This window comes from Dipteris shenzhenensis, chromosome 1, assembly GCF_047967505.1.
Source record: "Dipteris shenzhenensis isolate YYH24624 ecotype China chromosome 1, Dip_SZ_1.0, whole genome shotgun sequence".
NCBI classification, from domain to species: domain Eukaryota; kingdom Viridiplantae; phylum Streptophyta; class Polypodiopsida; order Gleicheniales; family Dipteridaceae; genus Dipteris; species Dipteris shenzhenensis.
The window spans coordinates 45,575,422-45,647,510 of NC_141596.1; the positions used below are offsets into that span (position 1 = coordinate 45,575,422).

Below are 72,089 nucleotides of genomic sequence, written 5' to 3' on the forward strand. Positions count from 1 at the left end.
TGTACGTCTTTGCACATATAGGTAGCATCAATCGATTTTAACCTAGGGCTCAGAAGTGATGCCTGAGTTCTAGCTTCCCTATGAAATCCCAACAACAAAAAAAAGCATATAGTTAGTCCCTACCTAGCTACTAGGTCACGTGCACTTACACGCTTTCACTTAGACACATAGATGATTGCATGAATAATTGTGCCACACACTTTCACTCTACACTCTCAAAGCATGTATAAAAATGAGATCTCTCACAAACACACACAAAGGTCATACCTGCATGCCAACTAATCTAATGATCAATGGTACAACACATGCACATGGATGCAGGTTCAGAAAAAATGCCGCCATTAAAGAGGATGCGTAGAAAGAGCCCATCACCTCAACCATGAGACCCCCTTCAGAGTTCGTAGCCATCTACATCCTCTCAACCACGGTGACCACATGCATTTGTGGTCTAGAGCGATAGCTCTAAGGAGGATTCAATGCATGACCAAGAAGAACAAATGCCACCCCAGTCACCACCGGCCTATACAACCATTGACGGGGCCTGGTCATTAGAACTTGTGTGGCCACCTACATCGAGTTATGCTCTTTCCCAGGAAGCAACATATTACTTAGAGCAAAGGGGTCTAGGCAGTTTGCATGAGAGCCTAAAATCCTTAGAGGAAAGTTCTACAATGACCGCATACATCAGGGACTTTCTCTATTCTTACCACTCCAGCAAGGCATAGGTTGGCAACAAGTACGCTACCATCACTATACATCAGAGCCCACTCAACATTATCCTCGATAGTACAGCCATTCAAAGGGCTTTCTCACTCCGAACATAAGGTGACAAATACCCTACACGGCCTGTCGATGCAAAATTTCTCAAAGTACAACCTCTCCTCGTCACGGGCACACTGATCCATAGGGACAGCATATTACTTTGCACCATCACCTCAAGGAAGCAGCACAATTCCTATCCACAATCCTGGGGGTTAAGTGCGGCAAGAATTGATCCCTTCCACTTCACACATTTGTTTTACTGAGTAGGAAGCTAAAGCAAGACTGGATCCATCACTTAGTCATCTTCTTTACAAAAAAACTAGATGATTCATAAGGCCAAAAATGTAAAATTCCACACTTATTGGCTATAATCATAAAAAAAGAGCTACAAGAACAAGAAATGACTCTGCCCCAGTCACCAAAACCAATTGAGGAGTTGGACATACCCTTCTCACCAGTATGGGAGCCGTCACCAACTTCTCCTACTATCACATTGGCAAGTGCAGATGCCTTAGAAGAAATACCTATTCTGGAGGTTGGAATTGAGGAATTGCCCCATGAGATGCTACAGCTCAGTGCACAACTGCAACCAATATATCTCCAACAATAGCAGCAACTAGAGCCTGAGGCTACATTAGCACTAGAACTGCCCATCGACGCCATGCCAATCGATGAGCCACAAGGGGAGCCAGTGCCAGATTAACAATATGACTATTGTACACAAGTGACTGAAATACCATTGGAACAACCTCCCACAAGTACTACAGAATCATCAGGATGGCTACATGGGCACCACTTGTATCAACAGTATCGCCAATTCTCATCATCGTCTGTCATTCTCCAACATCAAGCTAGCCAAATGATCCAAATGTTAGAACTATTCACTAGCTTGGCCAAGGAAGAATATGCAAGAGAATCAGATAGACAAACTGCAACAGAAATCAAAGACCAATTCTAGGCAATCGCCATAGAGGTGAAGGCACTTCGGGCACAAATAGATGAGAAGGAGTTAGAAGAAGTGCACATGAACCAAGCTCTCCAAGCTCAAGAGAAGGCAGTGAGGGATGTGACCTCCAACCTCCACCAAAGCCAAACACAATTGATAGCAACAAAACAAGCAATGGCAATCCTACAAACCTACTATAACTCCTTGACCTCCACACATGCTCAGTAGATGGAGGTAGTGGCACAAGCGCGACTCACTCTAATTCATAAAGAAGAAGAGCTCTAGGATTGCAAAGATAAGCTTGAAGACATGAAACAGTCTTTGGCAGTACGTGCCTTCAGCATTGACAAGCTTACAAGGGAATGCAGAATCTTAAAGGACCAACTTGCTACCGCTCTAAAGAGGCCAGCACTTCACAAGCACAGGTCTTGGACCAATGGTCCAATACCACTGAAGACATTCCTCAACAGGCGAAGGTCACCTTTTAAATGAGAAAGCTTAAGGAGGCAAATACAACCATCTACCAGAAATACAAAGAAAAAATGAATGAGATGCACTCCCAAAAGATAATCATCTCCAAGCTTGAACTCCAATTGCTAGTGCACAACAATGAGGCAATGGAAGACAACACCAATGAAGCCCCACTACAATGCACAATGGTGGTGTACCAAGAGCTTGTGGTTGCTCTACAAGTGGAAGATCACCTCAACACATGCATGCTTATCCAATGGAAGCAACTCCAAATCAGGATCATATCCAATCATCCAACAATCAAATGGGAACATTCCATAGGGACCAAAACTTTGTGCATAATTTGCCAAGACTTGTCGAAAGATGAGAAAAATATATTCTGCCTGTCTATACATGCCGGGTTTATAGCACTCAAGATGGATGCTTTCATTACATATGTATGCCTCATGGGTAGTCCTCCCCTCAGGGTCATTGCTGGTTTGTTGCCATTGCTACAAAGGCCATCACTATTATTTGCAAGGCATGACATAACTGACATCCCACCCATGCAGTTAATGATCCCATCGCACCAGCAAAAAGAAGTGTCGGATGATGACATGGCCTATCTCACATCCAACTTCCCATATCTAACCACTCTCTCTGCCAACCTCATAACCTCACTTACCCTTGCTGCTACCACCCTCTTAACCTTCCCCAAGCTCCATACTAACATCTATTCCCTCCATCATCTCTTTGCTCATGGCTCTCACCATTTTCAACTAACCCAACAGTCACAAACTTACGAGCCCCTCACACCTAGCTTCTTCCCTTCCCTTGCTAATCCTACCCTCGAGGATTACCAAGCTGCTTAAACCATTTGCCTAGTTCTTCCCCCTTCCCCTCTGCTCCCCCTTCCACAACTAATACTCTTCCATATTTCTCCCCTAGGTCCCCAGATTCTCTCCCTGCCCCATCATCACCTCTAACACTACCTTTGCTTCCATCAGCAGAAAATGACACAGTATTTGATTTTGAATATTAGGATCCGGATAATCCAATTCGCACTCCCATGCCAAGTTCCAATGATGGGTATGATTTTGATGAGATACCATTCCCAGTAACCCCATCAAGGAATTTTGGAGCAAATATCCAGATATGAAAACTCGAGGTGGATGGACCCTGGACAACTTTCCTACCAACCTTTGTCAGCGTCAAATTAGTGAAGGTTGGATAAGCAAGTTGGATTTACAACCTGATTGGCGCCGTCCCAAGATCTTTGATGTAATCTTCTTGAAAGAGTACCTATGTGCACCTCCATGTCTCAGAACCCATCCCAACTTCTATGCAGTTCCATGACGTAAAAAATGGGAAGCCAACATACACACTTTGGATGAAGGTCACACCATTAATTGGCCAATGATCGAACCATACTCTAGTGTAGAATGGAATATCCAAGGCACAATGATCTGAGCACTTCAGCAGCATGAGCAAATAATGCGCGGCAACATTGATCGCTTCCTTCGCCTAAGTGCTATCTTCTGCAAAACATTGGAATTCATTCTGGAAATCCCATGTTACCTCAATAGCCATTTGCCTTCACTCAGTTTCAATCCCAATGAATGGGTCGATGCTCAGATTACAAGCCGACTCTATCAAAGAGTGATCTTCTTAGAAGCACGCCACATATCTCTGTTCGAACAAATGGTGGATATAGGCTACCTAGAAACTGAGCAAAAATTGTATGGTGCTAAGGCTTTACAGCAGGATTGACTAGCATGACACAAGTTCCATAGCCACTGGACTAAAGACATGGCAACCTAGCTACGTGCTCTCGCAATAAGCCATAACCTGAGGATGGGTAATAAAATCGATTCAGGGGTATGTTGTCTCTGTGCCAACATGAACTTAGATAGTACAGAATGTGTCTTGACTAGCGACAAAGCTCCGCTTGTACTTGCATAAGGCTAGGAATAACCTCTCTTAGGAATCCCCAACATGCAAGTTCTACTTGCGATTCCTACATGCATTTCTACTTGCAACTCCTACATGCAAGTCCTACATGCGATTCCTACATGCATGTTCTCTACACGCGAGTTCTACATGCAACTCCTACATACAACATGCAACATGCGAGTTCTACATGCGACTCCTACATGCGAGTTCTACATGCAACTCCTACATGATGCAACTTCTATATGCAATCTACATGTAGAGAGAGAATGTCTTACAATTCCCACATGCAGAGAGAGAAGCACTCCAACTTGTATAAATACCCCATAATGGAATGAAGCCCACACTCTTTGGGGCATTGTGTTGAGTTCTACTTTGGTATTCCAAGCAATTGTCTCAAGTGTCCATGCTTCCTTGCACTCGACGTCCAAAAGCATGTCCTAACCTTGCAACTCCTCCCCCCCTCTCCTCCAACCTTGCAACCCATCCTCTCCCTCTCCTCCTTCCTCCTCCTCCTCCCTCCTCCTCCTCTTTCTCCCTCCTCCTCCCTCCTCCTCCTCCCTTCTCCTCCTCCTCCTCCTCACTCCTCCTCCTCCCTCCTCTCTCTTCTTTCCCCCATGCTCTTACACCTTCTTCCTCTTCCACTACTATGCTCCCCCTAAACCCTTAACCTCCATGATCTACGAGGGAGATGATTTCTCCACCATGTACTCTACCCTGAACCTTGGATCCTCCTTCTAACCTTGGAACCTCTTCTAAACTGTGGAACCTCCTAAACTATGGAACCTCTTCTAAACTATGGAACCTCCTTCTAAACCTTGGAACCTCCTTCTAAACCCTGAACCTCCCTCTAACCCTTAAACTCCTCCTAAACCCTGCAACCCCCAATGAAGGTGAAAGCCTTCATTACCTCAACCATGATGATGCACATTCTTTTCACACATGCATGCACTATGTTTGCTTACCATAGTTAAGCCTACGTCTCTCACTGGAATACGACTCGAGGTCCTAAGCTACACGTATACTACAAACGACAACCCCGATATATCTGTAGGTGACAAAAAGCCTCGGAACCCTACATACTAAGAATACCCTACTCTTCCTGCGGAAGCCGTGGGAAAGAGCCAACAGAGGGACCACAACATTGTCTTTAGCTCATGTTATCCTCCCAAGGAAATAATAATTAGAACGGGTTTGGAAGTCACCATGAGAGCCCCTCTAGCTAGACCAAAAGAACAGTCACCACTAGAATTATGATCCCCAAAAACAAAATGAGCTTCTTCTACTAGTGAGGGGGGTGAAATGGAAAAGGAAGGAAAAGGAAGGGACTGTAGATCTACAAACCAGCATAAGGATCTCAAAATAGTAGTGAATAGAGGATATAAGGACCATTGACAGGCTCTGAGCGGCTAGGTGACAGAAAGAAAACCCATGGGTTGTTTGAAAGATACCCACGGAAGGTAGAAAGGGTAGTAAAGGAAAGACAAAAACGTAGTGGGGAATAGGGATGGGAGGCAGAATGGTTGAGGGGGAGGCGAAGTGAGCAGTGGGGGGTGGCAAGGGTGGGGGGATAGATTGGTAGCCGGGGGAGAGGAGAGGGCAATAGAGAGGAGGTAGAGGGGAAAGGTGAGGTGGAGGGGTAGGGGTAGGGGTAGGGCGAGGAGAAGCTAGCAAGGAGCAACATTGTATATTATGTTAGGACAAGCTACTATTCACAAGACTAGTTCACAAACTATGAAAGCTAGTATTATGTAAGGACAAGCTAGCATTCATAAGACTAGTTCACAAACTATGAAAGCCAATGAACAAAGGTAGATCCCTTCAAATGTCTTGGTCAAATTCTTTGCAATTGACAAACTATGTCATGAGGTCATTATTGTAGTATGGTATCATCAATTCAAGATACGTCAAACATAAAAACACATGTCTTTATGATTCATTAACTTAATCACATGTATTAATCTCTAAACCCAAATACTAATAATATATGTTTTTTACAATTAAGTTTTCATGGAAGACACACAAAAAACATGATCAATACATTTTATGAAGAGAATCTAGCTATGTGCACTAACAAAATCAACAAGTAAGAAACAATTATCTACAAGTTCCTCAGTAGTAGTTTGCTCATCGTCTTATTAGTAGATTGAAAGGATTTTTCCAACTATTTCAAAGAAGAGAGAGAATCAATTCCACTATACACTTCTTAAAATTTCATTTCCTGATTCATATTTAAAAAAAGTACATTATTATTGATAAATTAAAAAAAATTATCAATAATTCCAAATAAAACAGACTGCCAAAAAAGAAAACACCAATCACACTGTTTGATTTCAATGGCCAGTATGCATTCAGTGGCATATGATTGTTCTCTTCCTAGAAAAAGTGCTTGAACTCCCCTACTCCTTAATAATGGCTTTACATGTATCCTCTCTCTTGTACCTAGTCTTAGCCTTCTCCATCTTGCCATTCGTTGTTGTGAAGTTGATCTTTTAATGTTTTTCCCCTCATCGTGGGAAGCTTGGTTGGCCTAATCATTTTTTATTAACCTCATCAACTTGTTGCAAGCATTGCAATACATTAAGCGACATTTGGTCTTTGTATTCCTAGGTTTTTCCCATTTTTTGTACCATTTCTTTCTGGTGCTGAGTTTTACTCAAATACCAAATTTTGTGGGGGCTTTGGCTACTAAAGTACCCTTGGCTTATGGCAAGATTTTTAGGCTCTTTATCACTTTCCATTTCTTTCTTGGTGGTTTCAATCTTTGAATTAGGTTTGTCATTTTGAATTGCAATAAAGTGAGTCCTCTTATGTTTTGTAGGCATAAACTCTTTCATAGATTCATTTTCTTTTACTTCAGGTTGTTCAACCTAATCCTGATATCTTGCTCATGAATTTCCTTCCTATACTTCTCAAGAAGGGATCTTTCATTCATTCCCGATTTCAAAATAGCTTAGTGGGTATTGATTGAATCACCTACTAGGCAACCTTCTGTGAGGTGCATGGGAAGTAGGCCGAATACTATTCTCTACTATTGCATCCGTTAACCAATTCCTAACTAGCTTAGTTGTATTGATTGAACTAGTAGTAAACAACCTTATGCAAGGTCCATGGGAAGTAGTTCGTATACTCTTCCTCTTTATCCAACAAATCTTGTAAAAGCTTTGTAGATGGCTAAAAGGATCTTCTACAAACCTTTGAAATCTTGAAACTTAACTTTAATCATCTAGGGTGGTGCCTTTCTATGCCACACACCTAGGGCGCCAACTCCCTTTAGTAAGAAAACCTATCAAAATCTTGAGTATGAGATGAATTTAACAATATGCCATGAGTAAAAATTATTCAAATTAACATGCTTGTGTTCTACACTAAAAGAGCTTCAAATATGTGCTTACACCTTGAAATTTGCGTAACACATGAAAAAGTTATGTTAATTTGAAAGGAAATGGGTTTTCATATTTTAGTGTATTTTTTGTTTTACCCCCCCCATCCAAAAGAACCCTCCCTTGGGCCTCACATATTATGAAAAATATGTGCAAATCTTAAAATCTTGCATATTTTTCAAGGTATATACCTTATATATTGTGGAGGGGGAACATGAAATTTTCATATTTTTCCCTTGCATATTTGAAAGATTTAAAGGAAATCCATGCATATTATATATGGACCTTGTCCCCCCATACCCTGGATTTCGGACTAGGGTAGTAACATATTACATATTGAGTTGGTGCCCTAGGGCCACACATGTCTTGGGGTGTTGGCCGTACTCAAAGGTAGAATCACCGTTGCTCCCATTAGAGCTAGATGTTGTTGTCTTAGCCCTCTTCTTGACCATACGCCAAGAGTGTCCTCTTGTGGGCTCTTCTTGCTAGTTGAACCAAATGGCTGGTTTGACATCCTTTGTACTTTTCATGCTTTCTTTCTTATCACTAGATAATTGCATCTAGTCTTTGCCCTTTCTTTCTTCCTCCTTGTGGGTAGGCTTTATCCCAATGTCTCCATCTACCTTTGTGTTTTTCTTGGCAGCTAAATTTCATGAGGAATTCCTTGCTACACTACCCTCCTTGAGGGTGGTTAGACACAAGAAATATTCCTCATTTGTCCAGTCTCGTAGGCTCCTTTGGCATTTTCTCCCTTTTTTTTTTGACAAGGATCTTACACCCTCAATGAGTTCAAATTTTGAGCCAACATGTCACCAAATGATTCTACAAGAACTCATAGGGAAATTAGACCTTCAACTAGATTCTCCTTCATAGGCTTCTGTTGCCTTCTTTTTGGGGAATTCTAAGTAGTTATTGAATCCACAACTTGTTTTTTTTGTGTCCCCAACTTGGCACTAATTTCCTTTGTAAAGGAGATGTACACTTTGGGTGTTGATTCTGTAAGTGGTTGACCATGCTCCAAGAATGCAACACATGCTCAATAAATGATTGACCATGCTCCAAGAAGGCATCACATTGAGTGGTATTCTTGCTTTCCTCTAACTCACCACCCATAAGTGAGAAGGGATATCAATCTCAAAACTGTATATCAATCCATACTCCATTCTTTTAGAAATTTTAGAGAATTTGCAAATCTCAATTCATAGCAAGCAAACAATGCCTATGATATCCCATAATTTGTAGTTAATACATCATTTCTTGCCTTGTATATACCATCAATCACTTCAACTCACAAGCCAATTGTGATCACCAAATGCTAACGTGTTTTTTGTTTCACTCTTCTTGATTGAGATCATCTAAGGGTAACTACTCTCTAAGCTTCTACACTTAGGTTAATTTTGGGTAGGTGTAGAAACAACTCATTAACTATCCACTCGTCTAGTCTCATGAGTTCACAAGTTAATTATTGCAACACTTGGAAAGTGAGATCTAATCATTCTAACACAATAGCTTTCATGTGCCTTGCCTCAACCCAACACAATGGCATAAAAACTTTGATATAAATTTGTAGGCTAACCAAATTACACGTATACTAATTGGAGGTTTGCATCCTCCTCCTATAGTTTCTCACTTTCTAAACCCAACCAAGCATCAAAAACTAATTAATAAAAAACAATAACTTTGTTGCATTGTCATTGTGACTGTACACCAAATCAAAGCATTCATTCATTCATCCATTCGCTATGTAGCAAAGCAAATCATTCACAATACTTTATTATGAAGACCTTGTGATTTTTGTGGGGAAACATTCTTTCATTTCTTGGACAGAAGACATCTTAGCGAGGAACCAAAAGACTCTTCCTTTGAGGAAGTCACATTTCTTTATATTCCATAGGGTACCAAAGTTTTTTAATTAAAAAAATAGCCCTTAGTCATCTCAATGAGATTCTTGGCATATGTGACCCTCTACATGCTTCCTGCATTTGGTAGAGGGGCTTTTAGGACATGATGGGACATGGAATGTACACTCTAAAAAAGCATAGTTGAAACTTGATAACTTTATATGGATGCTATGGAGAGAGAGAGAGAGAGAGAGAGAGAGAGAGAGAGAGAGAGAGAGAGAGACTTATTCTAAAGGCCCTAATCTCAATAAATTGGCCTATGCACTCTAGGCCACATGTTTACTCTATAAGGCATCATTAAGGTTGCGAGATTGAGATCCTTGAAAGTCTATGCCTGCTTTGTAGACTTTCAAAAGGCCTATGACACAATCCCACAATCTAGTTTGATTAGGAGACTTCAAGAGATGTAGATCCAAAGAGTCATGATTTAGGGGGTAATGAGTCTATATGAGTCAGTTAGAGGGAGAGTACGAGCTCTAGGATGTTGGTTAGAGCACAATCAGAGTGAAGCAAGGATGCCCCATCTCATAAACACTCTTCGGGCTCTATATTGATGAGATCATGACCTTCATTAATTGCCTAGGAGGTGAGGGATCAATGCTTGCTGCTTTGATGATACAAATATTGTTATACACAGATGATATAGTCCTCATATTCTCTTTGGTAGAGATGGCCTACAAAGACACCTAGAGGCCTTAGAGCTATTTTGCATGTATAGAGACTTGACAGTCAACCCTCGTAAGACCAAGGTCACGATTTTCAATACTTCATCAACACTGTTTCACATACTAAGGGGAGTCGGTGGAGATTGTGCAATTTTACGCTTAAGTAGGGCCAGCCTTCATAGGACCAATTTTCATGATGGTTCATGAAACCTTGGCACAGCTTACACAAGGTAAGGGGTCTCTAGCCCAACTAGAGCAATAGTGCTTTCGATCGCACTTCTAAGACCCATCGACAAAAGGATGGCTATTTTGATACACTAGTGACCTTGACATCCATGTATGTAGCACCCTTCTAAGGGAGTGATAACTCAGTGTACTTGGAGGAGATTGATAGGCAATAGGTAATTATGGACCCTTGGATGATTTGGATAAAGCCCTCAGTCCCTCATTAGATAGTACAGGTATAGTTCGCTCCATGACAATACTTTTTTAGATAGTGACATACCTCCACAAGTTTTGGGCCTTGCCTAGTTGGAGACTACCAAGATTGGCACTATGATCATCAAGACGACTATCAAATAGAGGGGTCAACACGACCTAGTATGCACATATATCCAGATGTTTTGCTAATCAGGGTATTTAGATGGATCAAATCTCCTCCTTTCAGTATAGTTTGGATGCCTTGTCCCCCCTGGTGTCTCGAGATGAGATAGAACCTATCATATAGTTGGATCTACTCCAGCTCTATAAATCACACAATTTTTTTTTGGGGGGGGGAACCAAGAGTTCCCCACCAAGAGTATCAAAAGATGGAGTGATTATCAGGCCCCAATATTTGGTAGGATAGACAACTCTCACATGCAGTGAGGATTGCCATTCGAAGATGCTCTCACTAGAAACTATCGATTGCCTTTAGAAAGAGCAGTGGGGTATAATAAAAATTTACAAAGAAATGTATGAATGTACTTTTTATTAGATATTATACACATCATTGTACTTATTGAGAAAATATGCATAAGGTCCAAGAGGAAATCTAATAAATGGATTAAAAGTAATTGAATTTCTTATTTACTTTGGAATGAAAGATGCAAAGTGAAGACTACATACATCAATGTTATCTTTGCCATAATGCGAAGTTCACTTTGCTAAGGATTGGTATATCATGTATTTGAAATAATATTGACTCCTTGCCATTTTCATAAGCACTTGCTTTGGCAAGTAACTTGGAGGCATATTAATTTTATATTCATGGGGTGAACATATTTGACATTGATTGATGTATTTAATGATTAGTGCAAAGGGAGTTGAAATGCAAAGGGTGTGATTTTTGGCGAGCATCTTTTGGCTAGCATGCACAAAAATGGCAAGCACACTCTCTCTCCTCTCTCCTCTTCTCCATTCCCCTACCCCCTTTCCCTCACTCTCCTCTTTTCCACTCATCTCCCACTCCTTCCCTTCTCTCTCTCTCTCTCTCTCTCTCTCTCTCTCTCTCTCTCTCTCTGTCTCTCTCTCTCTCTCTCTCGCCCCCCCCTCTCTCTCCCTCTCCTAATGGCATCAAATACATATTTTGAGAACCAAATGCACCACATTCTCAAAACCTTTTGAAACACCTTTCAAACACTTTTCATCCTTGGACCATCCCCATATGACTTGTGTGTAGACAATTATGATTTATAGCATGCAAATGATATCATTTCCCAAGACCCGAGTAGCATAATTTAAACCCTTATAATCTTTTAGGGAAATTGGTCTAATTTATTCACAATAGTAATACAACAACCACAAAGTGATTTATGCTTGCAAACCCCTCTTTTAAATGCTTGTGCCCATACATGTACTTAAAACTTTTCAGCTTGAAATATACCTCAATGCTTTTCCAAAATATGAGTAGACAAGAAGAAAGAGCTTGAAAATATGAGTAATTTCCCTTTTTGAATCACGTCAATTTGAGTTATGCATCAAAAGTTATGATGCTTTGAAGTTTTGTCCATATATATCCCCCCCCCCCCAAAAAAAAAAATTACATGGCATTTCGGTGGCTTTGATTTTTGGGGGTTTTTTTAAAATAAAAAATAAAAGTCCGAATATATCAAGGGGGGTGGTCAACCCAACAAAAAAAGACCTTTTATAGTGGATCGCTAGGTTTTTGGGGGTTAAATAGATAGAACTTCAAAGGATCATAACTTTTGATGCATAACTCAAATGGAGGTGGTTCCAAAAGGAAACTTACTCCAAATTTTAAGCTCTTTCGGTTTGTGTGCTCAGATTTAGGATTTGGAAAAAACCTCAAGGATTATTCCAAGTTGCAAAGTCTATACAAGAGCATTGGTTTGTGTGCGCATGAGTGCTCTCTCTCTCTCTCATGTGGCATTTGGACAGCCATGAAAATATTTACACCTAGAAAAAAAACTTGCCACATGGCATTTTGAGGATTGAAATGCCACATGACAATTTTTTTTAATAATATGAACTAACTTTTTTTGAAAATTTTTTTTTTTTGGGTTGTGTATATGTGTGGTGAACATTTTTAAGAAGGTAAACTTACTTGGATTGCTTTCAATTGGTAGGCTCAAATGTATAGTCACACTTACTTGCATAGTTGATCAACACCATACTTATACACCTTAGCAATCATAGTCGATCAACGCCATACTTATAAACCTTAGCAAAATTTTAAGAAGGTAAACTTACTTGGATTGATTTCAACTAGTAGGCTCAAATGTATAGTCACTCTTACTTCCATAGTTGATTAATGCCATACTTATAAACCGTAGCAATCCACTTCAATCTCTTAAGCAGATGGCTCTATTTCTACATATGCTAATTTTTTCATCTTTCATAGATATCCTTAGTTAGAACTTGATTTACTTCACAAGACAAATATTCAATTGCACCCTTCTTTGGCAAGTTATGTAAAGGGGAGAGAGAGAGAGAGAGAGAGAGAGAGAGAGAGAGAGAAGGGGGGGGGTAGCCCTCAAGCAAGGGGATAGATGGGAATGGATAAGAAGAGAGAGTATATGCAAGATGAGAGAGAAGAAAAGGGTAATTCAAAGAGAGAGAGAGAGAGAGAGAGAGAGAGAGAGAGAGAGAGGTTGCGCTCACCATTTTTGGGCACGCTTGCCAAACATCCCCAAAATGCAAAAAGGTACATTTCAAATTACAAATTATACATGTTAGAATAAGGAGGTGTACTTATTAAATAAATTTTGCCTAAGATCCAGGCTTAAAAACAATCAAGCACCTTATTTAATTTGGATAAGAGATGCAACAAAGTGAAAACCACATACATCAACATTGCACTTGCCATACTGAGGTGGTCACTCAGTTAGCATTAACAAGAGAATCAATGTACCCATTATTAATGTATATAAGGATTGGTGCATCCTCTATTTGGATTTGTAGAGCAGGGGGATTTAAAATGCAATTTTAAATCCCCCTGCTCTACAAAGTGAAAACTACATCCATCAATATTGCCTTGCCATACTGAGGTGGTCACTCAAATAGCATTAACAAGAGAATCAATGTACCCATTTGAAGGTAATATTAATGTATATAAGGATGGGTGCTTTCTCTATTTGGATGTGTAGAGTAAGGGTATTTAAAATGTAATTTTCATAAGCTCTTTCTTAAACAGCATGGAGGCCGATTAATGTTGTATTTAAAATGTAATTTTCATGCGCTCTTTCTTAAACAGCGTGGAGGCCGATTAATGTTGTATTTACAGTGAACATATTTGAGTTAATTGAGGTATTGCATGATTGATGCATCATCCCTTTGAGTTTGTATTGCAAAGGAGTTGAAATGCAATCTCACCAATTCAAACATTGCAAATAGGTTGGCGTGAGATGTTTGTGATGGGCAAGTTGAGGCAATGTTGAATCCTTTAGCGAGGCATGATGTGGAAGCTGTCCTAAATGGAGGAGCTAAAAGTGATATCATTAATAGGTGACCCTTGATTCTAGAAGCTTGGAGATTTGCGAGCTCTTCACATCAGTATACAGAAAGCACAAAGACTACACATGTTGCCCTATCTGTTTGAAAGCACACAAGTAAAGACTAGGTTAGAATAGATGGACAAAGTTATCTCCACCTTAAAGGATTACCTACATTAAAGCACTCACAATCTATTACTGTTTAGGCTAAAAGCTTTATGGACTAGTATAATCGGGGGGAAAATTGTAGAGGCTTACCCTTGATTATAATAGTTTGGAGATTTGCAAGTTATCACAGCAATATAAGAAAGCAGCGAGTGCACATCTTGCCCTATATCTGAAACCACACACGTGAAGACTAGGTTAGAGTATTTGGAGAATGTATCTCATTAGTATGTAGAAAGAAAAGGGTGTGTATATTTAAATATTTGAAAGCACGCAAGTGAAGACTAGGGCAGAGTCTTTGGAGAATGTTATCTCCCCCATGAAGGCCTATCTATGATTGAAGGCTATATTGAAAGCATTCACACAAGCTTATTGTGTGATAATGCCTTAGAAGAAGAAACATGAACCCTTAAAGATAAAAGGTTTAAATTGTTGACAAATGGGATGAAAATTTAAAATGTGGCACTAGGCTGCCCATATAAAGAAAGGGTTGAGGGCTCACAATACATAGTCTTATCCTCATTGGCTCGTATAAGTAAAAAGAGAAGTGAAAGCATGCTATACTTTCTTGAGTGTAGTCTCTATCTATCCTTGATAGAGATAGACTTTAGAAAGCGAGTGCAAACCCTTTATGTTTCAATAGAAATCCACTTTTAAGCATCTCGTGGCCGTGCAAAGGGATCGTCCATTACAAGATAGAGTGCACTCCCGCGATGCAAGATGAAGGTTAGAGAGATTTTCGCTTGTAAGCTCGGTCGTAGCGTGAGAACATGAAGAAATTTCAGCTTTGAAATTTGATTAACAGCAGCCGCTATATTTTTTGGGGGAATTGATTGTTTTGTTTGGTTGCAACATCGCGAGAATGGAATTCCGCACTTATTGTCATGGATTTCTCCGATGTTAATGGGAAATCTTTCCGTTTATGTGATTTCTCCAATATAAGTTCACTGAAATATCCGGAACGCTGATTACGCCAACACGAGAATGCCCTCTTAGGTGTGAAGGCCATAGCATGTGAGGTATGAGGATTTAAAAATACATGTGAGGTTAAAGGGTGCAAATTTTCAAAAAATACATGTAAGGGGTCCTCTTAAAAATTGAGGTTGCACTAGCATGGCAACATGCTTTTATCCTCTTTACATGGAAGTGAGCAAGATAAATCTATGACAATTATAAAGGGTAATTCATGCCCCCCCCCCCCTTTTCACTCGGCCCGCTCTCTCCCTCTTTCAAATTCGATGATTATCCACACATTTACAACATTATTCAAGGGAACAAGATTCATTTTGATTTAACTAGTGGAAGTGTCAATTTATAATGTTTTTGAGAGGTTGGCTTGCCCTCTCTTTATGACTTAGGATTGGGAATAGACATAAAATCTAATGGTTGTTTAACTTGACAAAATTTTCCTAGCGGACGGTCAGTGTGAGATTGGCCACTAATGGATGCCTTTGATCACATGAACCCATCCATCACAAGTCTTTTCATTTTGCCATCTCATAACCTAAGTAAAGGCAAGTGGTGAAGTCTCATGGAGGGACTTGCAAAACCTCATCTCTTGAGTCTCTCCCATCTAATTTATTATGATCAACGTGTCGCTACATGCATGGATGTTTGGATATTTGGCACTATGCAGGTCTCGTCACAGGCATGATGAAATAGATCTGGCCTTGCTTGGAAAACTGAATCTGAGCGGAGGTTTGGACCTCCATTCCCCTCCGATGGGTCCTTGAATGTGATGAGCATGGCTGACGACCCCCAGGACCTATGCTCTCAACTTCGGGTGTTTACAGACATAGCCCATCGTGGGCACACCCAAGGATCATGGACGGGCAAAATTGCCTGCTCATGGGTGGGCGCCCTTCCACAACCGGAGTCTCGAGTGTGCTTCCTCCCAGGTCTCTGCTATCGGTAGCGGATCCGGTGCCGGTGAGGTAAGGTAGAGTTAACAAGGGTGTGAGAAGGAATGCTCCAACTTTAGCGGGTGACACTGTTGCTAAATTAGCGACTACTCACCTGCAATCCAGATCTTGGGTTTTGCTGGATCTGGTTTTTTGCCCTTCCGTCGACGATCCCTGTGAAAGTATCGTCACCCGTCGCAGCGGCGTGGTGTGCATCCGGCGCGGCAGCTGGCACTCGCTTTGGTGAGGACTCCCGATTTCTGGAGTTTTTGTGTGAGAGAGATCTGCAGGCAGAATTTACCGAGAGCCGGCCGGCGGGCGCTGACCAGTAAGTTTAAGACTGGCGGAACAATGGGGTGTTTTACGGCAGCCAAAATGGCGAATTGGTTGTTTTACGGCAGCCACGATGGTGAATTGGGTGTTTAACGGCAGTAGTAGCCATCGGATTAGGTGTTTTAGGGTGTTTTACGGCAGGCAAAATGGTGGTAACCACACTGCCGCTGCTAAACTTGCTTGCATACCGCCAAATTTAGGTTGTATCCTGCTTATCTAGCGGCAAATTGCGCTTCCCATCTTCCAGAACTGTTTCCGACTATGTAATAATTTGGATCTTCAACACCTCCCGCTTCAATTTCAGGCTTTTTTTCTGGTGCAAAGGTAAGCCTATGCTGCAATAGCTTGCTGCTTTTCACGCCGTAGCTTTTCTAGCAAACGAAGCAAGCATCATCATCTTCCTTTTTGCTTTACCTAGTGGGAGAAGCAAACAGGCAATTTGAGAAACATTTCCAGCTCCATCATCATCATCATCATCATCGTTATCTTCTTTCATCAGGCCAACTATGTTTATTGTCTTCTATCGGGCCAATTTTGTGGTTTGGGTTTTCGACGGTGTGATTTTTGGGGTTTCGTCGTGGCGATGAATCGGCCATAGGGATCGTCTCATGTTGAGGTGCGCGGGCGATGCAATGTGGGAGGGGAAGGCAAAAAGCTGAGAAAGCGAGTAGCGTAGGATATGTGCAGGAAGGGAAGTAACAATGTGCAGAGTGAGTGTGGATGCAGGCAGAGCGCGACGGATGTGTGATTTGGGGGGGGGGGGGGGGGAAGGGGATGATGGAGAGACGACGAAGGATGAAGAAATCGAGCAATGGAGGAGGAGCTCAGAAAGGTAGCGACGGTGGAGAGGAGGAGGAGCTTCTTCAATCATGGATGGCGTCGCACGAAGCATCATCCAAATCTGCCCCTTTTGACTCTGTCCGATGTGCTCTCCCATCAATGCTGCTGCTCTGCCATTTCCAAATCTCTCTCTCTAAATCACATCTGCTCCCCTGTTCCCCTTCGGATTTTTGCGTTTGTTTCATCTTCTCAACCCCAGTTCCATCATCTTTAGACCGTTTGTCCGCGAACCACCCGTCTTTTCCCCGCACATTCCTGTACAAATCGGCACATTGTTCACTTCGGGCTTCACTCCAGGATTCGCAGTCGTGCTTTTGTCCTAACTCTTCATCGCAGGATCTAGCCTTTGTAAGTAAAAGTTGGAAGCCTCAAAACAGCAGGCCGTCACTGTACCCTGCTGTCGCGTATTCCTTCGCTTCCTTTTATCTATATATCATTTCGAATTCACAGGGTCTCTCCCCACCGCTGCCCATATGCGAAACGATCATCCTTGGCCTAAGATCTTTGCCCTCCTCTTCTGTTGACGCATTGTATTTTTCTGGGTAGCAATGTCAGAGTACGGCCTTTCGGTCATTAAACTTCGCCATCTGGGTTTCGCTCTCCCACGGGCCACAAGGTCGAACTTGTCGGTCCGCATATTCGCGTCAGGGGCTGAAGCTATTTGAGGGTTTCCTCGTCGTTTGTTTCCTGTTACTCTTGCAGAACGCAGCAAATACGTTTATCATTTTAATTCTACTATTAATTTGCTAAGATACTGAAAGGTTCGATTTTGTTTCATTGCAGAGTTGTTCCTAAATCTCAAAGCATCAGACTGAAAATGGGGGACGCTTCATTGCTTGCTGTGGAACCTCACTCCGTTGATGATGTCCAGACGAGTGACTCAAATGGACAAGATTCTGCGGAAAAGGATCAAACAAATCATCTACCCTCTAACGAGGGAGGGTCGATTAAAGAATCCCCAGCGATCTGTGACGCGCAAAATCATCTTGGGTCGATTAAAGAAACCCCAGCGATCTGTGAAGTGTCAACCGTCACATCAGCAGAAACTTCTGAGACGGCAGGTCTTTCCGGACTCATCGTACTGCTAGTAGGATGTCTTACAATGAGATTATATTCGCGTTCTCCTTACAATTAAAGAAGAGAGAGGGAGAGACCCGACACATAGAAAGAGTGTATGCTCTAGTGTCGTCTATAAGATTGAATACAAGGCAACAATAAAAAACCACCCCTTTGCCGGGGTGGGTCTGGTTCAATCAACTAAGCGAAAATTTTAATTACACAGGACCTTACCATATAGAAACTGGCACTATGCATTCTGATGTTTTAGGACATTAGGGTAAGGCTCATGTTGTCGGCACCCATCTTTGGGGCCAGCCAACAACCCTCTAGGTGCTATAGGGATTTGGCCACCAGCAGCTTCAGGCTGACTCGACCCTCCCTCAGTACGTCTTGTTCAGAGGGCCTTTGGGGCTATGACCCTTTTTAATGAGCTCAAAATTTTAGGCGAGCTCATAGGCATTGCCATATGTTGTCAGCCTGAAGCTGCAGACATACCACTGGATGTCTGACCAGAGACTACCTATTCAGTTCTTGTCTGAAACGTGCAACAGAATACCCACTTGCATGAAGCGATTTGCTTAGTGGTCAAGCAACTCCGTGGCCCCTTGTATCAGCTCAAAGAACTAGGTGTGAAGATCGTCCATGTATTGGGGTGACAAGAATGGGCTCGATGAACTTCACCCAACCAAGTACGGCTTACCTTGTCAAGTGCATGGAAGCTGAGATGCAATTCTCATTACCTTGGGTCTGCACAAGAGGAAAACAACTCTCAAACTGGTTGAGCCAAGGCGAGAGGAGGGTTCTGCCTTTCCCTCATATCTGTTGAAGTTCAACTTTCATGGAAAAGGATGCCTGACTGGCGGTGGAACGGGTCTGTCAAGCTCTATTGCTTTGGCCTGGAGCAATGACAACTCAAGATCCCGTTCCTCATTTACTTTTGATGCCGCCCAGAGATATTCGTCTTTGGCCCCTTGGGCAGCTTGGAGACATTCTTCTTTGGCCTCATGGGCAGCTTCCCTTGCTTCCTCGGCAGCTCGGAGATGTTCTTTCCATCTTGGACTGCTTCCTTTGCTTCCTGGACAGCTCACAGATGCTCTTCTTTTGCCTCCTGAGCTGCCTAGTCATGGGTATCCCTGAGCTCAATCTGTCATGGGTATCCCTGAGCTCCCAGAGTTGCAAAATGCGAGCAAGGAGGTTCTATGACTGATTAATCTGCATCTGCATCATGGCCTGGATCATGGCAACCATGTCTAAAGGGGCTACCTGTGCCTTGAGTGGTGGAGGTAGTAGTGGCAGGGCTTCTTCTAGAGTTGAAGCCCTCTTCCTCCATGCCGGGGTTGGACTGTTCTTGCGGACTCATGGTCATCTTGCTGGAGCGTGTCATCACATGTACTACCTGGATCCTATGGGAGATCCACCAAGAATGAAGGATGGAGGGAAGTCATGGAGAGTCTACCTGAAGTAGAATACACCTTGGATCTCCTATGAACTACTAATTTCATTCCTTGTGTTGGCTCTTCAATAGCTCTGTGTACAGCTATTGGTAAGCCTGGTCGAAGGAGGATCATTGGGCCTGCTGCTGAAGGACTGAGTGCTGCTACTGGTCCATGGCCTGAGGTTGCCTCTGGAGCTGTAAGACCTGATGCGTCTGCTGCTGCACCTGCTGCTGTAGAAGGCACTGGGAAGCCTGGTGTAATTGCTGACAGAGCTGATCCTGAATTGAGGACCCTTGTATAGGGCTGGGCTGATCTTAGCCGACTGGCCTCGCTACAGACTGACCTAGTCTGTGAAGGTGATTGTCACAGACTGGCCGACATGCTTGCGGTCCCCAACTGTCGTCTGAATTGACTGTCAGCATGTTTACCGGATGTGTCTTTTGTTGTCAGCTCCTACACCTGTACACCAGGTGCAATCAGTCAAAGACCTCATCAGATGGGTTTTATAGCTCTAGAAGCTCACCTTGTAGAAGAGGGATTGGGAAGCTGCATTGCCCAAGTAGCCAAGGAGGAATGTGACCGTGCCCTTCAAGAGGCTTGGGAAGGGCGAGAGTGCTAGAGTAATAGGAGGTTGTTTGCTGTAGGAAACACTCCTATAGCAGCGGAAGACTATACCAACAAATCTCACAATGCATGAATCATATCTCACTCCGTTCAGTGGTGTAAAGAAATAGACACAGACACAGATCTTGAACAACGCACAGTTGAGTAGAAACAGCAAAACTGTAATGAAGATTGCTCCAATACAAAATATGCTTAGTGTGCCACCAACTAGAAGCCAATGTACTGCCTAGATATGGACCCCTGGCAACTCATAAAGCTGTCTTCTACCTCCCCCCTGCGCCTTCAAACTCCCATCAGCCTACATGCTCACCAAGAGCTTCAGTGGGGTGGCTGTAGTGATGCCTTTCTAGGCACTCCTTACTGCTCCTCTTCTTGATGAAGACCTGCAGGCTGAGTGCTCCTCTCTCTGGATGCCTGGACCTCCCTGCTGCTCAAACTGCAGCTGCTGCCCTACCATTGTTCACCTTCCTTCAGATACGTTGCCCAACAAAAGCCCTCAGTGTCCTCCGAAAGGATCTCCAAGGCAGGACTGAAGCTGCTCCTATGCCCTCGATCCTTTTCTTCCTCGTGAAGTTTCACACCCGAGGTAGTAACTACGCAACTGCCAGGACCTCCCAATGGGGCCCCTTTTACAGGGCTCTGGAAGCCCCCAAAACTGTAGTCTATCTGGCTACCCAGTGTGTCTGACCAGATGGCCGACCAGGGTTAGAATAAATCCAATTCATGTTAGAAACATGGTGTGTGTGTGTGTGAGAGAGAGAGAGAGAAAGAGAGAGAGAGCTAGGGAGTGAAGAAGTGATACTCAAATGAAGACAATAAAGGCTTTCATTCATTCATCATCATCACTAGATGAGACAAGTGAAGTACATGCCTTATAGGCTACATACTTACACACTTGCACCAAGTGCATATGGGATAAGTCCCATAGTGACACGTGGCACTCACACATGACTCACACACATGAACTGATACTAGTTCTCGTAGTACTACACACCAACACATCACATCAAAGCACTCTTTGGTTATGATATCTCCAACACCCCCCTTCAGAGCAAAGAGTGTGAGACCAAACACGCAAGGAGTAGACCGATCCCCCCTCCACCGCAATACTGCAAGGAGCAAGTCCAACTATCCAACACCTCCTGTGTGATAGTGACTTCTCAGTCAGCTTGCGACCGGCAAGGGCAAACCATCACTTGTCACCCTCCCTTACTCTGAATTGGGTGGTCACTATCATCATACCAAAGTAAAAGACAATACTGTTGTAGTTGCATGTATCTCCTCAGGGGGCTCTTCAAGTCCAGCTTGTTCTTCAGCAAGGAGATTGGAATGGTGCTTCTCTTGTTCCTGTTCCTTCTTCTTGAAACAATGAGCTTCAATGTGTCCTTTCCTCTTGCAAAACCTGCAAATAATGTTCTTGTTGGTCTTCCATTTGCTTGTGGAAGCAAATGCTTGATCACCAGGAGAGGCAAGAGAGGCTTCCTTATTGCGATGGTCTTCTCAATGAGTAGTGCCACCATATCATTAAACATGGTAGTGGCAAGGCGAAGGACTTCAAGAGTTTGCTCAAAGCGAGAAATTCCATGCATGCTCTTCATATTGATCATTAGGCGGGCTCTTCAAACTTGAAAGTTGTTGAACAAGAGATTGAAAGTTGCTAGATGATCACTCAACTCATCACTCTCTCCTATTTTCAAATCATAAAACTTGAGCTTGTGAAAGACTTTAAAGTTGGTGATTTTATTACCAAACAATGTGTCAAGGCGATCCCAAATCTCCTTAGCTGTTGACTTGAAGTCCACATAATGGATGAGAGAGTCGGCCAAGCAAAGACCAATGAGGGGCAATTACCTTTGCATTCTGCTGCTATCCTTTGGTGTTGCTGATCAAGTAATTCAACCTTCTCATCCTCAACAACATCCCAAACACCTTCACGCATAAATGAGAAAACCTTCCCCCTTGAACTTCTCCACGAGTGAAGAACTCAAAGACAATGAAGTCATGATGGCAATTACCTTTGCATTCTGCTGCTATCCTTTGGTGTTGCTGATCAAGTAATTCAACCTTCTCATCCTCAACAACATCCCAAACACCTTCACGCATAAATGAGAAAACCTTCCCCCTTGAACTTCTCCACGAGTGAAGAACTCAAAGACAATGAAGTCATGATGGCAAAGACCTTGATGATGGCGGGCAGCAACAAGGAGCCAAAGGAGAGCTCTTGTGGACAAGATGAGTGCTCCAAAATCCATAGCAGCTGCTAGAACAGCTCCGGGATGAATTAGAGACGAGGAGCAGCCCTGAAAGTAAGTCGGGAAGAAGCGGTTCTGCAGTGGCAATCCCAAAACAATTCGCAAAAGCAAGCAGCTGCTCCAAAATAGGTCAAAGAGGCGTCCAAATGGCTCAAAAGTCTGCAGCCAAATGCACATAGGTGGTCTTCTTCTGCTGTAACAGCCTGCAAACCCTAAAATGTAGCAGCAAGCCCGAGATGCAAGGAGCCAAAGGAGAGCTCTTGTGGACAAGATGAGTGCTTCAAAATCCATAGCAGCTGCCAGAACAGCTCCGGGATGAATTAGAGACGAGGAGCAGCCCTGAAAGTAAGTCTGGAAGAAGCGGTTCCGCAGCAGCAATCCCAAAACAATTGGCAAAAGCAAGCAGCTGCTCCAAAACAGGTCAAAGAGGCCTCCAAATGGCTCAAAAATCTGCAGCCAAATGCACATAGGTGGTCTTCTTCTGCTGTAACAGCCTGAAAACCCTAAAATGGCGATGAAACAGCTTCAAGGTGACTTGAAATTCCACACGTGCAGGCGGCTCTTGGAAGGCAGTTGAAGAGATGCAGTTGTAGATGTCTGCAGCAGAGATTAGGTGGCCTGGTGTGCTCCAAAATGCACACAACAGCAAGTGTTTGCTACGAATTGTAGAGGCTGACCACCATGCAGCACTTGCAGGGGCTGGACCTACTCAAAGGTGGAGGCTATGGCGCTGGAGCTGCTTGGGGGCGGTCGACTATGCAGTAGAGACCCAAACAGAGGCTGAAAACAGCTCCTAAACAGTCCGATTGGAGGCAGTCATGAAGAGGCTGTGCTCACCTGAGGCGGAAATGAGCAGGGCTGAGGCGGCTGCAGGAAGAAGGGCTTGAGCAGAATTAGGGTTTAGGGTTAGGGTTAGGTCAGAGATGACGTGGTATCTATGGCAGGGTTAACCTGCTTTGATACCATGTTAGAAACATGGTGTGTGTGTGTGTGTGTGAGAGAGAGAGAGAGAGAGAGAGAGAGAGGTGATACTCAAATTAAGACATAATGAAGGCTTTCATTTATTCATCATCATCACTAAATGAGACAAGTGGCGTTCAAGTGTTATAGGCTACACACTCGCACAAGTGATGGAGGAAAAGGAGGTTGGCTCAACTTTTGGTATCTCAGAATCTAAGAACAATCTGGGATCTTCACATGAAATTGGGGAGGTCATGATCCCCCCTATGGTGGATGAAAGCTCTTCTAAAATAAAATCCAATGGTCAGCCTGATACACTGGAGGATCTGAACTGCCATACAAGCATGGAGGAAAGGCAGTACTCTTCGTTTTCTGTAAGAATGCAAAGCACCTCCTATATGTGTACTGTTGGAATCATGAGTAATGCTGCTTTTGTATAGCAATGATAGCTGCTTTGCTTTGCATTGGAAGCTTCATTAATCAACAAAATGCAAATGCTGCACTGGCTTAAATGTATGAGATGGTATGTAATGCTATCTATTCATGTTTCTTGTTCTTGACGCAATGGGCAAGCTAACAAATAATTCTTTACTTTTGGTGTATATAATGCAGGAGGTGGATGAGTCTGTTGGCACCGGTAAGGGTGAATGGCTTGATCAAGTCGTCCCAGAAAGTGATACTGGAACGGAAGTGGTTAGCAATGATCTGGAGGGTTGGCAACGCTTTGATGTTGAGGAGGGAAATGCCACAGGTTTGGCTTACGGTATGTTTGTTACTTGGCTTTTCGGTGTGAGTGATAGTCTGAGATTAATTATATAGTATGGGGCTTTGGCATTTTTGTTGAGGAGAAGTGAAATGGCTATCTATGTCATGCTTATTTGAAGCTTGATTCTTGTTTCTAGGGCATGCTTGCGTTTTCATGTTGAGTGGGAAGCATCTGTATGCTATTTCTAAACCAATGCAATTTTATAGAGTACCATCTGTTTTCTTCATTGATGCAAAACGTTGTCCTAACATCATTGTGGACAGCATAGCCTTTTAAAAACAACGATTGGGAGCTGACTCTTCAAGGAAACTACACTTGGATATACATGCACACATGTATTGTATGCATGCATACATGCTTCAAAAGTATAATTTGAAGCCCAGCTGCTAATATTATTACTCAAATGCATGCCTGCAATGAGCGTATTGTATCTATCTATGTATGTAGCATGCTTGGTTTTTCATATTTAAACACATTGGATGTATAGTGTATGAAGGCATTTATGCATGATGTATGTGGTGTTCCATCTGTATTTTTACCTATCTCATAGTGGATCTTGTAAAACAGGAAATCCATTTTCTGTTTTTTGTGGACTTGCAGACCTTTGATGAGGCTATACTAACTGGCTGATGTTTATTCTATTTTGTTGCTCATTGATTTTTCTTTGGCCAAAGGCAAGCTCCATTTGATTGTCTACACCCACTGTTGGCGGTGATGACGTCAGTGGGGATGCCATAGTAGCTAGTTCCTGCTATGCGTGATGGAGTTTATGGTTTTCAATCTTATGAGTGACTATTGTGAGATTGAAACTGCACTATGTTGTTTTTAGAGGATGAGTTTGGGAATGTTCCTGGATTCATCTAAGTATATGCGATTCTCTTTGTGCTTACTTGTTACGTGAGTTGTTCATCTTCAGCATGAGAGGAGGCCAGTATGCTGGTTAATAAAGTTTTATGAAAATGAAGCTATTATAAATGTGTTTGTGCCATGTTCCATCATTACAATTGTCAGCATTAATAGGGTTGTTATGATAGATGTGCATACTATGCAAGTCGATTCAGGATTCTAGCAAAATACCACACTGTATTGTGTATCTTGTTTCTTTTGTATTTCAAAACCATGTAGCAATTTTATTTACTATGGATGAACAGATGATGGCACTTCAAAACAAGGGTCTCGTGATTTAGAACTTTGGGAGCAGTTGTTGGAGGCTGGACTGGAAGCACATGATAAGGACAAAGAGAAAATGACTTTGGTTGTGGGAGGCGTGGAACCGTTGCAAAGTGGCATAGAACAATTGCGGGATCAGAATTGGCAGAATGGCTTGGCTTCACCAGGAAACCCTTTTATAGAAGGCCTGGACAGGTTAAGCAATTTTTCAGAAACAGAAGGTTTTGTGTTTGGTGGGAACTTGCCTGGTCATTTTCCAGAAGATTTCAAAACAGCTTCTTCTCTGCCTTCTAAAGTAGGGCTGAGTGATAGTGCCAACAGCAATGAGGAGTCTTTTTCAGGTATGTTCAAATTGGCAATGTGCATCAGTCGGTTTTGTTTTGTTTATTGAAACAATTTCTTAGCGCGAGAGAGAGAGAGAGAGAGAGAGAGAGAGAGAGAGAGTATTCTAGTCTATGAAAGACCGAAAGGTCTATGAGACTCAAGAAACCAGAATCAGTTAAGGACAAAGAGTCCATCAAAACTAAAATGTGAGTTAAGGACTGCGAGTCCATCCTAAGGGTAACAATGCATAAAAAATGGCAGTGGTGTCAAAATGATGTGCATAACATGCGATTTAAGTGTATGAAACCATGGCACAAACTCTCCCAAATCAAATGTCAAATGATTAAGATATGGGCACCTAAATTGGTGTGTTTCATGCATAAGGAAGCAAACTGATTGGGGCACTTCTTTGCCACTTTGACCAAAACGTCACCATGACTAATTAGCGGTTGTGGAGTTTGATATCTGGATTGATATATGGGTATGCTAGCCTAATCGACATTGAGTCTAGTCAGTGTATGCAAGAAAATGAAGCTAAAAATTTTAATTGCTAAAAATAAAGCATATCAAAAAAGGATGATGCAGCTGTGTCAATGTGCAACATGCATGTGCGGAGGTATCAACTGCAGGTGCAAATGTTGATTGTGTAGTATGTGCTAAGTTGGCACGTGCAATGTGGATGCTGAGGTTGCTTGCTTGATAAGTTGGCAGAATGATGCTGATTGGGTAGTGCAGCATGTGTCACGTGTGGCAAGAATGCCACGTGTCAATGCTAGGGAAGCCCTAAATGGGCTTATGGTTTAGTGCAATAATGATTGAGGTAATGATGAGGGAGTAGAGGTGGGTACAACAGGATGTTGAGGGTGTTGGGGTAAAGGCACATTGCCAACCCTTAGTTAAAGAATTAAAGATAGGACACCTATGACTGTCTTAAGACAGTCATAGGGTAAACCTAATCCTAATAAAACTTAAGTGAGTTTGTGGTGTGGCTCACTCATCACTTCACACCCGCACTACTGTGTCTCTCTTACTCTCACTCTCTTGCTCCCTTTCTTCTCTCTTCCCCCCTCTCAACTGGTATCAGAGCCTCCCCTCCCAAGCTTCCTCTTCCTAGCCTACTACCCTCTCTGTACGGACGTACGGACAGCGCCGTACGACCGTACGTCGTCCGTACAGTCGTACGGACGGACTGCCACAGCAGCAGCGGCGGCGCAGTTAGCAGGGCGGCGACACAGGGCGTTGCATTTCGAAGGGCAGCTACAGGGCGGTGCAGTTCAGGGCGCAGGCGGCGCATTTTGCAGCTAGGGCGGCGCTTTTGCGTAGGGCGGCGCATTTTGCAGAGAGCTGCAGCTCGTGGTATCCAGCACTGCTAGGTCTTTGAGAAGAGCGTGGGCGTCGCCAGCCTGCTGCTGTACATCAGCTACACAGTAGCCAGGGCGGAGCTGCATCAGGCAGCTACACAGCACAGCAGCCAGCGAATCTGCAGCGTCGCGCAGCCGTACGGACGACAGTCGTACGGACTGCCGTACAGCTGTACGGACGACGCCGCCACACCCACAGGAAGTTACACAGATTTTTTTTTTCGATCTGTGTGCAGCAGGGAGGTACATATTCTTGGGATCTGTGTCCAAAGATTTTTTTTTGGGGGGAAGTGTACCTGCTGCAAGGACAGAAGTACAGCAGGACAGCAGGAGCTTCTATGCTTTTTCTGAGTGAAATTCTCACTTTTTGGGTGATCTTATCATAGGGCTTTTGCCCGGAAGGTGATGCATTGTATGCCTTGAGGCAGTGTGGTGCTTGAGAGCACACTTTAGTCTTGATTTCCGCAGTGTTGAGGAGACATTTTCTTGCAGATCACATTTCTTGTGCAACACTCAGAGAACCTCAGTTGAGCCACGCTTGGCCAGGGCGCATCGAGTTTACTCGGTCCCTAACTGTCCATCGTTGACAGTGCTCAAAAGGTTCCTCATTGAGTGTTTGTACGTTGGGATCTGTGTATGTCAGTTCTACACAGGGCAGTATATGCATTACACTGGTAAATGATTTTGTCAGAGAGATTTTCATATTGCATGCTACCTCAGTGTTGAGGTGTTCTCCACTTGGTTCAGGTGTCAGATCAAGGGGCTTTTGCCCAGACTTTGTTTGACAGCACTTGGGTTACCGACAGAGATCTTCAGATGCATTTTCTCCCCTTGGTATAAGGGTGATTGCTTGGGATTTATCCCATTTACTGTTGCAGGTTTTGTGACAGGCTGAAGGGTCATTTACTGTTATTTTTTTGGGTGTTTGTCAAGTGATTTCTGCAATTTGAGTCAGTGACATACCTCATCTGAGGTGGGAGAAGTGATCAGTACAGTCAGTACAGCAGTGTTTACAGCAGTGTTGGTGGTTTTGTCAGATAAGTATGCACTGTTAAGCTCTTGTTGAGCAGCAGCAGCAGTCTGAAATTACTGTTTTTATGGCTTTTTGAGCTCAGAACAGTTTGTCAGAAGGTACAGTATTTGCAGGGACATTTACTGTTTTGCTGCAGATTTTACTGACAGTAAAAACAGCACCTTTGAGAGTGCTTCTGGCTCTTGAATAGAGCAGGCTTTTTCTGAGAAATCAGAACTTTTTTATTCAGTCTTTTTACTTCCAGGGAGTCAGGTACTTTCCTCATCTGATATGGCATCAGGAGGAGGTGATTCTTCAATTCTGAACATAAAGAAACTGGAAGGAGCACATAACTATGCATTATGGGCAGAACAGTGCTTGAATGTTCTTCTGTTAAAGAAGATTGCTAAGCCCATAAGGGTAAAGGGTGTCAAGCCATCTGATATGGCAGCTGATGATTGGGAAGAGCTTGATCTGTCTGCGAGGGCAGCTATCATGCTCACTATTTCAGACACTCTTGTGTTCAATGTACAGGTTGAAAAGACCTCTTATGGTCTATGGCAAAGACTAGAAGAACTGTATGCTCAAAAGAGCTCAGCCAGTAAGGTTTATTGGCTGAAGAAGCTGGTCGATCTTCGCATGAAGGAAGGTACAGCTATGACCTCACACTTGAGTGAGTTCAATGCTATCTTTACACAGCTGATTGCACAGGGGTTGAACCTTGATGAGGAGTTCAAGGCTACTTTCTTGTTGTGTACTCTTCCTGAGAGTTGGGACACTTTCAAGACCACCCTGTCAAACTCAAATGCCACTCTTATTTATGCTGATGTAGAGAGCTCTCTCCTTATGGAGGAGATGAGCAGGAAGAATAATGCGGGCAGCAAGTCTTCAAATGCTTTGCAGGTACAGGATAGAGGCAGGACTCAGCAGAAGGGGAGATCTGCTAGTAAGTCCAAATCCCGCAGTCAGTCCCGTGGCAAAAAGGACATTGAATGCTTTTATTGTGGCAAGAAGGGACATGTGAAGTCGAAGTGCTTCAAGTTCATACGGGATCAGAAAGCCAAGAAGGCTGAAACACAAGATGCAGGAAATGCAAGCAAAGGCAAAGGCAAGGCCAAGATAGTTGACTTGGATGCAGTGAATGTTGCAGCAGAGGACAGTGACAGTGACATACATGATGTTTTATGCTCTTCTGCTGTAATAGCACATGCTTTGGTTATTGATGGCCATGACATGCACACCTGGCTCTTGGATTCAGGTGCCTCTTTTCATGTTACACCTCATAGGGAGTGGTTTACTTCCTACACAGGTACTCATGGAGTTGTTCATCTTGGGAACAACTATGCATGTCAGATTGCAGGGATTGGCAGTATACAAATAGTACTTCCTGATGGACAGTCATTTATGCTTGATGGTGTTCGCCATGTGCCGCAAATCAAGAAAAATCTGATTAGCACTGGCTTATTGGATGACAGTGGTTACCACACCACATTTGGAGATTCCAAATGGGTGATTACTGATGGCCATACTGTAGTGGCTGAGGGTTTTAAGAGTGATACCTTGTACCCTCTTTATGTTTCCAGTGTGGGTAATCATGTTGTTGCCATAACCGAGCTGCCAAAGGTTTCATTGTGGCATAGCCGGTTGGGACACATGTCTGTTAAGGGAATGCAAGAACTGTCACGTTTGGGTTATCTGCCGCCTCTCTCTTTTTCAGATTTGCCTACTTGTGATCATTGTATTTTTGGCAAGCATTCTGTGACTCCTCATAAGAGGAGAACTCCCCAGAATAGAGCACCACTTGATCTAGTGCACACTGATTTGTGTGAGATGCCACAGTTATCACTAGGGGGTGCCAAATATTTTATTACTTTCATTGATGATGCCACACGTAAGGTGTGGGTCTATTTCTTGAAGCATAAGGGAGATGCCCTAGATGCTTTCAAGAGATTTGTCGCTCAGGTGGAGAATCGGACAGGTCGTAGGCTGAAATGCCTCAGATCCGATAATGGGGGTGAGTATGTGTCACATGCTTTTGTGCAGTTTTGCCAAGCTAAGGGCATCAAACAGGAACTCACAGCCCCTCATAATGCATCTCAAAATGGTGCAAGTGAGCGGATGAATCGAACTGTTCAGGAGAAGGTTCGATGTATGTTGTCTTATGCTGCATTACCCCATGGCTTTTGGGCAGAAGCCGTGCAAACAGCAATTCACATTATTAACAAGTCACCAAATAAGGCTTTGGAGTTGAAAGTGCCAGAGGAGGTGTGGACTGGCAAGCCACCCTCATACAAGCACTTACGGGTATTTGGCTGCGAGTGCTTTGCTCATGTACGCAAAGATCTCCGCACCAAACTGGATCCAAAGTCTATCAGATGCATCTTTATGGGATACGGTGACGAAGGTGAAATGGGGTACAGGTTATGGGATCCCGTTAAACGGAAGATTATACGCAGCAATGATGTCATCTTTAAAGAAGATAGTGTACACAAGGAACCCGTGCAACCTGTGGAATACAGGAGGGTTATTTATGATGATGTTGGACAGCCAAGAATGCCCATTTATATGCAGCAGCAGCCTGCTGCAGATCACCCTGTTCAAGAGGGTATACAGGCTGGAAATCAGCCAGATGATTTTGCCAATGATGTACCACTGGATATGCCAGCAGATGAAGCTGTAGCACAGCCAGATAGGGTGGTACAGCCACCTGTCATTCATGAAGAACAGGCTGGACAGCAGTCTAATCCGGAACATTTTGTTAGGAGGAGCTCCCGTGCACAACGGCCTCCTGTCAGGTTTGTTCCAGGAGCCAATAATGTGGCTGATTTTATCATGTTGACAGATTGTGGTGAGCCTTCCAGCTTCAAGGAAGCTATGGGAAGAGCAGAGAAAAAGAAGTGGGAGAAAGCCATGCAATCAGAAATGGACTCCCTACTTCAGAATGATACATGGGACTTGGTGCAGTTACCTGCAGGCAGAAAGGTTTTGCCATGCAAGTGGGTTTACAAAGTCAAAGTGGATTCAAATGCTTTACCTCGGTATAAGGCCAGATTGGTTGCCAAGGGATTTAAGCAGGAGAAGGGCATTGATTTTGATGAGATTTTTTCCCCTGTAGTCAAGATGACTACTTTGCGAGCAGTGTTGGCTCTTGTTGCTCATGCTGACATGGATTTATGTCAGATGGATGTGAAGACAGCTTTTCTTCACGGAGATCTCCATGATGAGATCTATATGAGTCAGCCAGAGGGATATGCTGTTAAAGGGAAAGAGCAGCTTGTGTGTAAACTCAAAAGGAGCTTGTATGGACTCAAGCAGGCGCCAAGAGAATGGTACAAGAAGTTTGATGCATTCATGCAGTCCCAAGGGTATCATAGGTGTGAGACCGATCATTGCTTGTACACCAAACGGGCAAAGGATGGCAGTTTGATGCTACTCATTCTATATGTGGATGACATGCTTATTGCCAGTAAATCTCAGCATGAGATTACTGCCTTGAAGAAACAACTGCATAAGTCTTTTGACATGAAAGACTTGGGTGATGCAAATCATATTCTTGGGATGCGTATTACTCGTGACAGGTCCAAGGGATTTTTGTTTCTGTCACAAAAAGAGTATATTGACAAAGTACTGCAGAGGTTTAAAATGGAGGGGGGGAAGTCCATTAGTACCCCGTTGCCTCCACATTTAAAACTCAGCAGTAAGGACAGCCCCAGATCAGATGATGATAAGGCTGAAATGGCCAAGGTTCCGTATGCATCTGCAGTTGGATCTTTGATGTATGCCATGGTTGCCACTCGTCCGGATATTGCTTTTGCGGTGGGAGTCATCAGCAGGTATATGGCAAATCCAGGCAAGCGGCATTGGGAAGCAGTGAAAGGTGTCTTGAGGTATCTCAAAGGTACCAAAGACTTGTGCATATGCTATGGTAGGAGGGATGCATTGGTGCATGGTTTTACAGATTCAGACTATGCAGGGAATGCAGATAACCGGAAATCTACTACCGGTTATATTTTCACATTTGCAGGAGGTGCTATCTCATGGGTGTCTCGGTTGCAGAAATGCGTTGCACTGTCAACCACAGAAGCTGAATATGTTGCAGCCACTGAGGCTTGCAAGGAAGCAATATGGCTTACTCGGCTGGTGGGAGATTTGGGCATTACAGGAGATATGCCAGTTTTGCATTGTGATAGTCAGAGTGCTATCATGTTGGCAAAGAATCCGGTCTTTCATCAGAAGACCAAGCACATAGAAGTGAAATATCATTTCATCAGGGAGGTACTGGAAGACAAGCGTCTTGAGCTTGTGAAAGTACATACTGATGATAATCCTGCAGATTTGCTCACTAAGAGCTTGCCTACAGAGCGGTTTGCACATTGCCGCCACATCATGGGATTAGGATGAGACCATTCTTACTTTATGGTCTTGTATACAGTAACTGTATATTGCTGTAATTTTTATTCTTTTCTCCCCTTTAGGCACATTGGCCTTTAGGTGGGAGGTTGTTGGGGTAAAGGCACATTGCCAACCCTTAGTTAAAGAATTAAAGATAGGACACCTATGACTGTCTTAAGACAGTCATAGGGTAAACCTAATCCTAATAAAACTTAAGTGAGTTTGTGGTGTGGCTCACTCATCACTTCACACCCGCACTACTGTGTCTCTCTTACTCTCACTCTCTTGCTCCCTTTCTTCTCTCTTCCCCCCTCTCAGAGGGCTCAAAGAGAAGCCTTAGAACCAATGAAAATAGTTTTTCAAGAATATGGCCTTGGAATGGGACTAATGAGTGGTGTGATGAGTGATGGGATTGAAGGTAGTGGCGACGCGGATGGGGAAACAAATTTGTGGAAAGTGTGGTGGGCCAGCAGCATCAGGAAGGCACTATAGGAGCATGTGGTCTGGGTACTAGACAATGGGAAGACGGCTATAGTCGTTGGATTTTGCAAGGCAGAGGCACCAATTATAAACGTGTAGAGGGAGGTGAAGAATGAGGGCTTGTTAGCAGGAACAATTGTCAAGGAGGTATAGAGTGACTGAAGGATAGGCTGGCGACAGGGAACCGTTGTGGAACACGTGGAAACTGCAGTTGTGGCAGTTGAGGCAAAGCTGCAATGGGTTGTTGTAGACTAAGGGTCGGCAGGTGCAGCTTCGGAGGGGATGTCTCTGGGGGTGTTTGTCGCGGGCAGAATTGGTGGCATGCTAGGGTTGCTGAGGCTGATGGAGGTGCCGGCACGTGTAGGAGTGCAGTGTGGCTGTTGGAGCACTGTATAGGCAGAATGACGCAAAGCTATAAAGCCAGCAAGGCATGCAGGGAGTTGCCAGCAGGAATGGGTCGATGGTTGAACTTGTGAAAGTAGCGTATGCAAAAGCATGCAAAAAGGAGAGACGGAGACAGAAAGTGACACAAGGGTGAGCCAATAGCAATTGTATAATATCCAGAGAACAACCTCAACCTTAGGGTTACAACTATAGAAGAATGCTCCAAGAGGCCTAGTGTGAAACGAGATAGAGAAAGGGGGGGAGCCTTTTATAGGCCCCTACCCTGCCTAGTCAGCCAGTAGAAAGATGGCTGGCCGACTTGTGGGTCAGCCTGAGCGGACCTGTAGGCCGGGCTAACTCGACCCAGATAGGATCGGGCTAGGCTTAACCCGACCTAGTTGGGTGTCCTAACCGCGCCCCAACCCATCCCTAACCCCATATGGGCTTGTTCAGCCTTTGCCAGCCAGCTTTTGATAGGCCTACAACTAGCCGCTATTGCCCTATCCTACTCCTCTCTCTCCAGGCTAGCACACCCACTCTCTCACCATGAGATGCCAAAACTTTAACACCCTCTCTACAGGTCATGATGAGCACAATGATCTGAAGAAACAAGCCGATGAAGAAGCAACCATATACCCTCCAGCAGCGCGTTACTGAATTCACCTTGGTGAAAGAACCTGTTAGCCTGGATCCTCAAAGAAGGATGCCACCTTGAACAACAAATCTGTTTTTCTCGGCTTTGAGTTCCCATGCTAGTCTGCAGTGAGTTCCGTGTGTGGAATGATGAGCTATGGAACAAACCACACCCAATATCCCTTGGTGAACACATCATGTCCAAGAACCTCGAACACATCACTTTGGTCCACACCGTGTCCATAGTCTTTGCGACATCAAGAAACGAACCTCGAACACATTTGGTCCATAGCTCCACAGCCTTCCTTTACCTGCGAGACTTTCAACTGATAGGGGCCGTGATCAGCCCACGCTCCCGCCCACATGCCTTCTCTGTGACCTGTGAGAGGGATCTTTCTTTTGTCAGAAGGCACATACTATCTGGTGTTCCTTGGCAACTGCTGCTGCCTTGGAACCACGTGAGTGGGAATCTGAGTCCGAGTCTGAGTCCAGGTCCTTAGCTTTTCCTTTTTACCGATAATCTCTGGCCAGATGCCCTTTCTTCCCGCAGTTGTAGCACTTTCATCACTTTTTCTTGTGGATTGCTGATAGTGCTTCAACACCACCGGGAGTGACTCGAATTTTTCCCTGAGACAAGAGAGAGAACTCCTCTTCAATGAGAAGGGAGCATAGATCATCAAAGTTCAGTTGACTCATCGTGGCCTGGCACCTCAATGCGCAGGAGACCATGTCGTACTCCAGTGGCAGCTTGGTAAGGATGAGGGCCGCTAACTGGAGAGATGTGAGGGCAGCACTCATAGCCTGAAGCTGGTCGTGGATGACCTTAGCCTTCATTAAGAATGGCTGTATGGTACTCCCTGTGGGGAACTCAAGATTGTATAGATGTCCCTGCAAAGTGACAGCTTGCATCGCTGAATCACTCGCATAAAGATCTTCCAGTTTCGACCATACCTCAAATGCACTGGTCAGTGTTTGGATAGCCGGAGGAACCTCCTCAGTCATCATCCGGACCAATACTGAATATGCCTTTGAGTCCCGGTCCTCCAAATCCTGAAGCACTTCTAGGAAGGCGTCCTCTTGGGCAGCATCCCAATGAATACAGCTCTTTGGACATTTGTGCTGTCTTTCGTAGCCGTGAACTATCTCCAATAAGCCCTTCTATTTGAACCAGACCTTTAGGTTGAGCTTCCAATGGGCATAGTTCGTGCTGTCAAGCTTTCCTCCTTGCTCGTACAAGGGGGTCCTATGGAACTAGACCGGACTCCACACCTCTGCTGATCCTGGCAGAGAACAGGTCTACTGGATGGAGAACAAGAAAGGGAAGGCGGGATAGAGAGGGAGAGCTACCCTGATGACTTCTCCAACAAGTGGTCGTGAAAGTCTACGTTGCTGCCGTCTTCTCCACAGCCAGGCTACTACAATCCTTGATCAGCTCGCCAGAGTGCCTCAGAATGTACCAGGCTTCCTGTAGCGCTGCTGCAGATTGCCCTGTAGAAGCTCAGCAATTGCCAATCAGCACCTTCAAAGTACTCCCAGATCTACATAGCAAAGCCCACACTGCATCAGCTCCTCGTGCTCCCTCGGTCCCTGAACAACCAAAACATGTGATACCATGTGAAAGTAGTGTGTGTGGAAGCATGCAAAAGAGAAAGTGACACGAGTGAGGCAATGGCAATATCCAGGGAACAACCTCAACCTGAGGGGTACAACTGTAGAAGAATGCTCCAAGGGGCCCAATGTGAGACGAGAGAAAGAGGTGGAGCCTTTTATAGGCGTTGGCCCCATCCCAGCCCTAACCATGGGCCTGTTCAGCCTCTGCCAGCCAGATTTTAGGCCTACAACCAGCCGGTATTACCCTATCCTACTCCTTTCTCCCCAGGCAGGCACACCCACAACAAAGCCCTCTCTCACTATGAGATGCCAAAACTTTAACAGAACTGTGGGCTTGAAGCTTTGGAGATGCTTCTGGTGTTTGGTCCGTGTGTCGAGGGGCTCAAAGGCCAATATTGCCCTCAACCTGAACAGCCTAATGATGGCTTTGAAGAAGTTTCCGTCAGCGAGGTCTTCAAAGGCCAATGATCGGCCTGGAATGAACGTGCTTTGAAGACAAGGGGGACCTCGACATGAGGTATCCCACAACATAGAAATTGGAAACAAAGAAGGATCCTGTCTCTCTCTCTCTCTCTCTCCCCCCCCCCCAAAAAAAAAAGAAAAAAGAAAAAAAAAGAAGAAGAAAAAAACGTCTTCCAAAACTGTCAAACTGATAGAAATCTTGGAACTAAGAAGCTGGAAGCTTCAAACTGATGTATCTTGAGCTAGAGAGATTAGATGTTGTGAAAAGCAAAAGTGTAGCATCTCCTCTCAAGGTAGAAGATCAGTAATACTACAACTGAGGCTGGTGCAAACACAAGGAACCAATGGCTCTGGTACCATGTTGGAGAAGGTGGGAGAGTGAGAAGAGAGGAGTGTAACTGTACACCACAGTATAATGAAGAAGAAGAAGATGGATATATACAACATCACCCCTTAGGGTTAGTACCTCTCTAGAATCGTGCAACCTAACAAGACCAAGGAAAGAATGGCTTCAAATACTCAGTCAAAAGTGACTGAAAGGGGGGGGGGAGAGTGAGAGAGAGAGAGAGAGATATGATATGATATGTTTCTATTAAATTCCTCTTGAGACCCTATAGGGTCTATGGGACTAGAGTCCACTATCATAATGATAGTGGCTCTTTTATATCTGACTAATACATTTTACGGTAAATCCTATGTAATAATTATGTGTTTGGCCAACCTATCGGCCATGTCCAAAATTTTAGTGCTTGGTCCTAGACTTTCCTTATGGTATGCTCTCACTTGCTTGGCTGGTTGGTTCATAAGGACTGTTAGGCTGAGGTCATTACTGTTGTACTTTTCCCGGATATGCATGTATGCTCTGCAGTGAAGGGGTGTATGCTCTTCATTTTCTCTCTCCTGCTGGGCAGATTTTACAGATTCTTGCCTCCCTGGGGATTCTTGGTCTGGCCCATCTACCTTTTTCTACCTCTAGATCATGGGAGCTTGTTCTTATTCTGCACGTTATGTGACTTTTGAACATTGAGATACAATAGGGGTTACATGCTGTAGATATCCTGAAGGACGAAGGGGAAATCAGAGAGCTAGTCGTGCAGAAAATGCTAGAAGTACAAAATGCAGGAATATTTAATTGATGGCAGTTTCTAATGTGCAACATCATGTTGTCTGAGAAGCATGCTCTAGCACCATGGTCCAGCTAAACCTAACTATAAACTTAACCATGGTTAGTAGGGGATACTTGACCATTGACCAAGGTTGTATATAGGCCATGTGTATGTGTTTTGCTCCATGGTACCTCTTGCAGACATTGTGTGCATGTACATGCAGGGGAGATAACCATTGGAAGGTCTTTTGTATCCCTTTTGTTTACTTTACACCCTTGGGAACCCCTTGCTAGCATGAGAACCTAGCCATAGATTTATCCTTGACCACCATGAGATGGCATGAGAAACTATGAGACTAGATTTATCCTTGACATAGCCTGAGGCATTCCCTTGAGGGGGGGTATGATGGGATATCTCAAGGTGTATGCCCTAGACACACCTTGGTTTCTATGTGTGTGTGCTAGAGGCACAATTAGGTGCCCATAAGCACTGTTAGGTGGTGGTAGAAGCCACATAGGATGATTGAGAGAATCTAGGAGCAGATTGAGGAGATGATTGTGGAGCTCAGAGGAGCTCAGAGGTCATCAGTGATGTCAATGATCATGTAAGAGGTGCCTACTTAAGGACCTCACCTTTCTTCATTCCATAAGCAAGAATTCTCAGTTTGTGTTCACTCCATGCTTTCCTTGCAGTTCACCAACAAATCTATCCTGAATGTGATGATGGCATGATTTGTGGTATGTGTTGGAGAGAGAGAGAGAGAGAGAGAGAGAGAGAGAGAGAGAGGGAGGGAGTCAATAAAGGATTATGGATAGGACCTGGGATAGTTTCTAAGTTTCTGAATGCTTGCAAACGCAACTTGTGAATAACCTTGGAACTTTTTTTGGAGCAGGTATTCGTGGCGTTGCTGAACCAGTAAGACCAGCACTGCACAATACAGGCAATCTGGAGACTCAAGCTCAATTTGCAAGTGAGCCAGATCAAGACACAAGTGATTATTCTTTTTCTGACCCTCGTGGGCCAGCATTAGAGTCTGTGGAGGTTTACGAGGCACCTTCTTTCATGAGCATTGTGGATCTTGAATCACATGAATTGTTCAAGGCTTCCATGCCCGTTTATGAGATGAGAAGTAGTGTAGGACATGAAAATGCTGTAGAAACATGGGAAGCAAATTTTGACTTAATGATGCCATCTCACTCTCATGTTCTATCACCTCAGGAAATAACAAGAACTATTTCCTTACCACGGGTAGACATGGGTAGCGTTGTAGGAGGTAATGGCTTTCCAATGCAAAATACCACTCTCTCTTCCAAAGGAAGGCATATCTTATCACCATTTGGAGTTGGGAATCGGGGAAGCCTGACATCAACCACTCCTGAATCAAAGCCTTCAGCTTTATTATCCCCAAAATTAAGCCCCTTAGTCAAGAAGGTGGTGCAGAAAGTGCGTTCTGTGCCAGCAGTTTCTATACAAGTGTTGAATACGGCAAACAAAGTGATGAGCCCACAAACCTCAGATAACAAGCCTAAGCACAGGTCAATATGGTCACAGTGCTTTTGTTGCTGTAATGAGAAGTGACAGTTATTTTCAAAACTCAATTTGAAGTTCAGCAGGAAGGTATAAAATGAATGGTACATTTGTACAGATACTCAAGGGGTGATGCCTTTCATGTTTCCTGTGCTACAATACTGTATTGCTGTGTATCTTCATCTCCTCTTCCTTTCTCCCAGCAGAAGGCCTTATATGTATTTGGGGTCAATTGTGGCTGCACCAACTGCTTTACAGGGTTGTCACGATAGTGGGCACCAAAGTCAAGTGCAGAATGGTTCCCAACAGTTGTTTGCTGACAAGTCATGATAATGTGTCTACAAAGGTCTCTTTTGTCTTCCTAGAATTGCCACTCATTCTTACAGACATCGACAATAAATTGATCAATGACCGAGTTGTCATTGCCCTCAGTTTTTATAATGAAGTGAATTAAATTACGCTTCCAACCCTTTTGCATTCTTGGTTCTTCAAGGTGCCAAAAAGGGAGCAGACATCTGGAAAAAGTGTAAGAGGAGAAGAAATGTTGCTTGGCAAGGGTTTGTGACCAGAGCAAATAAGGAACAACTTGTACAACGTGTAATAGTGAAGCATGCAGAACTGCTCTAGTAGAGCTTTTTTTACTTTCCTGGCCTAATTATGGTCTGGAGGTGATATAACCTTTGTAAAGTAGAAGTGCTCCAATTTGAGCCGTGGTTTGTGTATGAGCATCCACTCACTTTCCAAGCTGTTATGGTTACTCTTGTTACTGTGATAATTTTTTATAGCGGAGTGAAAGTCCTGTTAAGAAATATCAACGTTGTGCATACTTTTTGCATATTTTAGTCGATGGTACAGTATGACACCTTCTAAAATTATTTGAAATTCAATTTGGGTTGACAAGTGGGAATCATTTTTAAGGCTTAGGTTTTTAGTAGCGTGTTAAATTTACTGGTTATTTTCAGTGGTTGGAAGACATGGTTGATCCAAGAAGTAATCCAACAATGTCAATGATGTGTGCATGGTAATGTGTGGAGCAGGTTTTGAGCTCACCAATAGGGAAAGCTATACTCATCTGGGGAGGCTCTGTGCCCTTTCTCTAAATATTAGAAGTGGCAGTACAAGAATGGACTATTAATCCTTACCATTTGATGTATCATCAAGGTGTGTACCTCTAATAAGTGAGAGCAATTGGCTTGTGACATGTGCCAACCTGTCTCAAAGGGCTTCATAAAACAACAAGTTTGATTTCTCCAATCCTCTCTTTGAACAAACAAGTGTACAAAAAAATAGAATGCAACTGCTGACTTTAATTAACATTTTTGAAAGAAGGTCGATTAAATTCGTTCATTTTAAATCGGTTTCTTGGCTACTAACATGAAGAGTTTTAATGTGCAGCTTTCCATGCTGCGATTTGCAAAATTGATTCTAAGTGTACATTGTTTAGATTTCTCACTAAACATGAAGAGGCAAGACTACCAAAGATTCATGTAGTGTGTAGTGAAAGGAATGCAGATAGGGTGGATATGGAGGGCGAAGATGAGGAAATGGGGTGAATGTGGATGGAGAGGTATTAGCAGTAAGGACTGAAGAATGATGGTGATTGTGCAGAGAGACTTTGTTTTCCAAGGCATCGGGGCACAAATGGTTAGTGGTTAGAGATGGGAGAGGACAGCTGGAAGAGAGACTGAGGAGCAAATGCTGGTTCAAGGTATTGTTATTCATGATGCATTGTAAGAGGAGGCTGCTGCCAGCAATAGAGGTTGTGGATAAATGGTGAATAGTGATGTAGAGATGGAGAATGCGAGGTGAGAGAAAATTTGTGGGGGGTGCTTTCAGATGCAAGCTGTCCATCGAGCAGCAGCAGCTAATTCAAGGAGCAAGGCATCTAATGCCAGAAAATCTAGGAGTCACACTTTTGGTACTGATAAAGTAGCCTCCACTCATGATTCATCAGAGAAAGAAAGAAAGAAAGAAATCTTATTTTAGTCTTCAGAAGACCGATGGGTCTATGAGACTGTGAGAATCCCAATACAAACAAACTGTGAGGGTGGAGCTATTAAACGAGCATCCACACCGATGTAGAATGCAAAAAGCTAGTGCTAGGTACTACAGAGTCATGTCAGAGTGATCAACTACATATCAGTGTCCTCATCCTCATCCTCATCCTCATTATCAGGTCATCCAGTTGGATGAGACAATGTCAGCATGAAGTCGGCGATAGTGTTGTCGGTTGCTCGTGGGCGTGGTCGTATGTCGTCACCTGGTTATAGCTTTGCACCTAATAAGGGCTACAACCCGAGAGATCGAAGATCATGACCTTGGTTTTACCAAGGTTGACCTCCAAATCATGGGATTCACAAAAGGACTGTAGTGCATCAAGGTGTCTCTAGAGGCCTTGTGCTGATGAAGACAAAAGTGCCACGTCATCTGCATATAGCAATATCCGGATCAGCGTGCCAGCTAGAGAGCATCCATCTCCCCCAATGTCTGCATAACTATCTCAAGCTCGTCAATGTAGAGGCCAAATAGGGTGGGTGATGAAGGACACCCTTGTTTGACCCCAATAGTGCTCATGATCTCATCTGTCCACTTCGACCCTGCCCGGACTCTGCTTGAGACTCTCTCATAAAGTGCTATGATGGCCCAAATGATCTCCTGGTCATACCCCAAATCTTGTAGGCTTCGGAGGAGGCGGGCTCTCGGACCCGTATCAAAGGCTTTCAAAAATCCACAAAGCAATAATATACCCTCTGCTTCTGTGCCCTCGCCTCCTCGATGATACACGAGTGTGAGAATGTGATCCATGGTCCCATGATCAGGTCGGAATCCAGCCTGTCCAGTTGCTCTAAGTCCTTGACACTCTGCGAATCAATTGACCTCAGAATCAAGCACTGAAGCATAAATCTTGGACATGACATGTCCAATCATAATGGTCATGTAGTTCTCCGGGTTCATAGGATCCCTTGCCTTGTGGATGGGTGGGATAGTGTTAACATTCTAGGTGCATGGAAACCCCAAACAAGCAGCTTCATTAAAGAGCTTCGCTAAGATTGGGGCTAGGAGATTAATCCCATATGCAATGAATTCAGTGCATAGGCCCTCATGATCTTTCGCTCGGTCATTATGAAGTTTCGATACGGCATCCTTCACTCCCCCCTTAGTGAAGAGTGTGCAGGAGGTAGGGCGGGGTATATATGAGAGGTCAAGAACTGGTTGATTTGGGATATTGTAGAGCGTGCGTGCATAGTTATACGAGATCTGAATGCATGTGAGTGGTGAGGGGAACTGCCCCTCTAGAAATCTCCGCCAAAAGTCCTTAGAGTTGTTACTAAATAGAATGTTCATTAGTTCCTCCTCCTTCCAGCGAACGAAATCTAGCTTCTTGCGAATCAATCGACGATACTCGTGTAGCGTCTCCGGTTCGTTAAGGTTGTTTTTGGTTTTGAATATGAGATGACAACGTAAAGCCTTGCACTCACCATCGTACTAGCTATTACAAGGTATGGTCCCAGGTGGTGGTGGACGGGTGGGCGAGTGGTGTGAGGGAAGGCGTGAAGGGCAGCCTCGTGTAGTGAGCGTGTGATCAGGGTAGCATGGTCCTCTAGTAGGGGTATGAAGTCAATTTTTTTTTCCGCAAAAAGTAGTGCTAGTTATATTGCTTGAATACGAGAGTACAAGAAGGCCTAAAGGCCAGCGGGCTATAATCACAAAACGGATACAGCCCGTGGTAACAAAATAATTACAAGCCTCTTAGGGCATAATCATCTGAGTGTGGACAAACAGCCACGGTAGGGGGGAGTAATGCCACTGAAGACTCTGAGCAGAGTGCTGGAAGAACAGCTCTTGATGGTCCCAATCGCGAAGGAAGCGCCGTCGCTTCTCCTTCCCTGCCCGGGACTCCCCCTGAATCTGATCCCATTGACCCTTGAGCGTGTGGATGATCGTGCTCCAGATGTCCGCTAGGGTCTGGGTAGCAGAAGAAGCCTGATCTCCTAAGGTCTGCGCGCATCTGGAAGTCCAGATATGCCAGCCTACAATACTCCCTATGATCTCCCAAACAGGGTGCCGAGTCATCGCTCCTGCATCTGTCTCTGTCAGATGCCAAGGGAAGCTTTCCATGTATGCCCAGGTGCCCTGCGTGATGAAGAAAAATGGATCCTGCCGAGAGAACTCATAAGCCAAGTGATGTCCCATCTCGGTGCTGCACCAGCAAACGGCTCCCCAAGTGACCGGCGGTCCTAGCTCGGGTGCAGCCCTCGCTAAGATCCCCATGACTCCCTTCCACACTGTCTGAGCATGCGAACAGCTCCAAAGGCAGTGCTTCAGGGACGACTCCTCCTGAAAACACATATGGCAGTGCCCCTCCTGCCCCATCTACCTCAGCCATCTCCCAACTGGTAGCCCCTTGTGGACCACCAACCAAAGAAAGAAAGAGAAGGCACACTCTACTATAGCAACGGGATCAAGCACGCAAGGATGGGAAGTGCGCGGTGGATCGAGATGGATGACTACTTACAGGCCCCCGTCGGGCACCCACCTCCCCTCCCACATAGGGAGGCAAGGTCTATGAGACTCAGACCTCTGAGACCCTATCTTGTACCATTTGGAATTGTAATGGTACCTTATGTGGTCAGAACCAGGGAGCTTCTTAAAATCCTATACAGGTCATGACATAGTCTTTTATACAAAGACACATCAACGTCTAGAGCACCCACTACCAATAGTCAGTGGGTACACATGGGAGTCTGCTTACAGAGATGAGACGAGGGACACAAAGGGAGTGCGAGGGTCAGGAGTAGTAGTAGTCCTTTACAGGTGCACCCTTTTGGGAACCATCTCAGCAGAGTAAAGAGATACACGCTCTAGATTTCTTTGGATCCGGATCCGGCGACGCATGGATAGTCGAGATTTGTTCGTTGCAGTATGCTACTTCCCTCCCGACACCTCTCACTTTGCCCGAGATATCCGAGAGAAGGCTGATACATCACCATATGCAGCTCCTTATCAGTCCATTGTCGACTTCTCGAGCCGTGGGAAAGTCCTAGTTGGGGACTTCAATGCAAGGACAAGCACCCATCAAGTTCCACTCAACTTCAGGGACGATTCCATTCTACTACCAGACATTGACCTCAAGGAACCAGGTATGCTGCGTGTTTCGGCTAATAGGCGAGCCCCGATCACATCTTATGGATAGCCCTTGTTAGATCTAGGCAAGATGCATGATCTCATTATCTATAACGGTCTTGATAGACGGCCCGCTTCAGGTGGTCTCACGTGCTTCCCACATGGGGGAAGCTCTAGTGTTGTCGATTACAGCATGGGATCCCCTGCCTTCACATCTCGTATTACGGATTTCATTGTCACACCTCCTTTCCCAGGGGATGATCATACATACCTCTTCTTTGGCATCTATATGCCCCGCCTCACAGCATCTCCTACTCCACAAATCGCCTACACCACCTATCATGACATACCTTTCGACCGCGATCTTTCACCTATATAGTCAACCCGCCTTTACATACTTATCACATTTATTGACTTCATACCCCGATGGGCCTATGAATGCTCCCACCCCCCCCGCTCCCGTCTACCTCCCTCGCGCTGTGCGGCCCCCTCCCCCCTTCCCCTCCTCCCTCTCCGCCGCCTCTCTGCTCGCAGCCGCCGCACCTCCCTCCGTCCCCCTCTCCTCCTTCTCCGCTCGCCATCCGCCCCCCCTCTCCTTCCTTCTCCGCCCCTCCATCCTTCCTCGCCTCCCCCCCCTCGCGTTGCGCTACCACCCCCCCGCCCCTTTCCTCCCCCTTCCCCACCTTTGTGCCACGCTGCCACCCCCCCCGTCCCCTCCCTCCTCTCCTCCTTGCTTCCCCGCCCTCCTTTGCCACACTGCCACACCCTCGCCTCTCCTCCCTCCCCTTCCCCATCCTGCGCCGTGCTGCCACCCCCCCCTCCCTCCTCCTAACCACTCCCTGGGGCTGCATGGATGGTTGCGACCTCCTGTCAAAGCAACAAGATGTCTTGTCTGAGCCCTGGAGGAGGCGATTCTGGTCAGGCAGCAGTGGTGGGCGAAGGAGAGGGGTCTCAGACGAGACCTTGCCTCGATAAAGCGGATGCAGCAGTCTTCTCCAGGCTCTAAGGAGCTCAGACGACAAGAGGTTAGAGCCCGAGCCATGTTAGAGGAGATCACCCAGTGACGCTCAGAGTTCTTGTTTCATGCTTCCAAGTCCTTTTGGGCTAGGAAAGGCGACAGGATGTGCAGAGAGTTCTTCAGGACTCATGGCCAAAGGTTAGCAGGGGAACAACTCCGATCTCTTAGAGTGCAGGATGGTAGTGTCAAGACAAATCCAGACGAGGTCAGGGACTTGGCGACAGATTTCTACAGATCCCTGTTCTAGCAGGAGCCCCCAGACTCTCGTACCCGCCGATGCAGGGAGGAGGTGTGGAGGTATACGCTGTCGCTCGTGCAGCCTAGCATGAGTGAAACCCTTCTCGCCCCATTCACCGTGGCAGAGATGCAGGATGCTGTGAGCGATATTGATGGGTAAAAATGCCCAGGTGAGGATGGGCTCTCTAGAGCTTTCTTCACCACCTTTTGGGAGCAGATCCACCAGCCCTTGCTCGCAGCCTTCCAGCATATCTTCTCCAGCGGACAGATGCCAAAGAGCCTTGTGACAGGCTTGATTTGCCTCATCCCCAAAGGGGGGGACCGTCAGGAGATCAGACAGTGGCGCCCTATCACCCTCCTCTCGACTACCTATAAAATCCTCGCCAAGATGATCAGTAGCCGCATGCGACCCTTGCTACATGACTTGATCCATGACACCCAGACTGGTTTTGTCCAAGATTGCAGCATTTTGGACATCATCTTCACATTCTCAGAGGCAACGGAGTGGGCCCAGCATAGTGGCCAGCACCTTGCCATACTCCTTCTTGACTTTGAGAAGGTGTACGATAGGGTAGACTGGTCCTTCTTGGAGGGCACACTTTCTCGGTTCGGTTTCCCGAACGAGTGGATCAGAGGTATTGCTAGCCTCTACAGATCACGGCCTCCAGTCGGGTTATCATCAGTGGCAGGATGGGGGAGAGATTCACCCTCGAGCGCTCGGTACGTCAGGGCTGCCCGCTTGCGCCCTACCTCCTATTTTTTGCGGAGGCCATGACTCACTTCCTACGAGCCCGCACCACTGGTCTTCGAGGGATGCACCTCCCTATTCGGGACGATGCAGAACTTCTGGACTCCGAGTATGCAGACGACACGGCCCTATATGTGCAAGATGATATCGAGTCACTGGAGCGAGTGAGACTGTCTTTAGAGATTTTTTGCCTAGCCGCTGGGGCGAAAATCAACTGGCATAAGTCAGTTGGTTTTCTTACGGATCCGGGAGCCAGCTCACAGTGGGGTATTTTCCTGGGGTTTCGCTAAATCCCTAGAGGACAGACGACACGTTACCTGGGATTCTAGGTAGGGCTGGATATCACGCCAGCTCAGCAGTTCCTACCGGTCCTAGTTTCCATATGACGGAAGCTAGCCTTCTGGAGCACGGCTCGGCTATCTCTGGCAGGCAGGGCCCTTGTGGTCAATCAGGTCCTTCTAGCCACCGCTTGGTACGTGGCATCTTGCTGATGTTTCTCGAGATCGTGCGTAGCCCAGCTGAGGAGACTGATGCAAAACTTTCTGTGGTCTGGCTCAGATGGTTCCGGCACCACCAGAGCCCGGGTCGCCTGGCAGACGGTCATTCTCCCCCAGACAGAGGGCGGTCTTGGCATCATAGATCCAGAACTGCAGAGTCAGGCATTACTTGGCAAGTTAGTCATCCGCGGTCTGACCCCAGGAGGGTAGACGTGGAAGCTCTTACTTCAGCATGGTCTCAGCGCGTATATCCCCCAAAGAGGGGGTGATTGGTAGCCGTCTATCCAGTGGATTTTCACTTCAGCCCCGCTGACTCAGCCCCGCTCCCCCTTCCTCTGTAGCCTCGTCTCGGTCTGGAGGAAGTTGCGGCACAGCCTCTCTCAGGTTCCCCCCAGCTGCCGAGAGGAGATAGACAGACAGTCCCTGATCTGGAGCAGCCATGTGACAGATGATACAGGTCGCCAGCTTGGAGAGAGATCCCATATCCCATGGGCGCTCTGGGCGCGTGGGCCTGCACGCTCGCTCCGAGTTTGGAGGGACGGCTATAGCCAGTTGGGCCCAGGCGAGCTGGCAGCAGCAGTAGGTACGGCACGTGGGATCCAGGCTCGACGAGCGGAGATCGATGCTGCCATTCCTGCAGGTTGGAGGATTCCCATGATCACCAGACAGCTCCTCTCAGGAGATGAGAGGTGGCTAGGACAATTCACTCCCCGCGGCATTCCTTTGGTGGTTGCAGGCCTTTTCTTGGACTCCTCGATTCACTTCTTCTCCGTCGCCGATGGTAGCCGCCTCTAGAGCAGAGAGGCCGTGATCGACCCCTGATTGTTCAGGACCAGGACGAGACTCTGGATTTGGGAGGGCCGCTCCTTGACAGAGGTGGAGTGGGACCCAGGGGAGTGGCGCTGGCCACCACTGGAGACCTCAGAGAACCCTACCCCCTTCTCATACACAGCGCGTGTACCGGTAGGCGTGCTCTGGGGGCTCTCCAGCGCAGGCTACCCACCCAGGCACATAGTTGGTATGCCCAAGGGATATCTCTGGTCTTTCTTCGTACATTCTGGAAGACTCTTTGGGCAAGTTGGCGGCCGAGGAACCTATATGAGGGTGAGATCCTCATCCATGGAGATCATCGGTTGATCCCGTAAGATTGACATATGCCGTAAGATTGACCTACGGGATCATTGGTTGATCCCGTAAGACTGACCTACGTCGTGGAGCTGAAAGTCATTCCTGAGTGTCATGGAATCGGCTGCTCTCAGTTGGGGTCTCTCCCCACCCACCATGCCCTCTCGATCCTATGCTCACCTATCCCTAGAGTAGTGGCCACAAATGCAGTCGCATCACTCATCACTGTAGCCTCAATGCGTGGGATGCCACAGACTCTAATGTTGAGAGCCGTATTGGTTATCTATTGCTGTTGCTCCATGAGAGTAGCCGAAATGGTTGCCTTCGCAGGTTCCCGTTTGGCCACATCGACCCATCTAGAAGTCTCCTTGATTATAGATTGCATGCTTGCAATCTGTGCCTCAACTACTGGGGTACTCCCTAGGATTGTGTGTATGGTTGTGATCTCTTGTCAGAGCTATGAAATGTCCTGCCTAAGCCCCTGAATAAGGGTACCCTGCTTGTGTATGATACGAGCCTATTCCCGGGTAAAGTGGGCCTGCTCTTGTGCAAAGCAAGTCAACTCTGCCTCTCGTACTCAAATGCTGTGCACCTCCATCAAGAGGGACTAGGAGGCATCACGTGGGGTGGCCCTAGGAAAGCCCAGTCCTCGTGGATCGAAGGGGGCTAGTACAAATGAAGGAGGATGGGGCTGGATGATGGGCGAAGCTAAAGTGGGAGACGACGGTGAAGAGTAGCTCTAGAGAACGGGTGTGGTAAGGCCAAATGAAACAATGAAGGGTGGTTGCCTCAGGGGCAATGGTGACATGAATGAGGCGAACTCAGTTGAGGCACCATAAGTTGTCCCTAATGATGGTGCTGTTGTAAGTCCTGACCCCTCCATGGATGGAGTGAATAGTGAGAAAGAAGCTGTTGTCGACGATGGTGATGATGATGTGAGGGTCGAGTTGGAAGCTGATGTGGAGGCGGGAGCTGATGTGGAGGTGGAACTTGATGTACATGCTGATGTGGAGATTGCTTGCGTGGAAGCCTTGGCGGTTGCCTTTTGTGTGGCAATGCTGTCCACCAGTAGGCCACTCTGATTGTTGCGTTTGTTGACATCCTCAAGTGTGAGTTGTTGCCTTTGTTGTTTATCTCTTTTTCGTTTTTGGGTCTCTCTCTTTCCTTATCTCCTTTGTCTCCCTTCGCCATTTTGGGGGTGGACTGAAGTGAGCTCCTGTTTTTTTCTCGAATGCTTCCTGATATAGTGTGTAGAACCACGAAAAAGGCCAATGGAGAAGCTCGGGAGAAAGATCGATGAAGAGGCTTTAAAACGGAGCCAAAAGGACTCCAAACAGGGCTGTGAGAGGCACCTAAAAGAGGCTAGAAAAGTTGACTTTTTGCCTCTCTTTAAGAAAAGAAGAAAAGAAAAACAGGGGGGGGGGGGGGCATGTCCCTAAGTCACCTAGGATTGTTAATACACTAACCTAGACAATTAGGACACTTAGTCTCATCGAACCCTGGTTAGGTTAACCTAATTGACCAGCTAACCTAACCTAGCCTAAACCACTAATTGAGCCTAACCCAACCTCAACTAAAGCTACTAACCTAAGCTAAACCTAACTAAACTAACCAAGATAAAACTAGCCTAAGAATTAATGAAGACCTAGGCTAAGGTTTGGCGACGGAGCATGACGGACAGACGATAGAAATTAGTGGCGAATCCGCGTACGAACATCGATTTCCTGCAGCAGAACGTTGGAACGTTGGCGCAGGTGAATTGTCCGGGATGTCATGCTTCATCTATGGAGACATCAAGGAGGGGACTACGCGCCATCTTATCCTTCATCTGCGTGGCAGATTTGCTGCCCTACATGATGGGAAGGGGCAAAAGCATAGGTGGTGATGGTGAGTAGAACGACAACGACCAATGACTGCTTCTTCTTATTCTCCTTCCCCACGTTCGTTCGTGTTGCCTTCTCTCCTTGCTTCTGTTGAGCTAATTGTTTCTTGAGCACCTATGAGCTTGCGTTGGCATTGAATGTAGCAAGAGAATAGCGACACAGCAATACCATTTCAAAGTTCCTTTCATTACCTGAATGTCAATAGTCATAATCGTAGTCAAACGCTGAGAGACAATATCCGAAAAACTTGCCAATGTGACCCTGAGAGGATTTGCGTGTGTCCTTGAGGAGGAGGATTCCAACATTCTCAGATTGTTCAGTAGACTCTGGACATCACAAAAAGACAACTATCATTAGAGGAAGTCCGAAGTAGAGCACATAACATTCTCACTCTCCACTTAGCCAGCATTACGTGCCTCTCCAACCTTGGGAAAATGGGAGTTTGATCACTGTAGTAGGTTGAGCTTTTAGGCTTGCGAGAGTAGAGCATAAGGTCATTGTGAGGCTCTCCAAAGCTTCACATGCCAATAAGCCCAAACTTGCAAATCAAGTCATCACATTGCAATAGAGCTTAGCACTGCATATGTGGTGTTATAATGTAGTGGGATGTTGTAATGACTCACCTAACCCTAACACTGCCAATTGGAATTTAATGTTGTCAGCCACTTACCCATGCAATAAAAAAGTCAACTCACACATTGCAATAGATTTAACACAAGCTTGAAGTGTTAGCTAACATAGCGCCTGGGTCGATATCCACAACGCAACACAACGCATGGTGTGATAATCTTAACAAACGTCAAGTTGATAACTGTAATGCTACACCCATGGTGATAGGAATAATGCAGCAACCATAGACTAGACGCTACATTATAATGCAACGTCAATGCATTATACATAATACAACATCCTATCTAGGTTGCCTACATGGGCTTTTGTGAACTCACCTAGGCTATTCATTTGTCTCACCTATATGCACATGAGGTTAGAAGGGTGTTTGCATCTGAACCTAAACCATAAGAGAGTGCTTTCAATAACATCCTATCCAAACACAGACCATCCCAAGCTGATTTCTCAACCTCATAGGATTCTATGAGTTTCAATGGAGAAATGGGCAAAACCCTAAATCTTGGGGCCTCTATGGCTCCCAACCCTAGTTTGGTCGGACACCAATCCCCTACTCCGTCCACTACCACATCTCGAATTAGGGAAACCTTCTCAACATGATGGGTAGGTTTGGTCTTGACCCCGACATGGTAAACCAATTCGTAAGGCTAATCAAAGTGCCAGTGGAGCTACAAGTCCCACCAACATCGACTATGCTAGAAGCCATGTGGAGCACACCAATTCCCACCACATACAGCACCGCATGTATGCTTCTATGGGGACGACCCTTAGTGACACTTTTGAGGCAAGAATGCCAAGTAGTTATCATCTGCAAAATACTATGGCCCAAATGGATGAGAATAGGGAGGATGTATTGCCCAAGATGTTGACTTCCTGACCCTCATGATACCCAAATTGGGGAAGCAACCTAGAACGTGCTCCCTATCTGGTGACTGCTCCCTACAGACCAGTGCCCAACCTAAGTGTGCCTATGCCCACCTAGGCCACCACCAATGTAGCCGAAAAGACCAATCCCACCACATATGCCAACTCTAGGACCTAGTGTGTTGGGAACCACTAATCCCACTCTTGCCTGACCTACGGCCTTTTCCAATCCCCGATTGGGAACACCCATATATGGCATAGTGCCTCCCCCACTAGTAATTCCTCATGTGCCACAAACGGTGTTTAGTGTGATGAAGCAATGAGGATCATAGTGCAAGCACTAGTAAGGGGCTCACACCAACAACCTTCATTGGGAGGGAGGCCAACCCTTCCAGGAGTAAACCGGTCATAATGTCCAAACTCATCACTAAACTCCTCAATGAGGGAGAATCATTGTCCCATTGTGGATAGATTTGAGCACATCAGCGAAACCTTTGGGGACATTGGAGACCTAGACAAGGTCAATGTGTTTGGGATGAGCCTAGATGGCAAGGTAGGAGAGGGGTATCGGGCTCTAAATCCTGAGGAGAAAATTGGTTGGGACCCACTACGAAGCTCATTTATATTGTTTTTCCCCCAATGGAGCTGTATTACCAATTATACAAAGTTAAGTAGAGGGAGACCAAGTCCCTTCATGACTACATTGCTCGGGCATTGCTCAAATTAAGCACCTAAACTCACGGTATGAGCCACATGAAAGGATGAGTTATGTGAAACTCTTGCCATGGTTCCTTATAGGGGTCTAGGATGAGTTATGTGAAACTCTTGCCATGGTTCCTTATGGTACGAGCCACATGAAAGGATGAGTTATGTAAAACTCTTGCCATGGATCCTAAGACCAACATTAATTTGCTGAGTATAGAAAAAGGCCAAGTATCATCAATGTCCCTAAACGTGATAACCAGGACCAAGGCTACATCATTCAATAAAGAACTCTACAAGTAGGCCAAATGGGATAAAGCCCGACATCCCAACCTAAGGAGGCAAACCCAAGGGTGCAGTCAAAGTGGGAAAAGGATCTACAAGGTAATTATACATAGCGGATCCAATGAAGACACGGCCACCCTGTCTCCCTCATCCTCTTCTAGCCATACACCCTCAGTGGAGAACCAAGTTAGTCAACCGCTTAAAGAAGGGATGACCCCTAATGAGTGGTAACTTATAAAAAGCCTATGACCCCTAAAGGTCAGGGTGAATACTTAGACCCAATCATTGAGGAACACCATGCCGAGACACAATAGCTGTTGCGTGACTACCAAGAAAAATTTGAGCACGGCTTTGGACCAGTAAGGGACCAACTACCATTCATCCTAACTATCATACCTTCAATAGAGCCCCTACAACCTCTCCTATACTCAAAACTATGGAGGAAGGACCATGCAATTCATTAGCAAGACATTCGCTCCTAAGACAAGGCCCCAAGGGCTAAAAATATAATAACTTCCTATAAGGAGAAATAGTGGACCGGAAGAAGAAAATGCTGATTTACACCAACTCCCAAATAATTTTAAGTCTACATGGTTAAGACCACAAAATATGTCTAGAGCAATCCAAAATAATGGCAAAAGAAGGAAACCAACCACCTTTCAATGGTCTGGACAAGGTTAAAGAAGTAGAACTTGTCACAGACATGGGCCTTGGGCTTTGTATATTTTATTCATAAAACTAATGCTTACTAATGCCTTAGTTAAGATATGTGTAAATGGTGCTATGAGTCAACCCTTTTCTCTTAAAAGATCCATCTGACAGGGTTGCCTCATAGCACCTCTCTTGTTTTCTATAGCTGCTAACTCTTTGGCGGTGGCTTCTCTAGAGTCATAGTTTTATAGGAGAGACATGAGAGGTATAGAGCTCCCTTCTAGAAAATGATTGATATGCCAATAGTTTACAGATGACACCAACCTTACACCAAGGAACAATGAGCGACCGTTCATACACCTTTTGCAAGGCCTCTGGATCTAAGATTAATCACACAAAGATTGGATATGCTAGTCTAAGAGGGGAAGATCAAAAAGTCCTAGAGGAATTAGGATGCCACAATCAAGCAATGTACTATTTTCAAACTATTAGGGATACCTTTGGGGTTTGGCATTTCGATGAAATAGAGGTGGGACTGGTTCATGGGTAGATTCCTAGAAAAAGTTGGACAAATGGAGAGGGTTTCAAGCTAACTTAGTTGGCAAAAGACTTGTCCTTATTCATTGCATTTATCCCATTGCACTATTCTACCTAACTTGTTAGTCCCCTTCTAAGACATGTCTTGATAGATTCATTAGAATATGCAGATCTTTCCTTTGGGGTGGGAGTAAAAAGATAGCAAAGGTCAGATGGAGCTTATATATAAAACCTAAAGAAGAAAGTGGTCTAGGTGTCATTGATATAGAACTAGCTGTTAGGAAGCTCTCTGCCATCTAGGTCATTAAAGATATTCTTCATCCTTAGGGGGACTGGGCTCAGCTTCTTCTCAAAAATGTCAGCCACCTTAGACCTCTGAGATCCCTCAGTTCGAAGAACTATCCTACTTTGTCTGCTATCTACAATATGAGCCCTACAAAGTGAAAGGGAGACAACTCTAGCTATCCTTATGGAAGGAATTCAAGGAAATCAAATGTCAAATGGTGTTCTGAGGCAAGGGGCTCTTATGTCTTTAGAATCTATATAGTGGTAGGAAAAGTATCCTATAGCTTTCTTGATGGATTCTTTGGTTATAACCACGTATCCATAGCCCTAGCTGAGTGATCAACACAAAATGGCCTTGCGATGGAGTGGGGAGTCTATGCTTCAAGAGTAATGTTATTCATACTCAACGGACTGTTTAGAAGTATTCCTTGCTGATTTATGCATACATTTGGCATGGGATGATCACCTAAGATCTCTAGGCTAGTCTTTGAGAGGTGTCACCTGTACAAATTTCGCTCAACCTCCTCAAATGATAATTTTTGGTTAAACACGGGGTGATCTTAGGGCATGTTGTGTCTAAAATTGGAATTTCCATGGACTACAATAAGATCAAGCTCATCTTGGAGCTACCACCTCATACAAACAATGCTTCACTAGGCATACGGGCTACTATAGAAGGTTTATCTATAGCTATGTTGGGATTGCTCACCCTTTTTATAATCTTTTGGTTGTATTTAAGTGGACCGAGACATGCCAAGCCTCATTAAAATTGCAAACACCAAATTGGGATTTAATATTCCATGTGCATATAGATGCCTCCAAGTTTGCAATAGGATGCATGTTGGCACGGCAAGGTGAGTATAATCTAGATTACCCAATTTTGCAAGTTGCCAAATCAACAATGTCGTGACTACAAAACCACAAAGAAGGAAGGCCTCACAATGGTTTATGCCATGAAGAAGTGGAAAAGAAGTTCCACCACATTTTCTTGCAAACAAGTTTGTATTCTTTGTAGACCATCAGGCGCTTCTCTATTTAGTGAACAAACATCGTATGATTGGACACATCACACGGTGGATGCTTATATCGGTAGAGTTTGGTTTCATCATTGCATGGTTCACAAGGGAAGAACAAATTTTATGGTGGACCATATGTCTAGGATTCCCAATGGAGAGCCAAGAACTAGCATCAATGATGATCTACCTAATGCCCTACTATTACTTTGGATTTGATACCGGAATGGGCTCAAGAGGTTGGCCACTTTTTGGCCAATGGGTTTCCACAAGACAAGGATCTTAACAAGGACGAGGCTTAAAAACTCATCAAGGATGTAACACCCTATCAACTGATAGCCGATGAGTTATATAGAATGGGTAATGATAGCATAATGCACCACCACTGTGTCTGTGAAGATGAGTTTATTGAGATGTTGGAAGAAGCCCATTTGGTCAAGGATTGTAAGCCGGCTATGGTGGCCTACTCTCTTCGGCAATGCAGTTGAATTAGCTAAATGTTGTAATCCTTGCCAAAGATCTTCCATCCCTCAAAACAAGGATTATATTCCCCTTATAGGAATTCTTACAGACCAAAGCTTCAAGAAGTGGGGCATTGGCTTTGTCGGACCTATAAGTCCAATAGCCAAGGGGACACAAGCTTGATATATTATCATGACAATTGACTACTTCACCAAGTGGGCAAAGGCTAGAGTGGGCAACCAAGAAAGTTGATGCTAGAGCAACAGCTAAATTCCATACAAATCCTTATGATTGAGTAGAAATTCTACTCTATATTACCCTATAGCAAACTCCCAATGTGAGAGCTCTAATAAGACTCTATATAACACCATGACATGCATAGTAGAGGCCAACCAAAGTGACTAAGAGCACAAGCTCACCACTACATTATGGGCGTATCATACAGCATATAAGGTTGCAACAAATTGCACCCCATTTAGTCTTGCTTGGTTGAGGTGGTGATGCCCATGGAGTTCATAGTACCTAGCCTCAAGGTGGTAGTTTAGGAGAGACTATCTAAGGAGGCCATTCTTGAAAGGCTATTAGAGCTCAAAAACATGATGAGACAAGGTTTAGGGCTGCATATGGCATGAAGGTTGAAAAATTGCGAAGAAAACATTGGTTTGATCGCAACCTTAAAAATAAGGACCTTAGCGAAGGCAACCTTGCATTATTATATAGTGTAAGGAACACCAAGAAAAAGTTGAAGTTTCACAGTATGGTCCATATTGGGTTGTTGAGATTGCACCACAACGGACGAGCCAAATTGTAATGCTTGATGGAGTCGAGATGGATGGCTATATCAACGATAGTAAGCTTAAGTGCTACTATGGCCCCCTGACTCAACAAACTCTTCAAGCTATCCATAGGGAGAAAGAGCTTTTAAAAATGGTCACTCACATGAAAAGACAAGAGATTGAAGAGGCACAAGCCTGTCATGCTAAAATTAAACCTGAGGGCCTAATGACAATTTTCAAGGCAACCTTAGACTAGGAAGATGACTTTGAAAATCTAACAATCGACCCTACTAAGTTTCCAGTTAAGTTGCAAGGTAATGGACAAACAACACATTCCGAAGTAGCCTTGGTGGATTCCAAAGTGAGCCACAATATCATCTCGCAAGAGGTATGAAAACAATTATCAAAGGTACTCCTTCAACTTAGTCTTGCCAAAGGACAAGCTATTAATGGTCAAGGCATGCCTGCAATCGGTTACGTAGATATTGAAGTAGCTATTATTAACCATAGAATAGGGAGCCATTTTCATGTAATGGTGACAATCACCATTGATGAACACGTTATTTTGGGTAGAGAATGGCGTTGTTGCATAAACTCTTGGATAGACTGTTGTGAAAGAACGGCAACCTTGACAAGTGGACAAACATTGGTGGTCCCTCTATGGCACAAAGATAGCAATGAGATGCGCACTCCAACCATTGCAATAGCTCCCTTGCTTCCAACTCCCCTGGTACCTAATAATGTTGCTGCTTCCTCCTCATGGAAGGCCCGACTTTAGCCAAAACCACAGCGACTAAAGCAAGTCTGGAGAAAGAAGGACCACAAACTACCACCATAGCATTGTTAGAGGCTAAGACCCTATCTATCTTCTGGCAAGGGTGCCCTCTCCAAGGAGAGGAAAAGAATGTGGCATGCATGACCTAGGAATCAATGCAAATCCTGTTGGGTTCCAAAGACATTGCTACATGTCCAAGGGTACTATGAGGGAAATGCATGACTATGGCTACCAAAGCCCCACACTTGTACCCCCACTGCAAGTACCCTTAATGCGATAATTGACCCTGTGCCACCTTGTCCACAAAGATTGGCATGGTAGTCAAAGCAAGGATCACCCACCACTACATGGATTCGAAGGGCACTTGCCATAGCACCACAAAAACCTGCTCCCCCCAAGAGGGAATAACCCCACAAGAAGCTACTGCAAGAATGGACCCAACCTCAATCTCAACTCCCCCTTGGTGCTTAAATCATTCTAATCTTCCCCAAGGAACTTCAAGAAGAGCACCCCAAAGCAAGATTCTACCCACTTTGAACCCAACAGTCCCATAAGAAACTGCCCCTATCATGGGGCTAGCATCACGAGATCCTACTGTATTGAAGGGTCTTGAAAAGCTAGACTTGACATTACTACCCTAGAGCAACAAGGAGTGCCAACCAAAGTCCATCAAGATGCTAGAGGAGTTTGCAACAAGGCCTTTGCCCAAGGAAGCATCTCAATCAACCAACCCCTTTTCCTCTAGATTGGTGATGAGGTATGCCACCCTACTATTTTCTTGAACAAATCGTTGCCCTTAGACACTCACTTGCATGAGTCATCAAATAGGTTCTAGGTGAGTCAATATGCTAGATGTGCAACCATAAGGTCCTTGCACAAGTCAAGTACATCAAGATGCTTCTACCTCCATCGCATGAAGTACATACTAGGTGAGTAGGTGAATAGGATAGGAACACATAACTCAAGTTAGGTTTTCAACCACATGCCACCTTTGCCATCAAATGTTTTGTCATATGGTTAGATTATAGATGCACATTCACATGTATATTCTCCATCCAGTCCAGTTTTGAGCTAGGCACTCAGCTAATCCATGCATAGGTGTACCAGATAGGAAGGGCACAAGTAAGTGCCCCCACTTACTGGCCCGCTTGCACCAACCTCAGCCCACAAACATGGAAATGTTCTTTGTCAAAGTGCTCCAAAACTTTTATGATCACACGAGCACAAGATCCACAACCTCCAGCCATCCCCTAGCAAATGATATTCTGATGTGCCACTTTTTCATAGGGGATTTGGGATAATTAACTTTCTAGGTTACCCTTTTGTTTTTAGCCTATAGCACCATGAGAGCATGTGGCTGTTCCTCTATTAGCTTCATTATATATATATATATATATTATTTTTATTTTTATTTTTTTGCAAAGAAAGGAACCTTCTATGAATGCTTGAAAGACTTCATACAAAACAACAGCCCTGAAGGTGTTGAGTATGAAAAAAAACAGGAAAAGGCTGAAAGAAAAACAGCCTGTTCCAGAGAAACCCAACTCACTACCTAGGGGATCTCTGGTACTGGGGCTAATAGCCAAGTGGGGGGACTATACAACTAGTGAATCCCTCGTGGAGTGAAGATGTAGAAGACTCTTGCAGGCCAATGTTGAGAGTTGTGGTGCCATGAGCACATGTAGAGCAAAGGTATGAGTAAAAGGCAAGCTGCCACATGGCATGGAGGAGATATCCCACATGTGAGCAAGCATATGCATGTAAGTACCCTCACCTATAAAAGGGAGGTTCATTTGAAGTAATATCAATCAAGCACTTTGCACTATCTCAAGATTCTCTTTATGAGTCCAAGCTAATCTATCTTGGAACCTAATTGACTTGAGGTACATGTCATGAGCACTCTCTTCATCATGTTTGCACTTAGGTTGCATCCTCCTTAGATTAGTGTTGTATTAGATTTTTGATTGAGAGTTCTCTTCTACCTCAAGAAATTTCTGTCATGCATTAGAAATTTTCGTTAGTCTCATTTCCATCTACTCTTCTTTATTTCGTGTCAGAAAGAGAGAATAGAGTGCGAGAGAGTAATGCTTTATTGGCCCAAGCATTTCGAAGGTGCCTTAGTAGATTCCTGGCCTTCATCTTAGCTCTATCTATGCAATCACGCAACTCCTTGATGATTCCTGCTTGCACTGCATCCTTCTGCACAACATATGGCACTTGACTAAATAGCAGCAGCCGCTGTTCTCGGTGCCTCTACAGTAGCCGACTCGGCCTCAAGCAAGCAACTACAAGCCTGACGCTAAGGTAGCTGACTGCAAAGCGAGCAACAAACAAGCACAAGACATCAACATAAGCACCATCAAAGAGCTCTACCTACAACTCCCAATGATCAAACACCTTCTCAAGCTCCTATCTACAGTGCGACCCTATCTGCCATCGTAGCCTTATCAATAGGCTCGCAGTGCTTCCATTTGACAGCTCTAGAGAGGTGCTCCTATCTCCTAACGACCAGATACGGCCTCCATAGCTCCTAGCGACCCAACCTTCACGGATAGGGCAATGCTACGACATCAACAGCTGCCTCATTACAAGCAACGAAGCCGCTCTGCAATGGCCGCAATCTGCATACACTTGAATCCCATGCTCCTCTATGACCAATGGCTCATGGGCCTCTACATGGGTGACTCCACCAACTCTGCGGAGCCTCATAGCTCTCATAGCACCAACCATTTGGCTGTAGATAGGGGAGGCAGTTTGTAAGCTTGTACGCCTCCGCATTCAAGACCACAGTGCCTTCAGCACATGCTAGGAAGGAAGAGCTGGTTGGCCAAGAGGGTATCAGTGGGATGCCAGAAACTCTACCATACGGTTTGATTCTTGCTGTTGTAAAGCACTCAGTTACCAGAGCTCTGAAGCTCGTGACGCATAGCAGCGCTCCAACAGACCAGCCCTTGTAACTTAGCCCCCACACCAGCAACTTAGGGTAGCTCCTGGCGATTGGACAACCACGGCACCTTCATCAATCCCAGACACGACCTGCAGACAGTAGAGGCTACGTTTCTCTAGCACCAAACTGCACATTCAACGTGTTTTGGGAGTGTTAAGCAAGAAAGAAGAAGAGTCGCATTGCAAACCCTTCCTCAAAAATTCCAAAGGTCCTCCAAGGTTCACCATTGACTGACACATGTCAAGATAGGACTTAACTGTGGTTAGATTAAAAGATAACCATGGCTAATGTGGTTCAGTTAGTGGGGCTACTTGAACCATAGTTAAGTTTGATAACCTTGGGTTAACTCATTTGGTTTAGAAGACTGACACATGGCAGAGTGCCACAAAAGCATGCATAGTCAGCAGTGCCACCGAAGCACATAGCCCTTGCCAAGCACAGTTTAGAATTCAGCATATGAATTCCTGTGCCACATCATCAAAGGCCCTCTTCTTCACAGAAACTTCGACAAGCCATAACTTGCAATCCAGGAAGAATTTGGACATAGTCCGAAAAGGAAAAGTGATCGCCTTTTTGAGCTCTACGTGCCTATCAGATCAGAATCATTGTTAGCAATTAGACACTGCCATTGAAGCAAAACAAAGCTCATGGTAAGACCTTTGCAACAAATGATAAATCAAAGCATGAATGCACACATCGTTGTCATAAGCATGCCAAAAGCTCAAGTGCATGAGATGACCATAGCACAAAGCATGGCATCCACACATAAAGCATCAAGGCACATGGAAGCATCATGCATGAAGCTACACAAGGAAGAAGCTTGCATATTGAAGAACCAGCAGGTCAACTACATAGCATCGTCATCAAGCCATGAGCCAAAAGGTGACATTAATGGAATGTATTGAGAAACAAAAAACCTTGCCAACCTTGCCAACCTTGCCTATATTTTGTAAATCAAACCTGACCACCTAAGAGTAGCCATGTAAGCACCTAGGGGAGGATTTGATCTTGTAACTCACATCTGACCACCTTGCAGTAGCCAAAGCATCATGGCACCAAGGGGAGGTGTTCAGAGTTGTGGTGCCATGAGCACATGTAGAGCAAAGGTATGAGTAAAGGGCAAGCTGCCACATGGCATGGAGGAGATATCCCACATGTGAGCAAGCATATGCATGTAAGTACCCTCACCTATAAAAGGGAGGTTCATTTGAATTAATATCAATCAAGCACTTTGCACTATCTCAAGATTCTCTTTATGAGTCCAAGCTAATCTATCTTGGAACCTAATTGACTTGAGGTACATGTCATGAGCACTCTCTTCATCATGTTTGCACTTAGGTTGCATCCTCCTTAGATTAGTGTTGTATTAAGATGTTGTCTCATGACTAGGAGAGCTCGATCCCCCGATTTGTCAGCCAAGCCTTGCAGAATCGAGCACGCCTCTAGCCTAAAGTCCCACGCTCCCAGGTGGAGCGTAAAGTGTAGATGATATCCTGCCAGATGGCGACCATGGTAGCCGAGGGTGGAACCAGATGCTCACCCATCACAAGGCTGCAATAAGCCACCCAAATGTTCCCCACAGTGATACTGGCTACCACCTCCCAAATGTTGTCCTCTGGAGGAAAAAGGGGGCTAGGCTATCAAGAGGGACTGCCTCGTGGAGCGCTATCATTCTAAATGCTCTGACCCTGTATCTGGTAGGATGGGGAGATCTCATCAATCTGGAACGTGTGTCCTCCCTCCGTCAACTAGGCCACCATCCCCCAAGTGTAGTCCCTCTGAAGACTCTGCATACGATCCATGATCCTGAGGGCTCCCATCCAGATCCTCGCTACTCTACGATAACTCCAAAGGCAATGCATAATCGTCTCCAAGAAACCACCAAAGCAAGAATGGCATTGCCCTTCCACTCGCATCTGCTCCATGGCCCGATGGGCAAGCCTCTGTGGGTGGCTAGCCAGAAGAAATAGGATATCTTCCTCGGTTGCAAACTGGACCATAACCACGTTCAAAACCTAGAATGGACATCCCGGGGCACTCTCTGGGTCACCCAATGCCGCTCCCTCGAGGGGGTCCACCTTGAAGAGTCCATCTGAAGCCTCCTACCAATCCATGTGGTGTAGGAAAAGAAGGGCATCTCATCCATCTGCTCAGCTGGGCCGCCTCTAGAGGGCCAGAACCACTCTCCTGGATCCCACTGGACCTCCCTCAAGGGTCTACCTCCCACAGCCAGAGGCGCCATCTTGGGGCATCCTACTCTGAAATACTGGGAGGGTCAATGTGCCACTCCTTCCCCAAACATCCCACCACTCTAATCTTCTGCCAGTGAATCCCATCAAGACTCCCATCCATCTCAGGGTCTCTCTCAATGAGCGGATGAAGTAGGCCTCCAGGTCCTACATGGTAGAAACCGAGGTGCGTGCTTCCTCGTTGCATCATCATCCTCAAAGGCGGACCATTCCTAGAAAATTGTCCCAACCAAATGTTGTCCCTCCAAATGCGAAGTCCCTCCCACCAGTACTCAAGGATGGCTAGGTCGATCTCTCTCATCCGCTGCTCTGCCCCTCGCAGATGCACTACGGCACCAAGCCTCGCCTCTACCTCCATGGGTAATCTGCTTCATCTACGAAAAGACCCAGCTAAACCACTATCCCACTGTGTGCAACCAATGTATGTCCGCTATCCAAGCATATGCCCCTCTTGATCTCAGATTTGTGGGTGCCACATAAGGGGCTAACACTTGAACTCCTCTCTACATCTAGGCGGAGCACGAATGAGACCCCCTGCTAGTCTCTACTAGACCCTGTGAAGGCTCCGTATTAAGGGGGAACGCTTGAGAAGATCCACCTATGTGAAGGTTGCCACCACTGTCCTCTGGTGCGTAGGGTGTTCCTAAGAAGCCCTATCCTATAAGAGGAGCTGGGGTGAGGCCGCGAACAATCAACTTGCCCAGAAGGGCTCTACTCTGCATCTCCGGATCTATGATACCCAAACCTTCTAGTTCCTGTGGCATGATCACCGTCTGCCAAGCCACTCGGGCTCTAGTATTCCGTGTGTTGTCCGATCTTACCCAAAGGAAGTTTTGAACCAACTATCAGAGCTACCCAATCATATCCTCTATGAAAGCACTAGCAGGAGGCGATATACCAGGTGGCAAGAAGGACCTAGTTTGCCACTAAGGCATGCCCTGCTAGGGAGAGCTTGGCCAAGCTCCAATAGAGAAGCTTGCGCCAAACACTCTTAAGGACCGAGGCGATTTGCTACTCTACTTTGCTACTCTACTGTAATGTCAATACCAACCTGGCAACCAAGGTATCTTGCTGTCTGGCCCGGCAGTATCCATCTGAAGCCAAAGTCACTTGCCCACTCACGGATCTCCTGTGTTTCCTCATAGCCCATGAAGAAACCCATAGACTTTGTCCAGTGATCCGTGCACCCAAGGCCTCGTAGTAGATAGCCAGGGATCCCCTGACTCTCTCCAAACTTGTTGTGGTGCCCTCAACATACAAGGCCGTGTCATCTACAAACTCAGAGTCAAGCAGTTCCTCCTCCTATCGGATTGGGAGTCTCAACCTTGTGAGGCCCGCCACTTGTGATCTCAAGTAGTAGCCCAGAGCCTCTGCCACGAACAAGAAGAGGAAGGGAGCGAGTGGGCAGCCTTGGTGGATTGAGCACGAGAGAGGAAAGGCCTTGCCTGCATGTCCTCCGATAAGCATTTGGCTAGAGGTCTCTGCATAAAGCACTAAAACTCCTCTGACCCATCTGTTGGAGAAACCCAATCTCCGCATAGTGCCCTCTAAGAAGGACCACTCCACCCTATCGTAGGTCTTCTCAAAATCCAAGACAAGGATAGCCATCGGCGGTTGTCACTCCTCCCTAGACCAATCCACTGCCTCCCAAAAAGTGAAGATGTTCTCCAAGATGCTATGCTCTTGGACAAACCCCATCTGTGTGTCGTAAATGGGAGGTTTGGTTGTGAGATTAGATACCGCCCAGTGGGCAGAAGACGATCCAAAAAGCTTTGGCTCGCCTTCAAAGGTGGGATAGGCTACAATTTGCCGACTAGTGTGTTGACTCGAATCTTGGGAGACGAAACGCTATTACCGGGCCACAACTACTGACCACACGGAAATAGAAGCGACCGAGACCGCGAGCAGTGCTAAGTAAATATGGGTCAATCGCGAAGTTGCGACGAGGGAAGAGAAAGATTTTTCTTTTCATACCCCAACGGATAAGTATTATGAACTAACTAGAGGGGGAGTAAATAAAAATGAGCAAATATGCAACTTGTGGAGTGGTAGCAGAACGCTACGCAGGTCCATCGGTGACCTACTGAGGCCGGCCCGGCCGTCACTCTTCTTCGTCGCTTGAGCCATATGTGAGGAAACTTGCACGTGCGGTTCTTTGAGGGGGGGAAGATTGAAAGAGCCTACCCTCTCGATCATACCATTAGTGATAACTTTGCTTTCCAGTTGGGAAGTGTCTCTGTCTTCTTTACTCCCTATATTTTTTCCATTTACTCCAGTAAGATGGGGCTGTAACTACAAGCTCAAGACATTGGCGAGGATCTTGTAAGTGATATCAAGCAGAGTGATCAGTCCCCACTACCAGATGTCTAACCTATCTCCCCCTTTTGGGATCAAAGAAATCCACCCCATGCTCAAGGACTGAGGGAGGGAGCCCGTGTCGAAAATCTCTTGGCATGCTAGTCAGAAAGGGGTGGAGATAATCTCCTAGAAGTTTTGGAAGAAGGCTGGAATCAATCCATCCTTGCCAGGACACTTCTGGGTTGGGAGAGCCTTGAGGGATTCCCAGAGCTCCTCATTCATGAAAGGCTCCTCCAGCCTGTTGCATAAATCCTGCGAGAGAGAGAGACACAGAGAGAGAGAGAGAGAGAGAGAGAGAGAGAGAGAGAGAAGAAGAAGAAGAAGAAGAAGAAGAATGTATTATCGTCCTCCAGGGGCCGACCCATGGGACCCATAAGCACAACAATACAAGTGTCTCCTTCCTTTTGTGGAAGGGAATAGGAGGGCAACTATTCTGAGACAGATTGTGTGATACAATATTCACGATATTTGAGAGTCTTGGCAATAAAAGGATAGAAGTAGACTTCTTCCTTGGCAGATCCCTCCCAGAGCTCTATCATGGAGTTCTTCTTACTAGATCACATGGACCCCCACGATACAAGGCCTCGACATGATCGTGACCCAGATCTAGTGACTCGACAGCTTAGACAGAGGGTTGATGCACAGATTACACTTGCTATTCAGAGTCGGAGCTTGGCCGACAAGGGTTATTGTAGCCCTTGTTAGGTGAATAGCTATGACTAGGAGACATCACAGGGTCACACTTTTCAGTAGCCGACAGCACTCTATCGCTGATTTCATGCCTCCCTTGCCTCATCCACCCTAATGTCCTGTTGATGATCATGATGATGATGAGATTGATATGTAGTCGACCACCTAACATGACTTTGTTGTATTTAGCACTATCATTTCACATTCTTTGCATTCTGCATTGGTATGGATGCTTGTTTAGTAGCTCCACCCTCATAGCTCGTTTGTACCAAGATCTTCACAATCTCATAGACACATCAGTCTTCCGAAACCTTTAACAAACTTTGTTTCTCTCTCTCTCTCTCCCCCTGTGGGGGTTAAAGGCCACTGTACCTTAACCCTGGCTACGTACAATACTCAAACACATATATATATGGATGACATAGAAAATTAGGGTGTTTTGCACCCACCAAAACTTGTGTGGCTCTCTCTTTTGGCTTTCTCCCTCTCTCTCACCTTCTTCCATTCCGCTTCCGTTGTTGAGATCTCTCAACTAGTATCAGAGTGCAGGTGTTCTAGCTGAGCCCATGTGTGTGCTTGGAGCCTAAAGTCTACTGTGCTGCAGCTATGTGGTGGGAGGAAGGAGAAGCTCCATTGTGTGACTTTACCTACATTCTGGTGTATAGAGACCTTGCAAAAACCTTTGGAAAGTTTCCTGAGTGTTTTTTTGCAAGCCTGCAGGTGGTTTTGGAGGAAAAGATGTTTTGTGATGATTTCCATATTCTTTGTAGAGGCAACCATTGCCTGCTTTTGGTGTCCATTGCACTTTGAGAGTTCAAAAACCCCTTCATTCTTGAATTTGGGATCATTTCATTGGATTTTTGACTCACTGTCTCTGCTTAAACGTTTTTTTTGCTTGTGTGTTGGAACTCAAGTTTGAAGCAACCATTTGTAGATCTGTCAGTTCCGGTGGACTCAGAAGGTCCTAAAACTTCTTTGTTGCTCATCATTTGCACTCCGGTGGTGTTTACAAACAAGTTTGTTTGCAAAAATGTTTTTTGGTCCATGTGTTGGGCCCGGTGATTGGGACCATGGTTTCCAAAACCGATTGTTCCATTGCATATCAGAGGCCCAAAACCCCTACCTGTTAGCTCTTGCACGATTCCATGGAGATTTGGAGAATTTTCGTCTCTATGAGATGCCAAATCATTTGTTTCTCTGTCAAAAGTCCATTCAAAGGTCCAAACCTTTGATTTCTTGATTACAAGTTGATTGCAAGGGTTGACTCCCCATTGTCCATTCATCGATTGGGATTTTGGAGTTGTGCCAGAAGGAGATCTTTGCATATTTTCTTGCTGAGTCCAATTATGTAGTGGCGCCCATGTTTTGAGGCATCCCAAGTTGTATTTTCACTAGCGATCATTGCCGTAGGGCCGTGATTTCTTGGATATGCCTTCACTCTTACCACACTTTCTCATAGGGCTAGGGGATGTTAAGCTGCTTGATCATCTGCTTGCTATGAATCCCATCTCATTCGAGCTATGTAGCAAGATGGCGATACGCCTAGGGGATAACATGAGGGAGAAGCCCCAAAAGGATAAATCCTTAGTTTCCTCTGATATGTCCCAAAGGATAAAGGATTCAACCTCAGAAGCAACTAAGGATACAATCATGACACCCAAGGTGCTAAATATTGAAGAGTTGGCCACAAATCTATTAAACAAGTTGAGGCAACAATGGAAGATAGAAGCATCAAAAGAGGCTCCTAGCAACCCCCATATATTTCCACAAAGAGATAAGATATGGTGTGGGGTATGCAATGGAAAACATCCCACTAAGGAGTGTGCTCGTCTTACAAGGCCAACAATTTGTGCCCATTATGTTCGTTGGGGAAATCATGATACACCTCAATGTCATTATCCTAGGGTCATTCCACAACCCATGAATCAACAAAGGCCACATCTACCATTGCTTACACTGCCTAATCCGTCCAATCAGGCACAATTGGCAATACAAGGAGTCACATCAGCCAATCAAGGGCAATCTACGGCACAAAATATTCCATTACCCCTGCCCTCAATGACCACCACCACGAATTAGTCTCCTGAATCAAGTATTAGTGGAAGAGCTACCTAGTGGTTGGGGAGACCCCCCAACCTACCTTTAGTGGGAACGACTATCCCCAATATGGTGACAATGCAAATCGGTCCAACATTATAAGTCCCTACATTATACAAGATGACCAATACATTTCAGTCTAGCAAACGGCACCGATTTCTCAAACAATGGGAGATAGAAACAAATTGACCAAGGTACAACCCATTCAATGCCATATGTATCAAGGGATACACCCAGCCAAACCATATAAGGGGCAGCCAATCACATGTGCGACAACGTCTAATACACCACCGCCATTGTGCACTGGGTGTGGTGTGGACCATCTTTTCAAGGAATGCCCGATGAGAAGACCATCTAAGACCACAAGCCTTAACTTGTTAAGCATTGAGAGAGGCCAAGTGTCATCAGTATCCTTGAATGTAATCACGAGGTTGAAAGCTATAGCCCTTAATAAAGAGCTTTGCAAACAAGCCAAAAGGGATAAAGCTAGTACGTCACAGCCTAGGGAGGCAACTGAATCAGCACGAGTAAGCACCAAGGGTGCAACAAAGATTGGGAAGGGACACAATAAGGTCATCATCCAGATGAAGACATGGCCTCCCTAGTAACATCATCTTCCTCTGGTGGTACTTTCTCAAATGGTAACAGCAACAACAAGCACCTACATGGGGCAAATGAGGGAATGATAAGGGCCTTAGTGCATGGCCAAGCCACAACACCTAAGGATCACAGTGAATATCCCAACCCATGGGTGGGGAAACAATGTCTCACCAAGGTGCAGAAATTGGTACACAAGTGCCAAAAGGAATGTGAGCAGAGGCTCAAGGCAAGCAAGAGTGCTGATACAACTCATCCAAGCCATGAGATAACCATGTGAGCCTTAAAAGCCTTGCAAATACTTGAAAGGGTAGATGAAGAAGGTGTGTCATGCCCTTCAACAGAGGGATCCACCCTAATGCAGCGGATGTTTGAAGAAGACCCCACCTTGCAACATGCAAGATGGAAACTACAGAAAGATGACTTTTGGAGGAGGAGAAAGATGAGTTTTGGAGAGCCTGCCTTCTTTGGAAGTAGCAGATGGAGTCTATGCCTCCATGATGTGATGCGAGCCCAAAAGAAATACAATCAGCAAATAAGAATTTGATAATTTTGTGAACTGCGACTTGAGATAATAAGCAATATGGGCAGTGCCAATAAGGCCACCAAAGAATTATGGGGCTATCAATAATACCTCGTTGGAGCCATTGGACATGCTATAGATAATCTAAGGCTTGCACTCTAAAAGAAATTGCTCTTTGTGAAAAAAATTCTTATCCATCAACTCTTTCTGAAACCAAGTCTTTGAATTTATCCAATTTCACCCTACGGGACCCAAAGATCTATGATCCCAACGTCGATGACGACGGTCCAGGTGCCCCTAATTCCCAGGCATTCACTATATTGGCAGACTAATGCTGAAGTCCCCCATCATCCTTCGTGACTCACTTCTCTCGGCGGCCTTGCAAACCTGGATCACATCATGCCACAACTCTTCTATTTGATAGATTATATGTAAACATCACAATCATGAACGTAGGAACAAAGAGGACACCTTTGGCAAATTGACATGGTCCATTGATTATCATCGGATTTCATTTATTGAAGACTTACCAGGCTTCCACATCGGCATCCTTAACATTGCTCCAATCACGGTGTAAGCAAAAGCTATTGGCCATGGATGATACCGTCTACTATCATGTAGAGCATATGCTCCCCGAGCTTAATGATTTGCAACAATGTGGTGTTTTCTCCACCCAAGATGAAAGAAATCCCCAAAAGACAATGATAATTCGATTTTACTAGTGCTCGACTATGATTGACATTCAAGTAATACGCCAGTATCCATTCGCGAGACTCATTCTTGGTGCTAATATTCTCGACGTTTATATTCTTGGCGCTTATATTCTAGGTGCACAGGGAAGGGTCCATTCCCTCATATCATAACTCTTTGGGGAAGGAAGCGCGTCACTTCCCCACCCACATTGTGTGGTTATAATAATTATATATTATATATTATCATACAAATATTTTCAATTGTTCATCCATTCAAAATTGCTTGTTTTCAATCTAAATTCTTACAAGATTCCTATCTGTTGATGCATGTTCTTGATGCGGTGGAGCAAGGAAATTCAAGCTGGATGCAAGTTCAAAAGATATCGATACCTTTATTCATATGATGCTACGCCATGTGACAATATTGTATAGACTTCAATGAAGATCCGTTATGAGCTCTTGTGAGTGTCGCCTTATTCATGTATTTGTTGGGCTTTAACACAAAAACAATATGGCCAAGTCAATAATAAATCACAACCCCTGACATTTGCAGGGAGGATCAGGGTCCTAATGGACCCTATGTCGTGTCTCATGTCCACATTTTAACTCATTCGCTTTTTTCCTTTAAAATTTTCATAAAATGCTAGGATTCAAGATAAGTTTGGAGTTAGTCGTTATGCCATTGATGATAGAAAGGTTGCCTGCCGCAACCTATTTCCCCTCCTTGACATATAGTAAGGGGTTAAGTATTAAAAAAAACACTAAGACATATGTTGCACACAGCAAGGGCGGAACGTGGATCAATTGCGCTATTGTTGCTGCTCCCCAAGAGGTTAGTTTAGGGGGGGGGGGGGGGATGACTCACCCACCCATTGATCCACCCTTTTGTTTTTGGGCCCTATAGAGGAGCACCCCAGGGGAGGCGGTGCACCAACGCCTGCTGAAGGCAGGCGACATGACTGGCCAATTCCATGTCTTGCAATCGCGACACGGATGTGAAGGGAGGGTGGTTGGGTGAAGTAATTCGAGGTGGTGGTTTGAACCCGAGATGTGAAGGCGAGTTAGGGTTTGGTTTTGTGGGGGGTGAGAGGAGGAGAAGAAGAAGTAAGGGCAATTTGTCCCTCTTTCTCTTTTCCTCACTTCATTGCAGCAGGTCCATTGCAGCAGGTCGTGCATCGCCTCTCCACCATGGTACGTACCTCGCCGCCTCCTCTCGATCTCTCTTCCTTGCTTCATTCATCTTCCATCTCTTCTCTCTTTCTTTTCCTAATCGTTTTTTCCTTTCCCTCCAGTTGATCCCCAAGAAAAATCGTGTCGAAGTTTACAAATACCTCTTCAAAGGTCTGCCTCCTTTGCCCCTTCCCTTTCCCCCTCCCTCCCTTCCCTTTACAATTTTACGCTTACCCCGTTTTCTGATGTGCCGCAGAGGGAGTTCTCTATGCTAAGAAGGACTACAACTTGCCCAAGCACCCCGAGATCGATGTCCCCAACCTGCAAGTAATCAAGCTCATGCAGAGCTTTAAATCCAAGGAGTACGTCAAGGAGAATTTTGCTTGGATGCACTACTATTGGTACTTGACCAATGACGGGATCGAGTATCTCAGAACTTACTTGAACCTGCCTTCGGAGATTGTTCCGGCGACATTGAAGAAGTCCACCAGGCCTCCTGGCAGGCCCATGGGCGGCCCTCCCGGAGACCGACCTCCCAGGTAAGTAATCGGGAATTCTTAATGTGGACGGTGAACCTTCAAATGTATGCAGTACTTGCCGGAGCATTTTTCAAATACTTATCCAGTTTCTGACGTCAACTTCTCTGGTTTGCAGAGGACCCCCCCGCTTCGATGGTGACAGGCCTAGGTTTGGGGACCGAGAAGGATATCGCGGAGGACCCCCACGTGGACCAGGTGGATTTGGTGATAAGGGAGGAGCGCCTGAGGGCTACCAGCCCTCATTTAGGGTATGAAACTGGCATTTATTGTTTGTAGAATATAAAAGGTTCCAGCATAATTGGATTTGTGTGTGAGTCCAGGGTGATAGCTACTGACTTGTCTTTTGCTAACGTGTCTTTTAGGGTCCTGGTGCAAGACCTGGATTCGGCCGAGGTGGAGGGGGATTCGGTGGTGGTGGACCTCCTGCGCTTACTGAGTGAAATTTTTTAATGAGCTCTACATGGTTGAAACCATTGATTTTGTAGTATGGCAAAGTGGGATAGTGAGGGTTTTCCAGAGATTTGTAAGGCTTTAGCTTTCGGATATTGCTACTATTGGGGAATGAAGATGGTAATTTGCATGACAAATGGACGCTAGAGTCATCTTATATCCCTTTCTTTAGTGTTAATCGTGTTTCTGCTAATTATCAACATTAATTTTGCATACGTATGTCCCCCAAAGTGAATGCTCTGCCAGATGGATTCTTTTGGAAAGTTCTATGGTCGTTTTGAATGTTTTTTAAAGATGTTGAGTACATTTCTGCAAGAAGCTTCAAAGTTCAGCATTGCAGGCAGATAATGCCAATCTTCCTAGGTTGTAAGTTGAATGCCAATCTTTCCTTCTCTTCGTGCATGGTTCATTTTATTGAATATGCTGTGATGTAATGACTATTTGCATGCTGGAAGGCTAGGCTTTGGGATATTTCCAATGGAAGGGATGCTGTGGGTTATGAAATCTTTGAGTCATATTTGTTACTGAAGTAAAGCACCAGATTTGGGTCGTTTAGTGAGTAGGGTTGATCTGTGTGTGTATCATTTTGGAGCAACCACTTCTAGCTACGTTCCTACAGTTAGCTTGTTTGACTTCTTGACCTATAGCTGTCCCCACTGCAACTTTTTGTTACAGACCACCATGTCAAAAAGATTGTAGAATGACAACATATCAGAAATGGAGGTAAAACACAAGCTATGGGTTCCAGTAGTTGAAATTATGGTTTATTAGAAAATTCCATCCTTCTTTTATGTAAGAGATGCGGTTTGAGTCTCTTTTTTCTTGTCCCTATAGTATCTGTCTCTTATTGGGAGTCACTGCTCTAATGCACAAATTCACAAGATTACAAAAACACAGAAAAAAGTAAATGCATGACAGCATTTGTGGGACTAAACCTCCACAAAATGATATCCTGACTCCTTTAGTCCTTGTGCAGCCACAGAGCTGATTTCTTGACAAAAGATGTTTGTGCAACTGTTTGTTTTCGAATGTACTTGCCGTATGAGTTTCGTGAAGATATAGTAGCCCCTGAATTGTCATGGCTCGTAGACCACACTACCAAACATCAGTGCAATGTATGAATTCTGAGTCGCCTAAATAGTAAAGTTGAAAAAGTAAGTGCTTGGGGTGATGATGGTGGAGCTGTAAGACAGCTTATGCGAGAATGGAAGAGCTTTAATAGGTGGCAGTGGTGTTAGCATGAACGAGATGAGCCAGCTCTTTAAAACATGACTCCTTTCTAAAACAAGCTCAAGTGATGCTTTCAGGCACACTGAGGGCGGTGACTGGTCTGCTTCTCAACACATATCATGTCTGCATGTCTGGGTTGGAGGGGTCGGCT

The 72,089-nt window shown here is 45.0% G+C and overlaps 2 protein-coding genes across 6 annotated transcripts; both read left to right on the forward strand.

The window, feature by feature from the left end:
• The first annotated feature begins 16,084 nt into the window (after nucleotides 1–16,084).
• Nucleotides 16,085–39,580, forward strand: LOC147905925 (uncharacterized). 5 transcript variants are annotated; one of them, XM_087375640.1, is made up of 6 exons: nucleotides 16,085–16,383; nucleotides 18,012–18,289; nucleotides 23,710–23,933; nucleotides 24,172–24,322; nucleotides 25,477–25,836; nucleotides 38,153–39,580. In XM_087375640.1, exons 2-6 carry the CDS (start codon nucleotides 18,046–18,048, stop codon nucleotides 38,836–38,838), a joined length of 1,665 nt encoding a protein of 554 aa, XP_087231766.1. In that variant the 5' UTR covers nucleotides 16,085–16,383; nucleotides 18,012–18,045; the 3' UTR covers nucleotides 38,839–39,580. The 5 variants fall into 5 exon arrangements, with proteins under 5 accessions (XP_087231766.1, XP_087231759.1, XP_087231751.1 ...); XM_087375633.1 differs by lacking the exon at nucleotides 16,085–16,383 and adding an exon at nucleotides 16,574–16,712; XM_087375625.1 differs by lacking the exon at nucleotides 16,085–16,383 and adding an exon at nucleotides 17,148–17,576.
• Nucleotides 39,581–69,632: 30,052 nt separating this feature from the next.
• Nucleotides 69,633–70,923, forward strand: LOC147905926 (small ribosomal subunit protein eS10z-like). The gene is made up of 5 exons (XM_087375663.1): nucleotides 69,633–69,740; nucleotides 69,842–69,890; nucleotides 69,976–70,258; nucleotides 70,374–70,506; nucleotides 70,621–70,923. Exons 1-5 carry the CDS (start codon nucleotides 69,738–69,740, stop codon nucleotides 70,696–70,698), a joined length of 546 nt encoding a protein of 181 aa, XP_087231789.1. The 5' UTR covers nucleotides 69,633–69,737; the 3' UTR covers nucleotides 70,699–70,923.
• Nucleotides 70,924–72,089: the final 1,166 nt, after the last annotated feature.

Excerpts from the sequence above, each read along its gene's own strand:
- LOC147905926 (XM_087375663.1), top strand. Across the intron at positions 69,891-69,975 it reads TTACAAATACCTCTTCAAAG|AGGGAGTTCTCTATGCTAAG; the intron begins GTCTGCCTCCTT and ends GATGTGCCGCAG. Across the intron at positions 70,259-70,373 it reads CCCGGAGACCGACCTCCCAG|AGGACCCCCCCGCTTCGATG; the intron begins GTAAGTAATCGG and ends TCTGGTTTGCAG.
- LOC147905925 (XM_087375617.1), top strand. The coding sequence starts at position 17,777 with ATGTCAGAGTACGGCCTTTCGGTCATTAAACTTCGCCATCTGGGTTTC. Across the intron at positions 17,845-18,011 it reads GCTCTCCCACGGGCCACAAG|AGTTGTTCCTAAATCTCAAA; the intron begins GTCGAACTTGTC and ends GTTTCATTGCAG. Across the intron at positions 24,323-25,476 it reads TGCCACAGGTTTGGCTTACG|ATGATGGCACTTCAAAACAA; the intron begins GTATGTTTGTTA and ends ATGGATGAACAG.